The sequence below is a fragment of the Xenopus tropicalis genome, chromosome 9 (assembly GCF_000004195.4).
Source record: "Xenopus tropicalis strain Nigerian chromosome 9, UCB_Xtro_10.0, whole genome shotgun sequence".
In the NCBI taxonomy this organism is placed as follows: domain Eukaryota; kingdom Metazoa; phylum Chordata; class Amphibia; order Anura; family Pipidae; genus Xenopus; species Xenopus tropicalis.
In genome coordinates, this window is record NC_030685.2 from 23,912,664 (window position 1) to 23,969,300 (window position 56,637).

At 39.1% G+C, this 56,637-nt stretch overlaps 2 protein-coding genes and 2 long non-coding RNA genes across 4 annotated transcripts; all 4 read right to left on the reverse strand.

Annotated features, from left to right (window-relative positions):
* Positions 1–7,217: 7,217 nt before the first annotated feature.
* On the reverse strand, positions 7,218–10,103 carry LOC105948517. The gene is made up of 3 exons (XR_004220557.1): positions 9,808–10,103; positions 8,958–8,990; positions 7,218–7,669 (listed from the first exon to the last, which is right to left on the reverse strand). It is a non-coding gene; the product is annotated as an uncharacterized LOC105948517 (long non-coding RNA).
* Positions 10,104–24,923: 14,820 nt separating this feature from the next.
* LOC116407808 (pancreatic secretory granule membrane major glycoprotein GP2-like) lies at positions 24,924–37,191 on the reverse strand. The gene is made up of 16 exons (XM_031893837.1): positions 37,078–37,191; positions 36,705–36,856; positions 34,647–34,892; positions 34,291–34,453; positions 32,622–32,697; positions 30,237–30,269; positions 29,480–29,512; positions 28,724–28,756; positions 28,298–28,330; positions 27,542–27,574; positions 27,109–27,141; positions 26,680–26,712; positions 25,925–25,957; positions 25,495–25,527; positions 25,062–25,094; positions 24,924–24,964 (listed from the first exon to the last, which is right to left on the reverse strand). Exons 1-16 carry the CDS (start codon positions 37,189–37,191, stop codon positions 24,924–24,926), a joined length of 1,122 nt encoding a protein of 373 aa, XP_031749697.1.
* Positions 37,192–38,097: 906 nt separating this feature from the next.
* Positions 38,098–40,174, reverse strand: LOC116407693. The gene is made up of 2 exons (XR_004220503.1): positions 40,073–40,174; positions 38,098–38,309 (listed from the first exon to the last, which is right to left on the reverse strand). It is a non-coding gene; the product is annotated as an uncharacterized LOC116407693 (long non-coding RNA).
* A 388-nt stretch (positions 40,175–40,562) lies between these two features.
* LOC116407809 lies at positions 40,563–53,110 on the reverse strand. Its single transcript, XM_031893838.1, has 8 exons — positions 52,989–53,110; positions 51,204–51,359; positions 48,423–48,661; positions 48,155–48,277; positions 46,907–47,084; positions 45,232–45,369; positions 43,421–43,441; positions 40,563–41,419 (listed from the first exon to the last, which is right to left on the reverse strand). Exons 1-8 carry the CDS (start codon positions 53,071–53,073, stop codon positions 40,563–40,565), a joined length of 1,797 nt encoding a protein of 598 aa, XP_031749698.1. The 5' UTR covers positions 53,074–53,110.
* Positions 53,111–56,637: the final 3,527 nt, after the last annotated feature.

Consider the following 56,637-nt stretch of genomic DNA (forward strand, 5'->3'; position numbering starts at 1 on the left):
AAAGGAATGGCTCTTACATTTTGAAAAGGTAATATGATTATACTTATATTTTATCTTCAGTCTTCTCTGAGATTGTTACTAATGTTCCTAATCTTTAGAATATCCTTTAACACCGAATATCCTCCTATATTATAATTCATTATTCTGTCCTTTTATCTCTCATTTACCCTGTGAGGAATGTTCAATAAATATATTGTATTTGAGAAGAAACCATGTATAAGTAATAGGGGGCAAGAATGAAATGAAACCCACCCTAACAGGCAGCAGGGACATTCGGTCTCTCCTTATGGCCCGCCCTCCTACTGAACTGAATTATGGGATTTGTAGCCCCTGTATGTACCCAACGCCTGTAGTTATTTGGCATAAAAATCTATTTAGCAGGATCTTAGTTTATTGCCAGTTCCTATAATTATTATTTAAAAGAAACACTGCATTCATTGGGGTAGAATCACTGATCTTACACCAGCTCGATTCTGCTTTCCTCATAAGGTTGTCACCTGTCCGGTTTGGACCCAGACGGCACGGTTTACAGAAGAGCTCTCCATGTCAAAACTGCCTGCCTTTTTTTCCAAATTAGGAAAATTAGCCCGACCCCTGTGATGTCACTGTCCCATGACATCATAACCTTGCCCTATGACATCATCTCTCCCCCAACCCAGCTTTCAGGATGGGAAAAGGTGGCAACTATAGTAACTCACTGCCCTGTGGGCTCCCTGCAATCGATTGCCGTGTCATAGCCCTGCCCCTAAAGGTGTGACCTGCCCCGTAATGTCACGCCCCCTCCCACAACGCAATGCCCCACCTCCTTTAATTGCGCAATTAATTTTGCAAGTCCAATGAAGAATATTAAATTATGAAATTAGAATTTTTATTCTTTTTTGTGCAGTTTTTTCCGTTTATGACTTATATTACTTTCCCCCCGTAGACACTGTGGAATGGAAGGGATCACTGAGAATGACTTTGTACTTATAGGCAATTGGCAGAAGCACTTTTAAGCCTAAGGCTGATATCTAGGGGCAGATTTACTAAAACTTTAACTTCTCATTGTTTTCTTTTTAAAAATTCAAATAAACTAATTTCCATTTACTAAAAAGTCTGAACTGAAAAAAATGTGTGGGAAAAAGTTCCAGAAAAGTTGTAAACTTAAGCTCTGCTTTAATTGTCTTATTTATGTAAAAAGAAAAATACTGTTAAAAAATACTTGTTTAAAGGGGTTGTATGATATAGACATTGATATTCTGAGACAATTTGCAATTGCTCTTCATTTTATTTTTTACGTGTTTGTGTTTGTTTAGTATCACAGCTACACAGTTTGGAATTTCAGCAGCTATCTGGTTGCTAGGGTCTTGCTTACTTACAACCATGCAGTGGGTTGAATGGGAGACTGGGATTTGAATGGTACTTTTTACTCATTGGCCCAATTAATTAAACAAATGACTGTTGTCATTTTCCCATGATGGAATGGGAAATAATGATATATAATACCACTAGCTTCAAAACTGTATCTGTGACCCCCAGTTTATTGTGGATTCCCAGATATTCCCAATGTCAATAATGCTTAAATATCCCAGTGTAATTCTCTCTACACACAGCAATAAATATTCTGTGACCGGCACACCCTTTATATATATATTCACATACTTCAACTGGTGATACTGCTAGTATTGAAATGTGGCCACAAGATGTCAGTCCTGTACAGGCCTTATATGTGTTCTATGGCATTGTTATGCCCAGTCCAGGTATGTGCACTGTCTGATTGGCCGAAAGTATTCTGGATAAGAATGTAAGTACTTCGTCAATAAACGACTGCTCTTTATACAAGTAATAACCATGTTTACCAATGCAAGGAGTCTGACTGGTAAAATGGGAGAGCTGGAGGTACTGGCGTTGGAGCGGAAATATGATGTAATTGGTGTTGCTGAAACTTGGTTGAATGAGTCTCATGACTGGGCAGTTAATATTGGGGGGTATACATTGTTTCGGAGGGACAGGGGCAATAGAAAAGGAGGAGGAGTGTGTCTGTTCATTAAGCACGACTTAAAAGCAAATATTAAGGAGGAAGTTATGGGGGGAACAGAGGGAGCTGAATCCTTATGGGTTGAGCTTCTCACAGATAGTAAAGAATCTACCAAACTAATTGTAGGGGTATGCTATAGACCCCCTAATGTAAGCGAAGAGGAGGAGGCCCAGCTCCTGTTGCAAATAGAAAAGGCTGCTAGTTTGGGGCAAGTGATAATAATGGGGGATTTTAATTACCCTGATATTGACTGGGGCAATAGTACTGCCAGGACAGTAAATGGGAACAAGTTTATAAACTTGCTGCACGACAACTTTATGTCACAGGTTGTTGAGGAGCCAACCAGGAACCATGCTATACTAGATCTAGTGATCTCTAATGACCCAGAACGTATAGCAAATGTGCAAGTGGTTGAACACCTGGGTAATATTGACCATAATGTTATTTCATTTGATGTTTGGTGCAGGAAGCAAATTTACATGGGTGCAACAAAGACACTGAATTTTAGGAAGGCAAATTTTAGCTCCTTAAGGGCTGCGCTTCAGGGCATAGATTGGGGCATTATGTTTTCTGATAAAAACACAGAGCAGAAATGGTTGTCATTTAAAATGATATTAAATCATTACTGTTCTCAATTTATTCCATTAATAAGAAAAAGTAGAAGTGTTAAGAATCACCCTATGTGGCTTAACTCTGAGGTAAAGAAGTTAATAGGGAAAAAAAGGAAAGCTTTTAAGAAATATAAGTCAGAGGGGACAGTAGCTGCGTTTAATGAATATAAACACTATAACAAGTGTTGTAAAACAGCAATCCGGAAGGCAAAGATAGAAAATGAGGAGCGCATCGCGACCGAGGCCAAGACTAACCCCAAAAAGTTTTTTAAGTATATTAATAGTAAAAAGATGCAGGTTGAGGGTGTGGCCCCATTGAGTTATAGTAACAATATGGTTACAGCGGATACAGAAAAGGCAGATGTGCTTAACCAGTTCTTTTCTTCTGTGTATACAGTAGAGGAGCCAGTGGGCCAAGTCCCACCCAATAGCTGCACTGTTGCCTCAGCTCCAACTACACAGTGGTTGGCACAGGATATGGTGCTTAAAGGGTTACACACGATAAATGTAAACAAGGCACCGGGGCCAGATGGAATACACCCTCAGGTACTGAGCTAGGGGCAGAATTGCAGTGGCCCTTGTTTCTGATATTCTCAGACTCGCTCTCATCAGGTATGGTACCTAGGGATTGGAAGAAGGCGAATGTCACTCCCATATTTAAAAAGGGAGTAAGATCTCAGCCTGGCAATTATAGGCCTGTAAGTTTGACATCCGTGGTGGGCAAGTTATTTGAAGGCTTGTTAAGGGATCACATTCAAAATTATGTAGTGGAGAATGGCATTATGAGCAGTAATCAGCATGGCTTTATGAAGGACAGGTCATGTCAGACCAATTTAATTGCTTTTTATGATGAGGTAAGTAAGAAGCTGGACAGTGGGGATGCAGTAGATATAATCTATTTGGATTTTGCCAAAGCATTTGATACCGTTCCCCACAAACGACTGCTTTCTAAGCTAAGGTCTATTGGTCTTAGTGAAGTCGTTTGCACATGGATAGAAAACTGGCTACAGGATCGGGTACAGAGGGTGGTTGTTAATGGCACATTCTCTACTTGGAGTAAGGTTCTCAGTGGGGTCCCTCAGGGTTCTGTACTGGGTCCACTTTTGTTTAATTTGTTCATAAATGACTTAGGGGAGGGTATTATGAGTAATGTATCCGTGTTTGCAGATGACACAAAACTCTGCAGACCAGTCAATTCTATCCAGGATGTGACATCCCTGCAGCAGGATCTTGACCAACTGGCAATCTGGGCAGCTAAGTGGCAGATGAGATTTAATGTGGATAAATGTAAGGTCATGCACCTGGGATGTAAAAATATGCAAGCCCCGTATACCCTTAATGGGACTGCACTAGGCAAATCCCTAATGGAGAAGGACCTTGGAGTCCTTGTAGATAATAAACTTGGCTGTAGCAAGCAATGCCAGGCAGCAGCTGCAAGGGCAAACAAGGTTTTGAGCTGTATTAAAAGGGGTATAGATTCACGGGAGGAGGGGGTTATTCTTCCCCTTTACAGAGCGCTGTAAGGCCCCATCTAGAATATGCTGTTCAGTTTTGGTCTCCAGTGCTCAAACGGGACATTATTGAGTTAGAGAGGGTCCAGAGAAGGGCAACTAAGCTGGTAAAGGGTATGGAAAGTCTCAGTTATGAAGAAAGACTGGCCAAGTTGGGTCTGTTTACACTGGAGAAGAGGCGCTTAAGAGGTGACATGATAACTATGTATAAATATATAAAGGGATCATATAATAACCTTTCTAATGTTTTATTTACCAGTAGGTCCTTCCAACGGACACGAGGGCACCCACTCCGTTTAGAAGAAGGGAGGTTCCATTTAAATATTCGGAAAGGATTTTTTACAGTGAGAGCTGTGAAGTTGTGGAATTCCCTCCCCGAATCAGTCGTACTGGCTGATACATTATATAGCTTTAAGAAGGGGCTGGATGGATTCTTAGCAAGTGAGGGAATACACGGTTATGGGTGATAGCTCTTAGTACAAGTTGATCCAGGGACTGGTCCGATTGCCATCTTGGAGTCAGGAAGGAATTTTTTCCCCTCTGAGGCAAATTAGAGAGGTTTCAGATGGGGTTTTTTGCCTTCCTCTGGATCAACTTGTAGTTAGGCAGGTTAGGTATAGGCATTATGGTTGAACTTGATGGACGTATGTCTTTTTTCAACCCAACTTACTATGAAACTATGAAACCACAAGTGTGTTAACCTGATATGATTTCTTGTTTCTGTAGACAGACAGACAGAGTAACAGAGTGTTTTATCGTGTTAGTCATAGAACAAAACCAGAAAATTTAGAGTGACATCTTTTATTGGTTTACCAAGCAGATTCAAGAACGCAAGCTTTTGGGACTACTTAGGTCCCTGCTTCAGGCATGGTATACACAGTAAAAAAAAATATAAATCTGTCAAGTAGAAAATAGACAAACAGATTGGACATTTAGAATTGGGTTCCCATATTATCCACCCCGATATTGCAGTGTACAAGCCGTGCTGCATACAGGAGGGGATGGCAAGGCCCAATATGTGAAAAGGGCACAAAGGCCTGAGCCTAGGGCAGCACAAATTTAGGGGCGGGGGGGAAAAAGGGGTGGCCTTGGGGCTGTCTTGGGGTGGCACATGGAAAGAGCGGTGGCACATGGAGATGTGGTGTCTCGCTAAGAAAGCGCTGTGCTCTGTGCCATATGCCAGATGCATATTATAGGAGGACTAAACACCTCTATTCCAGTTGTAATATTCAGTTGTAATGTAGCTCTGGTAACTGCACTACGACAAATCAATCTTCTCTATGTGTTTACACAATTACACCATTGTCAATGGATAGGAAAATGTGATCACATTATATATTATGGATACTGAAAGATATATACTATTCTTCCCATCCAGTACAGGTATAGGACCCATTATCCAGAATGCTCGGGACCAAGGGTATTCCGAATAAGGGGTCTTTCTGTAATTTGGATCTCCATAAGTCTACTAAAAAATCACTAAAATATTAATTAAACCCAATAGGATTGTTTTGCATCCAATAAGCATAATTTATATCTTAGTTTGGATCAATTACAAGGTACTGTTTTATTACTACAGAGTAAAAGGAAATCAGTTTTAAAATTCTTAATTATTTGATTAAAATGGACTCTATGTGAGACAGGCTTTCCATAATTCGGAGCTTTCTGGATTACGGGTTTCCGGATAAGGGATCCCATAGCTGTACTATTATATTTATTCAGCTTAACTAGGGAACAATCGGAGAGTTGTTTTTACCCAGTAACGTTTCTTATTTAAACTGTAAAGCTCAGTTCCATCAGTAGATAGCAGACAGGAGTATCCAGTTTGGGGAGGTAGCAGGCCCAGAAACCTATATAAGGGGATTGGGAAAGAGTAACAGGGTTGGACTGGGCTGGCGGGGCACTAGGAAAAAACCCAGTGGGCCCCACCGACTCAGACCTGTAAGGAAGCACTGGTGCCCCCTGTTGACCTTCCTCCCCCAATCACAACAAGCTAAGTATGCGGTATGCATGCTCGGGGTGGGTGGTTGAGCCCTGGGGGTGTGGGGAGCCTCTGAGTTGGCAGCTCCTGTGGGCCCTGCACACCCCACTCCAACGCTGAAGAGAAAGACATCTAGTGATGCTTTCTTAGCCCAGACCTTGGAGGGGGAAGCTTTTCTTGGTTTGGGGTAGATCGGGGCAAATGAGATCCTCTAATATCTCACCACAGAGGTGAGGGACAGCTTGGTTAGCTTTTGCTCCAACGAGGAGCTTATGGTGTGAGGTAGCACCCCAGGGGACATTGTGTACCAGATAGGGGTAATAGTGGTTAGCTGTGTTTATGGGAACCTGCAGAATTGCCATAGTGAGAAGATGGAAAAAGTTGTGTGCTTATAGTATTGCTGAAAATAACAAAGGGAGTCACTCAGGCTTCTCTGCCCGGGCATTCCCAAGCCTGGTACTGGCAATATGCTACAATTTTATGTGTGAGGATTTGTCCTAAAAATGAAACTTAATATGTCCTAAAGTGTTAAAGTGTAGATTCGAAATGACTGAGTGCATTTTATTTGTAATTGGAAGCATTTATTTCTTTCATTTCAGTGCTATTTTTATTCACTCAATTTATTATTAATGTAATAATTGTCTTCAATTAAAAATGTTTCTTTAAGAGTCCCCATAATTACATGTATATCCAATAGCTGCCTTGTGCTCGCAACATGAGACATTTAATTGATAAAATCTGTATTCATTCATTACTGATATTTGCTAATTAAAAAAAAATTAAGTTCATTTGTTTGCAGGTTCCAGAAATCCAGTGTAGAAATGTTTCTGGAAAATTCCAGAGATAAATTAAGTAGAAATCTTGCTTCGTTATTATAGGCTGAAGGTTTTTCTGCATAATGCTTGACTTATTACTTCTTACAGTTATATAGTATATAAACATATACTATATATTAAGGAAACGATACCCCCAGAATGAATACTTAATTAACAGCTATTTATAGTTTATTAAGTGGCCTATTAAATCTCACCAAACTGAAATATACTGTATATTATCAGTAAATTTTGCCTTTTTACATCTTTTCACTTGAGCCACCATTTTGTGCTGGGCTGGGTTTAGAGATCACCTGGCAGGAAGTAATGCAGCTCTAACTGCAACAGGAAGTCATGGGGCGGGGGTAAAAGACAGGAATTTGACCATTAATTGGCCAATGACTTAACATTTATGCATGCCACATGAATCATATTATCCCAGGGGGTGGCCCTTAGTACTTAAAATGACAGTATTCTATTTAGGATTAACCAACGACACAGACTGCTAAAAAGGTATATTTCTATAAAAATGGCTTATTTGTATGAAGCAGGATTTTGCATATGAGCCGTTATAGATTTTTAAAGAGACCTACATTATCATTGTTTGATGAAAGCCGAAGATTACTGCAGTGCATTGGTCTTTAGGTTCTTTAAATCCAGTTCAGAAGGTCACGGCTTTCCAAAAAACATGACAACTGATGTGAGCATTAATAGCACAGTCCAGGATGAATGTGTGCCTGGGGGAGAGAAGAGGATTAGAAGAAAGTCATTACTGAAATCCATCTCACTTTAGTGATTGTTAATAATTAAGAATAAAATACCTCCAGAAAAACTCTCATGCAAGAACACGATTGGAGCAGACATTTAAGAAAACAGAAGAACCCCAGTAGAGCAACTACTACTACTACTTCTTTAGAAAGTAGGACGATATCAGGCGGAGCAAAAACAGTGGTCATAATAAATTTAACACTAATTCAAATTACTGTATTAAAATGGATTCATAAGACTAAAAGCACATGGCGTGTTTTCTTCATTGACTTATTTTAGCCAGCGGAGAAGTACTTAATACACCCCCTGACAGCTCCTATTGACAACCTGACACCACTGGTACTCTCAAGAGCTTATCTTTGTACCTCAACTGAATATTTATTATACTGGATCTCAATAAAAAAGCAGATCACAGGGCGGTTTCTCTCCCATTGGTTTCAGTTGGAACTGCCTGACACCACTTATATAGGCGGCTCTTTGAAAACATTCTAACACACATTTAGAAGCCATGAAAAACACCTATGCAAGTGGTGTAAGACAGTTCCTTTTACTGACAGCAGCTTGCGTCAACAGAACTAAAGAACTGACCACAGACATTATTTTGATGATGAGCACAAGGAATGACATCCCAACACCAAATATTAGCTCAGTTGAGTCCTACGCATAATGAAGTATGTGTGCAATTGCATGTGCATACTAGACCTGCATAAGTAAATAATCCCCAGTGACCTGGCCAGTCATAGGGATGACTATTATGCTCATTTCCAGGCCAGGCAAAATGACTATTGTTTCTGAACTAAATTTCCCATCATGTGTTACCTTTTGATAGGAAGGATAATCATCATCAATATGATAAAGATAGCTGGGAGTTATGGTCAAGTACCATTTAGCTGTAGCTGTAACAACACTGCTTTTTATGTGTTTTATGTCCCTTTTAAGGCAATACATTAATAGTTCTATGGATAGGAAACAAATTACTTGAATTGCTTCCCATTTGTCATGACCTCTGGTCCAAGCTCCTGGTGATGGGTTGGCAAAGTTCAAAACTGCGCAACCATGCCTGCCATGTCATCATCAAGAGACCCCCACCACCAAGAACTTTGGTGTCACCACAATGAGGTTCAGACATTTAATATATTAAATGTTTGGTGTCAATGGCCTTTAAACTATGAGTTGCTATGGGTTTAAGAAATGGGAGGTGAATTCATTGCCTACTGTTATCATAAGTTAATTTAAATGAAAAAAGGGATGTTTTACCACAAGCTGCAGATGTAGGTTTAGTATCAGAATCTGAAAAGCAAAAAAGAAAAGCTTATTACATATATTAACCCACAAAATTGGTACATTTTTCTATTTGTGCATATATATCTATACAGGTATGGGACCTGTTATCCAGAATGCTCGGGACCTGGGGTTTTCTGGATAAGGGATCTTTCCGTAATTTGGATCTCCATACCTTAAGTCTGCTAAAAAATAATTTAAATACTTTGCCTCCATTAAGGCATAATTATATCTTAGCTGGGATCAAGTACAATGTACTGTTTTATTATTACAGAGAAAAAGGAAATCATTTTCAAAAATGTGAATTATTTGCTTAAAATGGAGTCTATGAGAGAAGGCCTATTACAGTCTATTACATTTAACAGGCCACAGTACAGAGTAGAACTGTTTAATTGCACCAGTTACAGACACAGCAATGCATGCAAACTTGCCCTTTCCTTATATTATTCTGATAAAAGAAGGAGTTGGCCTAGAGGTTAGGTGAGCAGCCTCTGCTGTAGGATGCTAGAGACCCTAGTTCGGTTGCTTGTGGCAACTCCTTGTGACCCTGGAAAAGTCACTTAAAGGGAATCTATACCCCCCCAAACAATGTAGTACTCTATAAATATATATATATATATTTTTTTTTTTTGTGTAAACCAGCTCCTGGTGTCCCAACATACTTACTGCACCTCTAATGGCAGCCTTGCTTGCTGTAAAGCTTGTCACAGCTTGTCAAACTGTGACAGATATATTACATATGGGGTCAATGCGAGTAAGAACAGAGTGCACTGCCTGATCTTAGCTACAGTAGCTTAAAATATGTTTAAATTAAATAATGTTTTACCAGCCGGTGCAGTTGTAGGATCAGGTGCATCTGAATATAAAAAGCAAAGAAAACAGTCTATTACATTTAACAGGCCACAGCACAGAGTAGAACTGTTTAATTGCAACAGTTACAGACACAGCAATGCATGCAAACTTGCCCTTTCCTAATATTATTAACCTAGAGGTTAGGTGAGCAGCCTTTGCTGTAGGATCTCATGCTAGAGACCCTAGTTCGGTTGCTTGTGACAACTCCTTGTGACCCTGGAAAAGTCACTTAAAGAGAATCTATACCCCCAAACAATGTAGGTATGTAAAACAGTTCATATGTAAAACCATGCTTCATCTAAATCATTACCATAAACCATTTTTATAAAATAATACATTTCTAGTAGTATGTGCCATTGGGTACTCCTAAATAGAAACTTGCCATTTTAAATACTAAGGGCCGCCTCCTGGGATCATACGATTCACAGTGCACACAAATAAAGGGCACATACACGTTAGGCCACATAAGTTAAATAATGGACAATTTCAATCTTTTGCTCCCACACTACTTCCTGTTACAGTTAGAGCTGCATTATTTCCAGTCAGGTGATCTCTGAGGGAGCACCCAGCCCATCACAAAATGGAGGGTCAAGAGGAAAGCAAAGGGGCAATATTTACTGATATATATATATATATATATATATATATATATATATTCCAGTTTCATAAGATTATTTAAAGGAGACATTTTATATAAAGTAATAAATAAATAATAAATAAAATAAATAAATAAAGGGAGTTTTCAAGCAGTTATGGACATATTTGAACCCAAAAAGTATTAAAATAAAAGCACTTCCTTCTATTTTACATCATTTTACATGGTTTAGTGCATTGTAAACATTTATGGTATATATCCCCTTTAATAGGCCACTAAATATGATATAAACTATCTCTTGGTTAAGTCTTTATTCTAGGGGTATAGTTTTCCTTTAATGTCCCAGCATACTTCGTGCCTTGCTTGCTGTAAAGTGCTTTGAGTCCCATGGGGAAAAAAATGGTATATAAATGATTTTATCGTCATTGAGCACAACACAGAATTACACAAGCACTCTGTACTATGCAGCCGCTATTGACCAGGCCGTAAATCCAGAAAAAGCCCTTTTTTAATGCTCATGTGAATTAAGGTACATTATGCTGAATTTTATCTTGTTTACAGCTTTTTGGTTGCAAGAGCAGATATTGTTTTACTTCATTTTATATTTGAAGTTACTAAGGGGCAGAATATAAAGGAAATTGTTCAAGAACCAAAAAAAGAATTTGCACATAATATATATTTTCATACATGGTATGTATAGGGATGCACCGAATCCAGGATTCGTTTCGGTATTCGGGCAGGATTCGGTCCTGGCCGAACCGAGTGCAAATCCTAATTAGCATACGATAATTAGGATTTGACGGGTTAAATGTCACCGCGTGAACACAGAAGTCAACATTTAACCATTCCGTATCCTAATTAGGATTCAGATTTGGTTCGGTATTCAGCCAAATCCCTTACAATGGATTCGGGGGTTCGGCCGAACCCAAAAAAAACTAGGTTCAGTGCATGTATAAATATAGTTTATAGTTTTTTTATACAGTAATACAATTTTTTTATACTTGTGGTTAGAAAGGGGCAGAATTAATGGCAAATAATTTAAAAACCGCAAAAAAAGTGCTTAAACGAAAACCAATAAACTACATCACAAGTTCATTGGTTACACAGTATCTTATTGGCATAGAGAAGTCCACCTTCACTTGGTGTTCCCAGGGGGCTTCAGAAGAAAGTGCCACCCTGAGACATTCAACAGGAGTCCTCAAAAGCTCAATGTAACCACAAGATCAGATTACACAGGTTATCTACCACCCTCAATACTCTTAAACCAGGCAAAATTGTTGTGCTTCATCTGATTAATTAATACATAACCTTCAATTCATATTTAGATAAAATAATACTTTATATATAGACTTAATGAGGATCCTATTTCATTGCTCCATGTCAACCTGTGACATGGATACATTAAAAAAACACACACAACTGTGCACATACAACAGCTCTGAGTTAATCAATTACCATGGTTTATTCCATCAAAGGGTCAATTTCAGAGCATGATTACAGGGGGCAAAATCATATATTTACACAATTTAGGGTGCATCCATTGATATATACATGGGGAAGGTTCAAGCCAATCTGTCTCAGGTGGTCACAATCACTTTATATATACGTGTAGTAGGGATGGGTACTGGTGTTAAACGCAATCAGTGCGGATGTCAAAACACCCACCTGCACCATCGTAAAAGACGCAGTTCCTGCTTAGAATAAGCGTTGCGCACTCCCCTCACACCAACTTCCACCCCAGTATATCCTGCGGCTATCAGGAGCCGCCCAAATTATACGGCATCAATCTACAAAAAGGTGCTCCCCTCACACCAAATTCCACCCCAATATATCCTGCGGCTATCAGGAGCCTCCTAATAAGGTTCCCAATCGGTTGCATAACCACCTCAATCCCTTTGCCAGGTGCGACCCCCAACACTAACTGCAGCTATCAGGAGCCGCCTAATAAGATTCCCAGTCGGTCCTAACCACCTCACTCCTGTTGCCAGGCGCCACTCCCAACACTAACTCCGGCTATCAGGAGCTGCCTAATAAGTTTCCCAGTCGGTTTCGTAACCACCTCACTCCCATTGCAGGTGCTACCCCAAACACTAACTGCAGCTATCAGGAGCCACCTAATAAGGTTCCCAGTCGGTTCCGTAACAACCTCACTCCCGTTGCCGGCGCCACCCCCAACACTTACTGCGGCTATCAGGAGCCGCCTATTAAGGTTCCCAATCGGTCCTAACTACCTCACTCCCGTTGCCAGGCGCCACCCCCAACACTAACTGCGGCTATCAGGAGCCGCCTATTAAGGTTCCAAGTCGGTCCCATAACAACCTCACTCCCGTTGCCAGGCGCCACCCCCAACACTAACTGCGGATATCAGGAGCCGCCTAATAAGGTTCCCAGTCGGTCCCATAACAACCTCACTCCCATTGCCAGACGCCACCCCAACACTAACTGCGGCTATCAGGAGCCGCCTAATACGTTTCCCAGTCGGTTTCATAACCACCTCACTCCCGTTGCCAGGCGCCACCCCCAACACTAACTGCGGATATCAGGAGCCGCCTATTAAGGTTCCAAGTCGGTCCCATAACAACCTCACTCCCAATAACTGCGGCTATCAGGAGCCGCATAATAAGGTTCCCGGTCGGTCCTAACAACCTCACTTCCGTTGCCAGGCGCCACCCCCAACACTAACTGCGGCTATCAGGAGCCGCCTAATAAGGTTCCCAGTCGGTCCCGTAACAACCTCACTCCCGTTGCCAGGTGCCAGCCCCCACAATAACTGCGGCTATCAGGAGCCGCATAATAAGGTTCCCAGTCGGTCCTAACCACCTCACTCCCGTTGCCAGGCGCCACTCCCAACACTAACTGCGGCTATCAGGAGCCGCCTAATAAGGTTCCCAGTTGGTCTCGTAACCACCTCACTCCCATTGGCAGGCGCCACCCCCAACACTAACTGCAGCTATCAGGAGCCGCCTAATAAGGTTCCCAGTCGGTCCCGTAACAACCTAACTCCCGTTGCCAGCCCCCACAATAACTGCGGCTATCAGGAACCGCATAATAAGGTTCCCGGTCGGTCCTAACCACCTCACTCCCGTTGCCAGGCGCCACTCCCAACACTAACTGCGGCTATCAGGAGCCGCCTATTAAGGTTCCCAGTTGGTCTCGTAACCACCTCACTCCCATTGCCAGGCGCCACCCCCAACACTAACTGCGGCTATCAGGAGCCGCCTAAAAAGGTTCCCAGTCAATCCTAACCATCTCACTCCCATTGCCAGACGCCACCCCAACACTAACTGCGGCTATCAGGAGCCGCCTAATACGTTTCCCAGTCGGTTTCATAACCACCTCACTCCCGTTGCCAGGCGCCACCCCCAACACTAACTGCGGCTATCAGGAGCTGCCTAATAAGGTTCCCAGTCGGTCCTAACCACCAGTTTACCTCCCTACCAATGGAAGTATTACCAGGCAACATCATATATTTTCCTACCCTACAGAGTTCCAGATATTGCTTGACATTCACTTCTCCCACCCAGTGTATATACAGTAACCTATTAACCACAACTTGTGACTTCCTGCGGTTGATGTGTGCCCCAGCTCCCCACATCTGCACAGCTCCCCCAGCATCCTCTTGCTCCAGCCCCCCCCCAGCGACTTCTCCCACCTCCCCGCCCCCACAATCGACTTCCTCCAGCCCCCCCACAGCGACATCTCCCAGCTCCCTGCCCCACAATCGACTTCCTCCAGATCCCTCCCCACCAGTGACCCCCCACAATCGACTTCCTCCAGTTCCCTCCCCACCAGTGACTTCCTCCAGCCCCCCCACAATCAACTTCCTCCAGCCACCCCCCCAGTGACTTCCTCCAGCCCCCCCACAGTGACTTCTCCCAGCTCCCTGCCCCACAATCGACTTCCTCCAGATCCCTCCTCACCAGTGACCCCCCACAATCGACTTCCTCCAGCTCCCTCCCCACCAGTGACTTCCTCCAGCCCCCCCACAATCGACTTCCTCCAGCACCCTCCCCACCAGTGACTTCCTCCAGCCCCCCCACAATCAACTTCCTCCAGATCCCTCCCCACCAGTGACTTCCTCCAGCCCCCCCACAGTGACTTCTCCCAGCTCCCCGCCCCCACAATCAACTTCCTCCAGCCACCCCCCCAGTGACTTCTCCCAACTCCCCGCCCCCACAATCGACTTCCTCCAGCCCCCCCACAGCGACTTCTCCCAGCTCCCCGCCCCCACAATCGACTTCCTCCAGCTCTCTCCGCCTCCCCTGTGGCATCTTCCAGCTCCACACCCAGAGCGACGTCCTCCAGCCCGCCCCAGCAACTCCCTTCGCCTCTACAGCGACTTCTTCTGACCGCGACGTCTAGGTCTCTGTCGGCTCCCCGCTACTCTGCCCTTTTTATATGGTTGCGCTCCGTGCGTACGGACGCACGCACGGGGCGCAACCAATCACATTTCCCGCTGGCCGCCAATGACAGGGCCATAGTTCTTTAAAAGGGGGCCCGACCTAAAAAAATAACTCTATCACTGCCGGGCCCCCTTTAAAGTGACGGTATAGTCTGGGCCCCGCACAACAGTCCCCTAATTCCCTCCAAATTTCCATCTGTCTTGGACTGTAAGCTATTGCTGGAAGGGTGTATAAATACCAGCTACATGCAGCGCACATATAAATACTCACAAGGCACACTGTTTATTTCTTTAGGGAAGATGTTGTTGCTATTAAGGAGCATATGAGAATATTTATAACATGATAGGTAGGGTGCATAGTGACAAAAAATTGGTTTAATCCACCATTTCTTGCACTTTACCCCTGCTTTCCACTCTGTATGATTGCTGCAGTTCCAGATTTCACATGGAACTGAATGCCACGTGGAAATGGGTTCCTTCGCTTGCCCCTTTCTTGAGTGTCATTCATGATAATAAAGCATAATAAAGGAATAAGTTCCTGGAGACTCAAAGGAGGACTAAAATGTAACTAAAAAAGTAGGGCAGAAATGCTGCACATTGTGTTTTAGGTTTCTGTACCAGCCCAAGGCAACCACAGCCCTTTAGCAGGGAAGATCTGTGCCTCCAAAGATGCCCCAGTAGCTCCCCATCTTCTTTTCTGCCGATTCACTGCACATGCTCTGTGCTGCTGTCACTTACTGAGCTTAGGGACCCACTCACACTATACTCAGAATTTAATAATGAGCCCTGTAGCATCAGCCTATATTACAGGCCAACATCATTTTTTGCTTGATAATTTGCCACGACCCCTAAGCTTGGCTTCTTAGAGCTGCCCAGAGATGCTGAAACTTGAGGCTGGTGCAGTAAGTACAGTATATAAAATACAACATTTTTAGCCATATTCATTTGTACGGTTTAGTTCTCCTCTAAGGCTTCCCAGTGGTCTGTACTTAATAGGATTCAAATATAGGGCTCCTTTTCAGATGTGAGTGATGCACTCTGTGCCTTGTGCCAGATGCACCATTAAAGGCGGCTGTGGGTAACAGGAAAGGCCTAAAAATGGGAAATAAGCAAGAGCCTGAAGGTGCTGGGATTAGTACATGATTGTGAATGAATGAGATGGGGAATAAATAGGATTTTAAGGGTGAAGGAGCAGCAGAGCAAGCACTAAAATGTGTAGGGAGCAGAAGGGTGGTTGGTGCTGGAATTAGTGTGATTTAAGACTAAAGTGAGATTAAAGTTGGTAGGAGCTGTGCATCATAATGAAGGTGCTGGAGTTCAACTACACCCTCGTCTCCGGTCAGGTCTCTTCCACCTAAGCGAAGGCCCATCCTAAGAAAGGGAGTCGCATGTAACACATGCTCTCCATTACTACTAGCCTGGTTTTAACCACTTCCTAGCCAAACAAGTGTTACATAAACTTGGGTTGTTTTGTGAATACTGTATATCCCTTTTGGTTTTCTAAAATCTCTTCAACAGATGGTTGTACTCACAGGTTCGCAGGTGTAGATACTCTTGATACACGCATAGATGTCACAGTGCATATAGACCCGGTCATAATCACCGACAAATGCAAACACTTCGAAAGAGAATTTTGCTGTGCTATCTACGCCATTTGTCTCTACTTCAACAGTGCCATCATATCTGTTAGGGCATCTGTACAAAAACCAGGAACCAATAATGAGAAATGGCAGTAACTGATATAGAATATGAATTTTAAAGTAAGGTAATTATTTTCATATGGAGATTCAGAGGCAGGATTGAGTGCTGTTCTGGCCATGGGCTTTGCCCCTCCTTGTTACACCCCAGCTTTGTCCTTATGGCCATGAGCACCCACAAATTCTTGTATCCTCATACTATACCTGTTTTGCATGATATAATATTTTATGGGATCATCGGGATCGTTTGATGGAGTGGCATAGCAGTTTTTCAGTACCATGGCATACTGACTTGGATCTGGCCCATTAAGGAACACTCCAATGTAAATCACTGTGTGGGTGTACAGCTCAATTTCTGATCCTTGGTATGGATACAAATAGTCACTGCTGTTATAGACTGCCATATGAGCCTTCAACTCCCCAGTGCCAGAAACATCAATTATTGTAGTGCTACGAATAGCAGGAAAATGGCACATCAGTTATTGCAAATAAATAGTTACAGTCATAAAGAGCAAACTCAAATTCCAAAATGAAAGCAGAATACAAAACCATTGTCCCCATAACAAACTTTTCGATGTCTTTTTTAGGAAAAAATGGGGTTAATAAGTATATAATATATTCTAATCCCCAGCAGAAGCTATACATTTCTGTGTGTGACACTAAGAGCTCATTCATCAACTTTCGAAATTTTGTAAAATGTAAGACTTGCATCTGAAAGCTTGTGAGTTTATGTAGAAGTCAATAGGAGTTGTCCTAGGCAAAATTGTATTGATTTGGGTTTTTTTTTTAACTTCAAAATGTTTAAACCTTTCAAATATTTTGTCCCTAATTTCACTGGAGAGATGGAGCTCAGCAGGCGTAGGTTTAAAAGGAGAAGGAAAGTCATTTTGGCATTTTACTGCCAATAGATTTGCCACATTAGTTCTACCTAGAATGCTATATTTATTCTGCAGTAAGCTTTATCATACATGAGTAAACAGCCTTAGAAGTTTCTCTGTTTGTTTAAGACAACAGCTGCCATTTTGGCTTGGCCTTCATAGCTTCCTGTTTGCAGTCTAGACGTTATAGCTCAGAATACACATTCCTAAGGGTGGGGGGAGTGTGTGAATTCTTATGGGAGGGGGGAGCAGGAGAGGGGAGAGAGCTGGGCAGACTCTGGCTCTGAGAATGAAGGAATTTTCTGAGAGGAAGTCTGATACCCAAGAACATTTTTACAAAAAAAGAGACAAGAAATCCTGTGTTTCTTTTGATAGAGGATTCAGTGCAGCGTTTCTGTGAGTGCTTATGGCTGTATTTACACAGACCTTTCTGATAAAGCTTACTTAGATTTTACCTTCCCTTCTCCTTTAGGTAGAGCATGGCTGGATGTTAAAGGTCATGGTCTGGGCTGAAATGGTATATAGAATAAAATGTCAATGCCAATTTAATGTATTTAAATATAGAGAATGTAGTGTAGACAAAAGATACAGACAAAACATATAGGACTCAACAGGAGTTGGCTAATTGGCCAGAATGATCACTGTGAAAAACATTGTTGTGATTAACAGTACAATATAAAAATTTCAATAAATATAAAAAATGAAAACATATTACAACTTATAAGATTTATATTGATTAGCAATAATTAGTACTATAAAAAAAGTTAATTTTCAAAAAAATTCTGCAAAGTGATACAATACAACACAGGTTCCATCATAAATGCAGTGTATGACTATAGAGCCGTCTGTAGCTTAGTATGTATAAAAAACTGGAAACAATGGCAGTCATAAATAATAAGTTTACCTGATAATGGGCTTCACGGCGGTTTCTAGGCTTAGCCTCATATCAAGTGGGTAAATGCAAGTGGCAGTTGTTATCAGTTTATCTCTAATAATCAGACAGTATACAACGTGAAACTCAAAAGTGATTGTGTAAAAGGCTTGGGTTTTATTTGTCTGAAAAAAAATTCAGAAAAACAAACATTTATCAGTTTGAACGCAATTTAACAGTAATACAACTCTGACAGTCTCATAGGCTGTGGCACACAGGGTGGTTTAATATAACAACAATGGAGAACTGCCGTGGTCAACTTTCAATGGGAGGCACTGTGACCTGGCACTGCCAGTTGAAGATATTGTACATGTGGGCACATTCTAAGATAATTGTGGGTGTGAATTTAATCACTGCACTTCACATTGTTGTCAGTTAGATCTGGCAATTTTCTGCTATGTTCATTACTGCACAATTTAGTAGCTTTATGGATTTTGAGGCCAATATTGTAAATATTAGAGATGCAAGATAAAGTGCTCCCTTCAGCCGCTCGCACCAGGGTAGAAAAGTGCAGCTGGGGAGGGGGATTTCTATGACTATTGATGAAGTAGATCCTGCATTACCGGCTCCCCTATCGCCCATCCCTGCCCCCTACGACCACAGGGTCTGCTTCCTCTATAGTTATACCACTGACCCTGCTGTAAAGGAGATGCAGCAGGAAAGGATTAGTTATGAGAGCAAGGAGGCAAATTTAAGGTATCTGATATACACTGTCCTTCCATAAGGTGTTATATAATATTATACCTTTGTTTGTCCTTTAATGAGGTTTAAGAGACTCTTCCTTTCTTTCCACCTCCTTATATAGGCTATGGGGTTTAGAGCTTCCCAATACTAGAACTTCCTTGCTGGACCCATAAACATTGTCATCCTTAGGGGCTGCTCTTACCCAATGGGCAAAATAAAAATTCCATCCATAGATATACAAAATGTATATTTTTACCTAAGTACATCACTTACAGTCAACTTCATCCCACAGTTTCCTGCTTGCAGACTGGAAAGAACTGAATAGGTGTTGGTAGTAAAATCATCTAGGACAGTGAAGCATTTATTTTTACTTAGAAATCACTTATTTCTAAGTTTTATATTCAGGGCTCTCAGCTCACATTTGCAGAATGTTGTTTTCATGGTTTGCACTCCACACTCTATAGTTGGTAATAAGTCTGAGAAACCTTTAAACAGTTACAATAAAATATAAGTACTTTGGTTTAAAAATTCTATAAAACCCATATGCAGCCACCTAAAACCTGTTTGTCACCATCCTAGTTTCTATGCCTCAGACATGCTACATACTAATTTGTTTGTAACTTTGTGTACAAATAAAAACGTACTCACTTTTAATTGTTTATGATGTGTAGTTTCCAAAAATATAAGGTTTTTTCTGTTTACCTACTGTAAGGTACATTGGGTAGTGCTTGTACTTTGCAATGTTGGGGTCCTGAGTTTGATTCCAGGTCTGGGAGTTTTCTGCAACTAGTTTGTACAGTATGTCCTCCCCATGCCTGTGTGGGCTTCCTTCCACATTACAAAAACATACAAGGAGGATTTTGGCTCCTAATAAAAATTAAGGTGGTCATACACTATAAGATCTGCTTATTTGGCAAGGTCGCCAAACAAAATCTTTCTCCCGATATCTAAGGTGGGCGATATTGGAGTAATCCAATTGTTTGGCCTGACGGGAATAGGAGCAGTCAGAGTGAGGTGGTCCCTGCTGATGTGGTCCCTGCTGATGTGGTCCCTGATCCAACATCAAAATCAAGCCTCCTTGACCAACACTTGGCAAATTTTCAGTCCATCGTGGGTCCCCACAAGTGAATCAGGCTAAAGAACTCAAATCGGCAGCTTAAATCTGCCTGGGTATGGCCACCTTTAGTCCTAGTATGAATGTTAGAGGGACCTTTGATTAGAAACCCCGCTAGGGCGTTGAATGGTAAAATCTCAGTAAAGTGCTGAGAAAGTGTGTTGGCACTGAATAAATAATGTGGTATAATTTTGCTTTGAAGTTCTCAAGCTTTCATATTCTGGTATTTGGTCGTTGTACCCAAGTTCATGTGGCAGATATGGTGTGTAACTATGTAGGAGCAGACTGTCTCATACAGTGGAATTTACAATGTAGCCTTTCAGTCTAAAGTATGCTACGTATGGTATGGTGCTCTGGAAATTCACTTTTGTACTACTTTGGGTTTATGATCTTAACAAGAATTTCCATAAAACTACCCATATTTGGTATTATTTGAATTATGCACTATATTTAGACAGAAAGGGCATAATTGAACTTTGCTTTTTAACGTTTTATCAACAGCATCCGTAAACCCGTTATCCAGAAAGCTCCGAATTATGGAAAGCCTGTCTCCCATAGGCTCCATTTTAATCAGATAATTCAGGTTTTTAAAATTGATTTCCTTTTTCTCTGTAAAAATAAAACAGAACCTTGTATTTGATCCCAACTAAGATCTTTATTGGATGCAAAACAATCCTGTTTGGTTTAATTAATATTTTATTGATTTTTTAGTAGACTTAAGGTAGGAAAATTCAAATTACGGAAAGACCCCTAATCCAGAAAACCCTTGGTCTCGAGCATTCTGGATAATGGGTCCTATACCTGTACTTCGTCAATAAACGAATGCTCTTTACATAAGTAATAACCATAATTGTGTTAACCTTATCTGATTGCTTGTTTCTGTAGACAGCGTAACAGAGTGTTGCATTTTGTTAGCCATAGAACAAAACCAAAAAAATATAGCGTAGGTGACATCTTTTATTGGTTTACCAAGCATATTAAAGAACGCAAGCTTTTGGGACTACTTCGGTCCCTGCTTCAGGCATGGTATAAACAGAAACTACAAAATTATGAAATGTATACACAACAGCATAGAGTAAAAAAAATATAAATCTGACAAGTAGAAAATAGACTAACAGATTGGACATTTAGAATTGGGTTCCCATATTATCCACCCCGATATTGCAGTGTACAAGCCGTGCTGCATACAGGAGGGGGTGGCAAGGCCCAATATGTGGCAAGGGCACAAAGGCCTGAGCCTAGGGCAGCACAAATTTAGGGGCGGGCCGGGAAAAAGGGCGGCCTTGGGGTGCTGTCTTATCAAATCCGGCCCTGGGGGTGGCACATGGAAAGAGCGGTGGCACATGGAGATGTGGTCTTTTCTAAGAAAGCGCTGTGCTCTGCGCCATATGCCAGATGCATATTATAGGAGGACTAAACACCTCTATTCCAGTTGTAATATTCAGTTGTAATGTAGCTCTGGTAACTGCACTACGACAAATCAATGTATCTTCTATATGTGTTTACACAATTACACCATTGTCAATGGATAGCAAAATGTTATTATATTATAGATACTGAAACATATGTACTATTCTTTCCATCCATAACTATTATATTTATTCAGCTTAACTAGGGGACAGTCTGAGAATTGTTCTTACCCTGTAATGTTTCTCTTAACCTGTAAGGTTTCTCTTTTATACTGTAGAGCTCAGTTCCATCAGTAGATAGCATCTAGTTTGGGGAGGTAGCAGGCCCAGAAACCTATATAAGGGTTGGACTGGGCTGGCGGGACACCGGGAAAAAAACAGTGGGCCCCATTGACCCAGACCTGATCCCTGCCAGGAAGCACTGGAGCCCCCTGATGACCCCCCTCATGCCCCAGTCATGGCAAGTATGCGGTAGGCATGCTTGGGGGGGGGGAGCACCAGGGCCTGGGGGTGTGGGGGCCTCTGGTTGGCAGCTCCTGTGGGCCCTGCACACTCCAATCCTGTGCTGAAGAGAAAGACATTTAGTGATAGTTCAGATGTATTTAAAGCAGGTGCTTTCTTAGCCCAGACCTTGGAGGGGGAAGCTTTTCTTGGTTAGGGGTAGATAGGGGCAAGTGAGATCCTATAATATCTTACCACAGAGGTATGGGTTAGCTTTTGCTCCAATGAGGAGCTTATGGTGTGAGGTAGCACCCCAGAGGAGATTCTGTACCAGATAGGGGTAATAGTGGTTAGCTGTAGGTTTATGGCAACCTGCAGAACTGCCATAGTAAGAAGTTGGAAAAAGTTATGTGCTTATAGTATTGCTGAACAAAGGGGATCACTCAGGCTTCTCTGCCCGGGCATTCCCAAGCTTGGTACTGGCAATATGCTACAATGTGTGAGGATTCCTCCTAAAAATGTCCTGAAGTGTTAAAGTGTAGATTTGAAATGACTGAGCTCATTTTATTTGCAATTGGAAGCATTCATTTCATTGCTATTTTTTTTTCACTTTATTTATTTATTATTAATGTAATAATTGTCTTCAATTAAAAAAAAATATGTTTATTTAAGAATTCCCATAATTACATGTATATGCAATAGCTGCCTTGTGCTCGCAACATGAGACATTTAATTGATAAAATCATTCATCACAGATATTTGCTAATTAAAAAATAATTAAGTTCATTTGTTTGCAGGTTCCAGAAATCCAGTGTAGAAATGTTTTTGGAAAATTCCAGAGATAAATTAAGTAGAAATCTTGCTTCGTTTTTTCGCCAAACAGATTACATATTATAGGCTGAAGGTTTTTCTGCATAATGCTTGACTTATTACTTCTTACAATTATATAGTAAATAAACATATACTATATATTAAAAGAAAACGATACCCCCAGAATGAATACTTAATTAACAGATAGTTTATTAAGTGGCCTATTAAATCTCACCAAACTGAAATATACTGTATATTATCAGTAAATTTTGCCTTTTTACATCTTTTCCTTTGAGCCACCATTTTGTGCTGGGCTGGGCTCAGAGATCACCTGACAGGAAGTAACTGCAACAGGAAGTCATGGGGGGGGGTAAAAGACAGGAATTTGTCCATTAATTGGCCAATGACTTAACATTTATGCATGCCACATGAATCATATTATCCCAGGGGGTGGCCCTTAGTACTTAAAATGACAGTATTCTATTTAGGATTAACCAATGGCACTGACTGCTAAAAAGGTATATTTCTATAAAAATGGCTTATTTGTATGAAGCAGGATTTCACATATGAGCTGTTATATATTTTTAAAGAGACCTACATGATCATTGTTTGATGAAAGCCAAAGATTACTGCAGTGCATTGGTCTTTAGGTTCTTTAAATCCAGTTCAGAAGGTCACGGCTTTCCAAAAAACATGACAACTGACGTGAGCATTAATAGCACAGTCCAGGATGAATGTGTGCCTGGGGGAGAGAAGAGGATTAGAAGAAAGGATAAGAAAGTCATTACTGAAATCCATCTCAATTGTCAATAATTATGAAATTAAGATACATACAAGATACGAAAAATCTCTCATGCAAGAACATGATTGGAACATTTAAGAAAACAGAAGAACCCCAGTAGAGCAACTACTACTACATCTGATTTTAGAAAGTAGTAGTTTTCTGTATCAACTTATTTTAGCCAGCGGAGAAGTAATTAATACAACCCCTGACAGCTCCTATTGACAACCTGACACCACTGGTACTCTCAAGAGCTTATCTTTGTACCTCAACTGAATATTACCTCTAAATAGATAAAGTAGGAACCCCAATGCTACATAAAAAGATCTCAATAAAAAAGCAGATCACTTAGGTTCACAGGGCGGTTTCTTTACCATTGGTTTCAGTTGGAACTGCCTGACACCACTTATATAGGCGGTTCTTTGAAAATACTCTAATACGCATTTAGATACTAAGAAAATCACCTATTGACAGCAGCTTGCGTCAGTAGACACTAGTGATGAGCAATGGTATTTTGCCATTGGCAAATCGTTCTGCGAAACTTCCGTGAAAATTTGCGCAAAAATTTGTCATACGTCAAAAAATGTTGTCATGCATCAAACTGGCTGCGGCCATGGAAAATTGGGTGCGGTCACAAATAGATGCCATCGCGTAAAAAAGTACAGGCGACAAAAAAAAAAAAAGATGCAGGTGACCAAAAAAGACACGGGCTACAAAAAAATTGCTCGGCTAATGCATTTCGCAAATTTTTCTCCGAGCTTTCTTGCTGTCTCGTGAATTTTAAGGCGAAACAGGACAGATTCGCTCATCACTAGTAGACACAGCTTCTTTGCGCCTAAAGAACTGGGCCCAGACACCATTTTGATGATGAGCACCAGGAATGACACACTTTTCAACGCAATTACATATTGGGCCTACATAAGTAAATAATCCCCAGTGACCTGGCCAGCCATAGGGATGACTATCATGCTCATTTCCAGGCCAGGCAAAATCATTGCTTACTATTATCATAAGTAGTTTAAACATAATTTAAATGAAAAAAAAAGGGGGTGTTTTACCACAAGCTGCAGACGAAGGTTCAGTAGTAGGAGCTGAAAAGCAAAAGAAAAGCTTATTACTTATATTAACCCACAATATTACATTGCCCTGAGCAACATCACCGATAACGCTTCACTCTACTTTTTACACAGCATGATAAATATACCCCTAAGAATTTCAAATAGTCTTCAGCTACTGCTATAAGCAAATGTTAGAACCAATACTGATACACACCTTAAACCCCATTTAAAAATATATGAACGGAAATCAATTATATCTCAGATAAAATTAATACATTCATTTTATGTAATCAATTGTATATTATATGTTTGGTGTTGATGGTCCTTTGAACTATGGGTTTAAGAAATGGGAGGTGAGTTCATTGCCTATTGTTATCGTAAGTAGATTAGAAAGTTCATTTAAATGGAAAAAAAAAGGGATGTTTTACCTTTTTCTGTAGCTTTAGGTTTAGTAGTAGGAGCTGAAAAGCAAAAGAAAAGCTTATTACATAAATTAACCCACAATATTACATTGCCCTGGGCAACATCACCGATAACGCTTCACTCTACTTTTTACACAGCATGATAAATATACCCTTAAGAATTTCAAATAGTCTTCAGCTACTGCTATAAGCAAATGTTAGAGCCAATACTGATACACACCTTAAACCCCATTTAAAAATATATGAACGGAAATCAATTATATCTCAGATAAAATGAATACATTCATTTTATATAATCAATTGTACTGTATATTATATGTTTGGTGTTGATGGTCCTTTGAACTGTGGGTTTAAGAAATGGGAGGTGAGTTCATTGCCTATTGTTATCGTAAGTAGATTAGAAAGTTCATTTAAATGGGAAAAAAAAGGGATGTTTTACCTTTTTCTGTAGCTTTAGGTTTAGTAGTAGGAGCTGAAAAGCAAAAGAAAAGCTTATTACATATATTAACCCACAATATTACATTGCCCTGGGCAACATCACCGATAACGCTTCACTCTACTTTTTATACAGCATGATAAATATACCCCTAAGAATTTCAAATAGTCTTCTTCAGCTACTGCTATAAGCAAATGTTAGAGCCAATACTGATACACACCTTAAACCCCATTTAAAAATAAATGAACGGAAATCAATTATATCTCAGATAAAATTAATACATTCATTTTATATAATCAATTGTATATTATATGTTTGGTGTTGATGGTCCTTTGAACTATGAGTTTAAGAAATGGGAGGTGAGTTCATTGCCTATTGTTATCGTAAGTAGATTAGAAAGTTCATTTAAATGAAAAAAAAAGGGATGTTTTACCTTTTTCTGTAGCTTTAGGTTTAGTAGTAGGAGCTGAAAAGCAAAAGAAAAGCTTATTACATATATTAACCCACAATATTACATTGCCCTGGGCAACATCACCGATAACGCTTCACTCTACTTTTTACACAGCATGATAAATATACCCCTAAGAATTTCAAATAGTGTTCAGCTACTGCTATAAGCAAATGTTAGAGCCAATACTGATACACACCTTAAACCCCATTTAAAAATATATGAACGGAAATCAATTATATCTCAGATAAAAATTAATATATTAATTTTATATAATCAATTATATATTATGGGGCACATTTACTAATCCACGAACGTCCGAAAGCGTTTTTTCGTAATGATCGGTATTTTTGCGAATTTTTTTTTGTCGCCGTCGCGATTGTTTCGTATTTTGCGTGACTTTTTCGTCGCCGTTACAACTTTATCGTATATTTTCCGCAACTTTTTCGTTGGCGTCGCGAAAAATTTGTATTGGTTTTTCCGGCGTTTACAATAGCTCAATACAAAAAAAATTGCGCAAAATGCGATAAAGTTGTGACGGCGACGAAAAAGTCGCGTAAAATACGAAACAATCGCGACGGCGACGAAAAAAAATCGAAAAATTTCCGTTTCCAATCCAATGTTTGGTGTTGATGGTCCTTTGAACTGTGGGTTTAAGAAATGGGAGGTGAGTTCATTGCCTATTGTTATCGTAAGTAGATTAGAAAGTTCATTTAAATGAAAAAAAAGGGATGTTTTACCTTTTTCTGTAGCTTTAGGTTTAGTAGTAGGAGCTGAAAAGCAAAAGAAAAGCATATTACATATATTAACGCACAATATTACATTTCCCTGGGCAACATCACCGATAACGCTTCACTCTACTTTTTATACAGCATGATAAATATACCCCTAAGAATTTCAAATAGTCTTCTTCAGCTACTGCTATAAGCAAATGTTAGAGCCAATACTGATACACACCTTAAACCCCATTTAAAAATAAATGAACGGAAATCAATTATATCTCAGATAAAATTAATACATTCATTTTATATAATCAATTGTATATTATATGTTTGGTGTTGATGGTCCTTTGAACTATGAGTTTAAGAAATGGGAGGTGAGTTCATTGCCTATTGTTATCGTAAGTAGATTAGAAAGTTCATTTAAATGAAAAAAAAGGGATGTTTTACCTTTTTCTGTAGCTTTAGGTTTAGTAGAAGGAGCTGAAAAGCAAAAGAAAAGCTTATTACATATATTAACCCACAATATTACATTGCCCTGGGCAACATCACCGATAACGCTTCACTCTACTTTTTACACAGCATGATAAATATACCCCTAAGAATTTCAAATAGTCTTCAGCTACTGCTATAAGCAAATGTTAGAGCCAATACTGATACACACCTTAAACCCCATTTAAAAATATATGAACGGAAATCAATTATATCTCAGATAAAATGAATACATTCATTTTATATAATCAATTGTACTGTATATTATATGTTTGGTGTTGATGGTCCTTTGAACTGTGGGTTTAAGAAATGGGAGGTGAGTTCATTGCCTATTGTTATCGTAAGTAGATTAGAAAGTTCATTTAAATGGAAAAAAAAAGGGATGTTTTACCTTTTTCTGTAGCTTTAGGTTTAGTAGTAGGAGCTGAAAAGCAAAAGAAAAGCTTATTACATATATTAACACACAATATTACATTGCCCTGGGCAACATCACCGATAACGCTTCACTCTACTTTTTACACAGCATGATAAATATACCCCTAAGAATTTCAAATAGTCTTCAGCTACTGCTATAAGCAAATGTTAGAGCCAATACTGATACACACCTTAAACCCCATTTAAAAATATATGAACGGAAATCAATTATATCTCAGATAAAATTAATATATTCATTTTATATAATCAATTATATATTATGGGGCACATTTACTAATCCACGAACGTCCGAAAGTGTTTTTTTCGTAATGATCGGTATTTTTGCGATTTTTTTTTTTGTCGCCGTCGCGATTGTTTCGTATTTTGCGTGACTTTTTCGTCGCCGTTACAACTTTATCGTATATTTTCCGCAACTTTTTCGTTGGCGTCGCGAAAAATTTGGATTGGTTTTTCCGGCGTTTACAATAGCTCAATACAAAAAAAATTGCGCAAAATGCGATAAAGTTGTGACGGCGACGAAAAAGTCGCGTAAAATACGAAACAATCGCCACGGCGACGAAAAAAAATCGAAAAATTTCCGTTTCCAATCCAATGTTTGGTGTTGATGGTCCTTTGAACTGTGGGTTTAAGAAATGGGAGGTGAGTTCATTGCCTATTGTTATCGTAAGTAGATTAGAAAGTTCATTTAAATGAAAAAAAAGGGATGTTTTACCTTTTTCTGTAGCTTTAGGTTTAGTAGTAGGAGCTGAAAAGCAAAAGAAAAGCTTATTACATATATTAACCCACAATATTACATTTCCCTGGGCAACATCACCGATAACACTTCACTCTACTTTTTATACAGCATGATAAATATACCCCTAAGAATTTCAAATAGTCTTCAGCTACTGCTATAAGCAAATGTTAGAGCCAATACTGATACACACCTTAAACCCCATTTAAAAATAAATGAACGGAAATCAATTATATCTCAGATAAAATGAATACATTCATTTTATATAATCAATTGTATATTATATGTTTGGTGTTGATGGTCCTTTGAACTATGGGTTTAAGAAATGGGAGGTGAGTTCATTGCCTATTGTTATCGTAAGTAGATTAGAAAGTTCATTTAAATGAAAAATAAGGGATGTTTTACCTTTTTCTGTAGCTTTAGGTTTAGTAGTAGGAGCTGAAAAGCAAAAGAAAAGCTTATTACATATATTAACCCACAATATTACATTGCCCTGGGCAACATCACCGATAACGCTTCACGCTACTTTTTACACAGCATGATAAATATACCCCTAAGAATTTCAAATAGTCTTCAGCTACTGCTATAAGCAAATGTTAGAGCCAATACTGATACACACCTTAAACCCCATTTAAAAATATATGAACGGAAATCAATTATATGTCAGATAAAATTAATATATTAATTTTATATAATCAATTATATATTATGGGGCACATTTACTAATCCACGAACGTCCGAAAGCGTTTTTTCGTAATGATCGGTATTTTTGCGATTTTTTTTTTTTGTCGCCGTCGCGATTGTTTCGTATTTTGCGTGACTTTTTCGTCGCCGTTACAACTTTATCGTATATTTTCCGCAACTTTTTCGTTGGCGTCGCGAAAAATTTGGATTGGTTTTTCCGGCGTTTACAATAGCTCAATACAAAAAAAATTGCGCAAAATGCGATAAAGTTGTGACGGCGACGAAAAAGTCGCGTAAAATACGAAACAATCGCCACGGCGACGAAAAAAAATCGAAAAATTTCCGTTTCCAATCCATTGTTTGGTGTTGATGGTCCTTTGAACTGTGGGTTTAAGAAATGGGAGGTGAGTTCATTGCCTATTGTTATCGTAAGTAGATTAGAAAGTTCATTTAAATGAAAAAAAAGGGATGTTTTACCTTTTTCTGTAGCTTTAGGTTTAGTAGTAGGAGCTGAAAAGCAAAAGAAAAGCTTATTACATATATTAACGCACAATATTACATTGCCCTGGGCAACATCACCGATAACGCTTCACTCTACTTTTTACACAGCATGATAAATATACCCCTAAGAATTTCAAATAGTCTTCAGCTACTGCTATAAGCAAATGTTAGAGCCAATACTGATACACACCTTAAACCCCATTTAAAAATATATGAACGGAAATCAATTATATGTCAGATAAAATTAATATATTAATTTTATATAATCAATTATATATTATGGGGCACATTTACTAATCCACGAACGTCCGAAAGCGTTTTTTCGTAATGATCGGTATTTTTGCGATTTTTTTTTTTTGTCGCCGTCGCGATTGTTTCGTATTTTGCGTGACTTTTTCGTCGCCGTTACAACTTTATCGTATATTTTCCGCAACTTTTTCGTTGGCGTCGCGAAAAATTTGGATTGGTTTTTCCGGCGTTTACAATAGCTCAATACAAAAAAAATTGCGCAAAATGCGATAAAGTTGTGACGGCAACGAAAAAGTCGCGTAAAATACGAAACAATCGCGACGGCGACGAAAAAAAATCGAAAAATTTCCGTTTCCAATCCAATGTTTATTGTTGATGGTCCTTTGAACTGTGGGTTTAAGAAATGGGAGGTGAGTTCATTGCCTATTGTTATCGTAAGTAGATTAGAAAGTTCATTTAAATGAAAAAAAAAGGGATGTTTTACCTTTTTCTGTAGCTTTAGGTTTAGTAGTAGGAGCTGAAAAGCAAAAGAAAAGCTTATTACATATATTAACCCACAATAATGGTTCAATTTTCTATTTGTGCATATAAATCTATATTTAATTGGTGTTAAGGGCTATTAAAGGGTTATTAAATTAGCATCTTGGTTAGATAATAAGGAAAATCCATTAATGTCATATTGAGAGAATACTTAGGGGCCGATTTACAAAAATTGAATTTAGAATTCTCAAATTTTTAAATTCAATCAAATAAAAACTTGAAAACTCTCCAAACTTGAAAGTGCCATTATTTGTCAAAAACCTTAAATCTTGAAAAAAGCAAAAAAAAACGTTTATTACATTTAACAGGCCACAGCACGGAGTAGAAATGTTTAATTGCACCAGTTACAGACAGCAATGCATGCAAACTTGCCCTTTCCTTATATTAATCTGATAAAAGAAGGAGTTGGCCTAGAGGTTAAATGAGCAGCCTCTGCTGTAGGATGCTGGAGACCCTAGTTCGGTTGCTTGTGGCAACTCCTTGCGACCCTGGAAAAGTCATTTAAAGGGAATCTATACCCCCAAACAATATAGGTCTCTATAAAAATATATATATATTGTGTAAAACAGCTCATATGTAAACCCTGCTTCATATAAATAAACCATTTTCATTAAAAAATACTTTTTAAGTAGTATGTGCCATTAGGTAATCCTAAATAGAAACTTGCCATTTTAAATACTAAGGGCCGCCCCCTGGGATCATACGATTCACCGTGCGCACAAATAAAGGGCACACATACACGCTAGGCCACATCAGCCAATTAATGGGCAAAGTTCTGTCTTTTACTCCCACACTACTTCCTGTTACAGTTAAAGCTGCATTATTTCCTGTCAGCTGATCTCTGAGGGAGCACACAGCCCATCACTAAATGGCGGCTCAAGGGAAAAGCTGTAAAAGGGCAATATTTACTGATATATATATTCCAGTTTCATAAGATTATTTAATAGGCCACTAAATATGATATAAACTATCTGTTGGATAAGTCTTTATTCTAGGGGTATAGTTTTCCTTTAATGTCCTGGTGTCCCAGCAGTGCACCTATAGTGGCAGCCTTGCCATGGGAAAAAAATGGTATATAAATGATTTTATCGTCATTGAGCACAACACAGAATTACACGAACACTCTGTACTATGCAGCCGCTATTGACCAGGCCGTAAATCCAGGAAAAGCCCTTTTTTAATGCTCCTGTGAATTAAGGTACATTGGGTTGAATTTTATCTTATTTACAGCTTTTTGGTTGCAAGAGCAGATATTGTTTTACTTCATTTTATATTTCAAGTTAGGAAGGGGCAGAATTTAAAGGAAATAGTTCAAGAACCAAATAAAAATTTGCACATATTGTGTATATATATATATATATATATATACAGTATATATATATTTATTTAGACATGTATGTTTAAAAATATACAGTTCTGTGGGCAGGGGACAAAATGCTATCACATGGCTTGGGCATCAAATGCCCAGATTCACTACCTTTGCTTGTAAGTGGTGAGAAATAGTGATGAGCGCATTTTTTGCGCCAGGTATGGATTTGCAGCGAATTTCACCAGTAGCGAATTGTTTCACGAAACTTCGATAAAAATTTGCAGCAGAAAAATTTGCTGCGCATAAGTCAAATTGGGTGTGACATATCTTCTTGCCGTTTTGTGAGTTTTATGGCGAAACGGGACAGACTAGGGTCTCTAGCATGAGATCCTACAGATTCATCACTAGTGAGAAAAAGGGATCAGTAGTCTCAATATGCACACACTGTATATCCACTTAAATATCCATGGACTGGGTAGCAAGCGCAGAGCATGTCCCATCTGCTCCACCTCATTTCCTTAACTCTTGACCCCAGTAACCAAATATGTTTTTATTCTTGTGGTTAGAAAGGGTCAGAATTAATGGCAAATAATTTAAAAACCACAGATATTGCTTGACATTCACTTCTTCCACCGAGTGTATATACAGTAACCTATTAACCACAAGCAATCCCTCCAAATTTCCATCTGTCTTGGACTGTAAGCTATTGTTGGAAAGGTGTATAAATACCAGCTACATGGAGCGCACATATAAATACTCACAAGGCACACTGTTTATTTCTTTAGGGAAGACGTTGTTGCCATTATGGAGCATATGAGAATATTTATAACATGATAGGTGACAAAAAATTAGTTTAATCCACCATTTCCTGCACTTTACACCCTGCTTTCCACTCTGTATGATTAATGCAATAACAGATTTCACATGGAACTGAATCTGGCTCATTATATTTCATTCACGTTTGCAAATTTTCATTTTGTTGACATCATTTATTACATACAGCCCCATATCCGTACTCACCTTGCCTGACGAATGGTCCTATCGTGATCCTGGCGGTGTCTTCTGTGGTTTCATCCATGGCACGAGTCTTGCATTTCTGCAATACATTAAGATATATATATTGTTACTTAAAGGGGGTGGTTGAGATCCAGTGTAATAATGCATAGAAAGAGGGAATAAAATCTAATAAAAAGGTATACAACAGACATACTGAGCACGCCTTAGTATGGTGCAACATGACACTTCCATTTTTTAACTGGAGCAAATGGTGTCCTTCTGTTGAAATATATAGCACCCATGCACTGTCCACTGACTGTAGGTCTCAGTAAAGTGCAGGTTTAAACAAACCTTAGCTATTCATGTACATGAGACCATATATAAATATATTATAAGGGACACAATTTACACAGGGTTTATTAACCCCATAGTGTCAGTGGGAAGGATATACTGTTTAGCTAGTTGGTAAACCTCTAATTTGTTGTAATGATACTAAAAACAACCTGAAAGTTTTTTTTATCATGTAACCTGCCCCCATGTGAGGTTTTGGAATGCCACATGGAAATGTGTTCCCTCGCTTGCCCTTATCTTGAGTGTCATTCATGATGCATAAAGGAATAAGTTCTTGGGGACTCAAAGGAGGAGTAAAATGTAACTAAAGAAGTAGGGCAGGAATGCTGCACTTGTGTTTTGGGTTTCTGTACCAGCCCAAGGCAACCACAGCCCTTTAGCAGGGAAGATCTGTGCCCCTGAAAATGCCCCAGTTGCTCCCCATCTTCTTTTCTGCTGATTCCCAGCTCATGCTCTGTGCTGCTGTCACTCACTTACTGAGCTTAGGGACCGACTCACAATTTACTCAGAATTTAATAATGAGCCCTGTAGCATCAGCCTATATTACAGGCCAACATCATTTTTTGCTTGGTAATTTGCCACGACCCCTAAGCTTGGCTTCTCAGAGCTGCCCAGAGCCCACTGAGCATGTGCGTGTTGCAGACCCTTTCCAAGATGGAGAGCCCATGTGACAAGTTTGAAGTCCAGGATCATTGCTGCTATTGAGATGCTGAAACTTTAGGCCGGTGCAGTAAGTACAGTATATAAAATACAGTATTTTTAGCCATATTCATTTGTACGGTTTAGTACAAAAGGCTACCCAGTGGTCTTTACTTAATAGGGTAGGATTCAAATATAGGGCTCCTTTTCAGATGTGAGTGATGCACCATTAAAGGCGGCTGTGGGTAACAGGAAAGGCCTAAAAATGGGAAATAAGCAAGAGCCTGAAGGTGCTGGGATTAGTACATGATTGTGAATGAATGAGATGGGGAATTAATAAGATTTTATGGGTGAAGGAGCAGCAGAGCAGGCACAAAAATGTGTAGGGAGCAGAAGGGTGGTTGGTGCTGGCAGGGGACTTTTTATATGGTCACAGAACTCTTTGGTGACTTTGGAAGACTTATAAATTGCAGTAGGGGGTTTGGTACCACTTGGAACCATCTTACTTTGCAGACCAAAAAAAAGTGAAGCTAATGGGCAGGGTTTGGTTGGTTCAGGAAGTAAATTGTCATAACTGCCATTTCCTGGGATAAACACACATAATAAAATGCCCTAATTTTCATTCATAAACTTGGGTTGTTTTGTGAATACTGTATATCCCTTTCGGTTTTCTAAAATCTCTTCAACAGATGGTTGTACTCACAGGTTCGCAGGTGTCGAGACTCTTGATACACGCATAGATGTCACAGTGCATATAGACCCGGTCATAATCACCGACAAATGCAAACACTTCGAAAGAGAATTTTGCTGCAATATCTACGCCATTTGCCTGTACTTCAACAGTGCCATCATATCTGTTAGGGCATCTGTACAAAAACCAGGAGCCAATAATGAGAAATGGCAGTAACTGATATAGAATATGAATATTAAAGTAAGGTAATTATTTTCATATGGAGATTCAGAGGCAGGATTCAGTGCTGTTCTGGCCATAGGCTGTGCCCCTCCTTGTTACACCCCAGCTTTTATGGCCATGAGCACCCACCCATCCTCATACTATACCTGTTTTGGATGATATAATATTTTATGGGATCATTGGGATCGTTTGATGGAGTGGCATAGCAGTCTTTCAGTACCATGGCATACTGACTTGGATCTGGACCTTCAAGGAATACTCCAATGTAAATCACTGTGTGGGTGTACAGCTCAATTTCTGATCCTTGGTATGGATACAAATAGTCACTGCTGTTAAAGACTGCCATATGAGCCTTCAACTCCCCAGTGCCAGAAACATCAATTATTGTAGTGCTACAAATGGCAGGAAAATGGCAAGTCAGTTATTGCAAATAAATAGTTACAGTCATAAAGAGCAAACTCAAATTCCAAAATGAAAGCAGAATACAAAACCATTGTCCCCATAACAAACTTTTTGATACGTCTTTTTTAGGAAAAAATGTGGTTAATAAGTACCGTATATACTCGAGTATAAGCCGATCCAAATATAAGCCGAGGTACCTAATTTTACCTAAGAAAACTGGAAAAACGTATTGCCTCGAGTATAAGCCGAGGGTGGGAAATGCAGCCGCTACTGCTAAGTTTTAATAATCAAAATAAATACCAATAAATTTACATTAATTGAGGCATCAGTGGGGTATATGTTTTTCAATATTTATTTCAAAGAAAAACAGTAAACTAGCTCTGTAAGCGGAGAAGAGGGTCAACAAAAACAATATGAGTACTACCCCACGCTCATTGCACATTGGCAACCTGGCAGCAGACCCGGTCCCAGAGGAGATGTAAAGGAAATAAGTATTGCTAGTGGGAGCCTAGGCCAGGGCACTGGAGGGTCTGGTTGCGGGTGGCCTAATTTGCACACAAAGGAGAGAGGGTGCTAGTCTAGAGGGACCCATGGCACCCGACTCGAGTATAAGCCAAGGGTGACTTTTTCAGCACATTTTGGGTGCTGAAAAACTAGGCTTATACTCGAGTATATACAGTATATAATATATTCTAATCCCCAGCAGAAGCTGTACATTTCTGTGTCTGACACTAAGAGCTCATTCATCAACTTTCAAAATTTTGTAAAATGTAAGACTTGCATCTGAAAGCTTGTGAGTTTATGTAGAAGTCAATAGGAGTTGTCCTAGGCAAAATTGTAGTGATTTGGGGTTTTTTTTTTCACTTCAAAATGTTTAAACTTTTCAAATATTTTGTCCCTAATTTCACTGGAGAGATGGAGCTCAGTAGGCATAGGTTTTAAAGGAGAAGGAAAGTCATTTTGGCATTTTACTGCCAATAGATTTGCCACATTAGTTCTACCTAGAATGCTATATTTATTCTGCAGTAAGCTTTATCATACATGAGTAAACAGCCTTAGAAGTTTCTTGGTTTGTTTAAGACAACAGCTGCCATTTTGGCTTGGTCTTCATAGCTTCCTGTTTGCAGTCTAGACGTTATAGCTCAGAATACACATTCCTAAGGGTGGGGGGAGTGAGTTTTATGAATTCTTATGGGAGGGGGGAGCAGGAGAGGGGAGAGAGCTGGGCAGACTCTGGCTCTGAGAATGAAGGAATTTTCTGAGAGGAAGTCTGATACCCAAGAACATTTTTACTAAAAAGAGACAAGAAATCCTGTGTTTCTTTTGACAGAGGACTCAGTGCAGCATTTCTGTGAGTGCTTATGGCTGTATTTACACAGACCTTTCTGATAAAGCTTACTTAGTTTTTACCTTTCCTTCTCCTTTAGGTAGAGCATGGCTGGATGTTAAAGGTTATGGGCTGGGCTGAAATGGTATATAGAATAAAATGTCCCAATTTAATGTATTTAAATATAGAGAATGTAGTGTAGACAAAAGATACAGACAAAACATATAGGACTCAACAGGAGTTGGCTAATTGGCCAGAATGATCACTGTGAAAAACATATGATTAACAGTACAATATACATATTTAAATTAAAAAAAATGAAAACATATTACTGAATAGCAATAATTAGTACTATAAAAAAAGTGATGCAATACAACACAGGTTCCATCATAAATGCAGTGTATGACTATAGAGCCAACTACAGCTTAGTATGTATAAAACTGGAAACAATGGCAGTCATAAATAATAAGTTTACCTGATAATGGGCTTCACGGCGGTTTCTAGGCTTAGCCTCATATCAAGTGGGTAAATGCAAGTGGCAGTTGTTATCAGTTTATCTCTAATAATCAGACCCAATTCAATGTGAAACTCAAAGCTGATTGTGTAAAAGGCGTGGGTTTTATTTGTCTGAAAAAAATTTCAGAAAAACAAACATTTATCAGTTTTAACAGAATATAACAGTAATACATCTCTGACAGTCTCATAGGCTGTGGCACACAGGGGGGTTTAATATAACAACAATGGAGAATTGCGGTGGTCAACTTTCAATGGGAAGCACTCTGACCTGGCACTGCCAGTTGAAGATATTGTTGAAGATGCAAGATAAAGTGCTCCCTTCACCCGCCTACTGAATCAATTGAGTCCAGCCGCTCACACCAGGGTAGAAAAGTGCAGCTGGGGAGGGGGATTTCTATGACTATCAATAAAGTAGATCCTGTATTACCAGCTCCCCTATCGATCATCCCTGCCCCCTACGACCACAGGGTCTGCTTCCTCTATAGTTACACCACTGACCCTGCTGTAATGGAGATGCAGCAGGAAAGGATTAATCATGAGAGCAAGGAGGCAAATTTAAAGGAAATGTAAAGCCAACATTTTCCTACACTATTTATCAATTGGGCACGTCTCCCCCACCCAAATCGCATCACTTGTACTACATATATCCCCTCCGTTTGCGAGCACCATCACATTTTCCTAAAGCAAATAGCAGCTTTCACCCGGTGGCCATTTTTCCTCTGACGCACATTTGAATCTGCAAACAGCACACACAAAAAAAAAGTTATGCTTTGTTTGAGCACTGTAATGATTAAGCTGAGCTCAGGAGAGGAGATTAGGAGAAAAAAATAGGAGCAGACAGCTAGAGCTGAGTTTCTATAGAACCAGCAATGCCATCTCTTCATTGACTGCTAGAATTGAGGGTGTTTAGTAATCTGAGCTTAGAACAACGGAGCATGCCCAGGAGCCAACAGCCAAAGCAAATTCCTGAGGGAGGGGGCCGAGTGGGTTACAGGAGGAGAAGGAAATCTAACTGATTTAACTTTACTATTAACCTCTGGATAAGAGTGGGAGGTACTGAAAGATTTTAAATAGGTTGTTCACTGATTATTTTTTTGTGTGGAGGGTTTATATGTCCTTTAAGGTATCTGATATACACTGTCCTTCCATATGGAGTTATATAATGTTATACCTTTGTTTGTCCTTTAATGAGGCCACAGAGACTCTTCCTTTCTTTCCACCTCCGTATATGGGCTATGGGGTTTAGAGCTTCCCAATACTAGAACTTCCTTGCTGGACCCCTAAATGGCCAAAATAAAAATTCCATCCATACATATACAAATTGTATATTTTTACCTAAGTACATCACTTACAGTCAAAGTCATCCCACAGGTTCCTGCTTGCAGAGTGGAAAGAACTGAATAGGTGTTGGTAATATAATCATTTAGGACAGTGAAGCATTTATCGTTGATAAGTTTTAGATTCCTGACAACATCAACTTCCAGGGCTCTCAGTTCACATTTGCGGAAAGTTGTTTTCATGCTTTTCACTCCACACTCTACGGTTGGTAATAAGTCTAAGAAACCTTTAAACAGTTACAATAAAATATAAGTAATTTGTTTAAAAAATTCTATAAAACCCATATGCAACCACACAAAACCCGTGTGTGTCACCAGAGAATCCTAGTTTCTATGCCTCAGACATGTTTGTAACTTTGTGTACAAATAAAAACTTACCCATTTTTAATTGTTTATGATGTGTAGTTTCCACAAATATAAGATTTTATCTGTTACCTACTGTTAGGGACTTGGCTAGGGACACATGGGCATATGTCTTCTTTTCAGGGACCAGAGTGTTAGCTATATATATTTGGGAATTCATACAATAAATAATTGGAGCTTATAACTATAGCAGTGTGATGGCTCAGTGTGTAGTGCTTGTACTTTGCAATGTGGTGGTCCTGAGTTTTAAGCCAGGTTTGGAAGTTTTCTGCAAGTAGTTTGTATGTTCTCCCCATGCCTGTGTGGGCTTCCTTTCACAAAAACATACAGGCAGGATTTTGGCTTCTAGTAAAATCTTCCTCCCGATATGTCCATCTAAGAGTGAGGACCACCTCAGTGAGCTGATGTGGTTCCTGATCCAACATCAAAATCAAGCCTCCTTGATCAAAACCTGGCAAATTTTTTGCCCATTGGGGGTCCCCACAAGGGCAGATAAACTGCTGAATCAAACTAAAAGACTCAAATCGGCAGCTTAAATCTGCCTGGGTATGGCCACCTTTAGTCCTAGTATGAATATTAGAGGGACCTTTGATTAGAAACTCCGCTAGGGCATTGAATGATGTATAATCTCAATAAAGTGCAGGAAAAGTGTGTTGGCACTAAATCAATAATGTGGCATAATTTTGCTTTGAAGTTCTCAAGCTTTCATATTCTGGTATTTGGTCGTTGTACCCAAGGTCATGTGGCAGATATGGTGTGTAACTATGTAGGGGCAGAGAGTCTCATACTGTGGAATTTACAATGTAGCCTTGCAGTCTAAAGTATGCTACGTATGGTATGGTGCTCTGGAAATTCACTTTTGTACTACTTTGGGTTTATGATCTTAACAAGAATTTCCATAAAACTACCCATATTTGGTACTGGAGAATGTAAGGAAATTGTGTCTCCGTGCATATGCATACAACAGAAAGTGATTACATTCGTTTTCAAAATAAAATACAGCATTTCATGTTTTGTTTTTATTTTAGCTTAGTTACAGACAAAAGTGAGCAGGATTTCTACCATGTTTGTCCATGTTTCTACTAAGAGGGAATTTATTAAAATTGACCAAAGTCATTTCCATGAATGTCAAAAGATCCGAATTGAAAAAGCATGAACAAAAATAATTGTGGAAAAAAATGCGAAAACTACAACTTGTCTTTTTCATATTGTCGCACAAGTGACAATATCTTCCAGTTGTAAAAGGCACATCTGCCGTTGACTTCTCCATGATCTCTACAGGTTTTAGATGGAGTTTATTTTTGCATAAGGATTTGTCACGGTTTTGTCACATAACAAATTGCCAAAAAATTATGCATTTTTTTCTGTGACAAAATTGTGTTTTGGCATAAAAAAACTTGAACCAAGAAAATTGGGTGTCAGTAAATGTGTTTTCAAATTGTTACCAAGTTGCTTTGTGAAAATGCACAGACTTTACTGGGGAATGGGTTCTATTAAACTGCACCTCTTGTGGGGGAAACATTTTCCCCAAATGGTGCCCTTTAATTTGGATGGACAGTTAATCAAAAACATGTTTTAAACTTTTTTTTTAGTAAGTGTTTTTTGATAATGTATAGATTGTACTTACTATTTATAGTCCGATTGTCCTTGCAGTAGCACCCATGGAACCCAGGCTCGTGTCTGCATACCTCATCATCAGTACACGAGCAGTTACAATTAACTGATCTGGAATCTGATGAGATCAAGAATTACTATTGAATGAAAATATTTACAGTTGTACCTGAAAACCATCTTATAGGCAGCATTAAGAGAGATGGCACAGAGGGCAATTTGTTGCCCAAGGGAAATATGCGCTACCCACGGGAGACATATCACCTGAAGTACCTTCATACAATAAAGATTACTGTGGGTAAAAGACATCAGCTGGGTAATTGCGTGAAGCTACATTGGGAGGAATTATAAATGGCAAATGGCTATGAAAGGACTTCATAAAACACACTGGGGCTTAACTGAACCCATTCAGTTACCAATCCCAACCAATCAGCAGTTAATTTTGATCAGACTGTTATAAGTTAGAAAACTTAAATTGAAATCTGATTGTATACATGTACAATATTTTAGTAAATAAGCCCCAGTGTTATATCTTTTTTAGTAAGTATAGAAAATGTACCTGTGCAATATGCTAAGTCGCAGGCTGGTGTTCTGTTCAGCTTATAGACATAGTATCTACCAGGACAAGCCTTAATCTGTATAGTTGATGACCATTGGCAACAATCTCCAGCCCAATGGGCACAGGCTGTGCGATTGACAATACCATCAGTTGAAGCAGGATGTGGTCCATTTAACCACATAGGTGCACCAGTGCCACAGCTATTCGTTTGAATGCATCTTTCGGGTATGCGTACTCCTCCAGTTCCAATGAAACGATACCATCCCTCTTTGTCATTGTCACACCTGCTGCTCACATATAGGTTTCTGGAAGTGCTTCTCCAGGGTTCATCAAGAACGGTGTGACTGACGCATGGATCAGAGCAAGAGTAGGTGCTGCCATCTGTTGTGCATTCCATTCCATGCCCACACACATCTGTGGCACATGGATCAGGATAAGGGCCACAGTCAAATCCATTACCTGGGACCCCAGGTGGACACTGACATATGTAAGATCCAACAGTATTAATGCAAATGGCTAATGGATGGCATTTATTCAGGTCTGGGCTAGAACACTCATCAATGTCAACACAAGTGTTTCCTGTTCCTTTTGTGTAGCCAGGAGGACACAAGCACTTATAGGAGCCAATAGTATTTACACAATATTCAACAGAAGTACAGTTGTTTAACCAGGGGTATTCACATTCATCAATGTCTTCACATAAGAGTCCGTTTCCAATGAATCCATCCTTACAGGTACACTTGATGACACCAGGAAACGTATCACATATTGCATTAGAGTGACAGTCTTCGCAGGTATCAGGCACTTTAACAGACAAGCAAATGGTGTAATAAATTTGTGTTAACTCAATTATTGTTAATTTTTAATGCCTGCATTCATTTAATAATTTTGTTGATTAGGTAGTGGTGTATACCCAGATGGACAAAAGAGTAGGCTAAATGAATTGTACTATAGGTTAGGATAGCACCATCCCTTCACTTTGGGGTAAACGTAAGCTTAAGCTATCCATTCACAGAGTAAAATATAAACTGCTTAATTGGCCCCTGCATTGGTAGCTTATTGCTCTGTATGATGTTATATTGAGTTATCCATGGGCTAGGCCGCTGCTACTGTTTAAGGGCCCCTTAATTCTTTTTACCCCCAGACTCCCCTGTCTAACCAATGATTTACTGTTCCATTGCTATTTTTCATTTCTGTTTGCCATTCTTGGACCCATGGACTGCGTGGCTGGCCAACCCTCTACATACAGTTTCTCATAAATCTTACGGTGTACGTATTTGTCCATAGTTCCAGCTGGGTAATAGCCCAGACTTGCCTCTGGGGAAAGTAACTCCAGATTCATTAAACATTTTGGTGCTAATACCATTTGGTAAGGAAATGTCCTTTCAAATGTCATATTATTGTGATATTCGCTAAACCAAAGGTAATGTCACATGGGACATTTTGCAAAAAGAGCAAAATCACATCTTATGTGGGCAAGCAAACTCCCAACAATAACTTTGAAATCGCTAAACCGTGGAGTTGTAGTGTGTAATTGCACGAAAACAGGGGTGATTAGGCAATACAGTTATTTGACACTCAATAGTTCAGTAGTCTGAAGGTATTATGGGGCTTTTGGCACACAGAAGGGACAAAACATTCCCATAAATATTACCCTTTAAAGGGTTATAAACCCAATCATAACACTGTCCCACTGTGCCCCCTAGTTTTGCTATAGAAGGTGTTGAAAAATGTAATTATAGATGCAAGAAAATTTACCAATGAGCATTCTACTGACCAAAACCTCATTATAAATGCAAAAAAGTTACCAATGAGAACACTGACTTCCCAGCATCTTGCTGTTATCTTACATATAGAGATAATTATGTCATTTTTCCCTTCATTATATGACACAGGAATCAGACATGGGGATAAAGAACAGACTTGTTCAGTGCTGGGAAACTGTGCTTATTGCTCCCAACTCCAATTGCAGGAACAAAGAACAGGGAGCCTTATTTACACAGATCAGCTGGGATTCTCATTGGGGGATTTTTTTTGCATTTTATGCAGTCCCTGGCTGTGGAGATTTGGGGAAAAGTTTTATTGTGCAATATTGCTTTAAGAATACAACCCTGATGTTGCTGGACTACAGCTCCCAGCATGCCTCAACCTTATTATATGTTACATTATTCTGGGGTTTGTAGTCCAGCAACAGTAGAGTAAAGATTGGTTGAGCAGTGCAGCACAGCAGGGTTTAGTTTCCCTTTAAGAAGGAAGTTCTGCTGTAAATAAATTGTAAGTATTCTATAGATAGACCTATTCTAAGCAACTTTTCCATGGTTCTTTCTCGCCTGGAACTGAGAATGTTATATGGTCATCAGGTGACTGACCCAAGCAACCAAAATACAAATTGACATCAAGGCTTCAGTTTTATTGCTATGCTTATACTTCTATCCAGGCCCACTTTTATTCATCTCTAATTCTTACTTCCAAATTGCTTCTTTCTTGCTGAGGTAATTTATCGCTAGTAACTATATAGAATTTAAAATTATAACCCTAAGAGCTGCAGAACCTAAACCCCCCCCTAAAAAACGAATAAAAACAAACCAAATTAAAAAAATGAAGGCCTATTGCAAATTATTTTGGAATACCAATTTCTCTGTCATACTAAAATCTAATTTTTAGGTGAACTACCCGAGTGGGATATATTTTGATTATAGTGATGCTTTTGCTTAATAAAAACTTTTTTCACACAAAATTAAAATGAATACATGCCTTAAAAACCGCATTGTTTATATATTTAGATATAAATAAAGACCAACTTACCTGGCGTACAATCGTTGGTTGCTGAAAGAGAAAAAATATAATATTTCATAAGTAAATAATTAAAAAAAGTCTTACTTCTATCTTCCTAGCATGTTTCAGACTTCCTACTGTATATTATAAAAATGTCTTATCTGCAATGTGTTCCTAACAATACTAGTTGATCCTTAATACATACAATACAGGTAAGTGATCTATTGTAGAGAAAGCTTAGGACCTGGTGTTTTCTAGGGGTTTATTTTCAATAACTTAATGCAGTGATCCCCAACCAGTGCCTCGGGGGCAACATGTTGCTCACCAACCCCTTGGATGTTGAACTCAGTGCCCCCAAACCAGGTAGTTATTTGTTATTTCATGACTTGTTGGCAAGTATTGGTTGAATAAAAACAAGATTTCCTACCAAATAAAGCCCCCTGTAAGCTGATAGTGTGAATAGAGGCTGCCCAATAGCCAATCTTAGCCCTTATTTGACACCTCCATGAACTTTTATGGTGCTTGTGTTGCTCTCCAAGTCTTTTTACATTTGACTGTGGCTCGCGAAAGGTTGGTTAATGCTTACTCAGGCAGCTCTTCTGCCCAGGGGAATGACTGTACATAATGCCAGATAACAAATGTGGTGCTAGGTGCACAGTACACCGGTGCAGACAGCCCTTCCGTTACCACCCGCCATAGGTGGCATACAGTAAGGACAGGACCCTGTTGCAGCCAGACCCTAGATGTGTGCCCTAGTGATGTGCGGGATAAACCCACTGGACCTGTGGGTTTACCCTTAGATCTGGTGGGTTAGGGTTGAAATTTGGGCAACCATTACGGATTTGGGTTAGGTGCGGGTAAGACTGGGGAAATACACTTTTCTGCACACAGAACTAGTGTACAGAGGGGAAAGATGCAGGTACTGGTTGGATGCGGGTCCTATAATAGCAACATTTTGTGGATTAGGGTCAGGTGTGGGTTAAGTTTATGGGGGTTTAGTTCTTCCCGACCAGCACATCACTACCAGGCCCCTTAAATATATAGTGCTGTTTTTGTTTATCAGTGCTTTGTTCAAGAGGGGCAAGTGGGAGGAGGCATAAGTGTCTCCTCTCCCACCCCCTACCTGTCCCCCAGGTCCAGACTAGGATTGAAAATGGCCCTGCCCCTGGCTAGTGATGGGCAGACTTGCCCCATTTTGCTTTGCATTTTATCTTCCAACAAATGCACTGGAGTCAACTGGGGTATATGTTTTACAAATTTTTCCCAACGCAAAAAAATGTTTTGCTTTTTTTCAGTAATGAAAAATATTTTTCTGCCAACTTCCTCAGCAACTATTTTATCATTGCATTCAGAGAAACCTTTTGGAGTTATAAACAGACAATACCAAGATCAATGGAAATGAATGAATGCCTTGTAAATAGGTTTGTATGTAAAGTTCTTTAAAGTGTTTTTCAGTTGGAAGGGGACATAAACCTTCCCTACTTCACCACGGAAGGCTTCCCAATCTTAATTACAGATATAAGGGAATTTTTGTTGATCTTATGATATTTAGGAACAATGAAGAGTACAAAGAGCAGGAAGGATATCTAATTGAAACAATGAGCCAATGGTCCTGGAAGACATGTAAAAAGTTCAATAATTCAGTGTTGCTTCATGAATCTGCCCTTGTAGTTGCTGGAGAACAACTCCCTTTCATGCTAATATGTTGGAGAATGTTGAAATGCTGTTAGTCCAGCAACATGGATAGAGCAACACTGCTGAAAGTTTGTGTTCCTTTAACAACTATAAATTGTGTTACTTTATTACTACAATACTGTATGCTTATAGGTTTTATTCTGTACCTGTTAATCCCTCCACCTGAAGAGCATGAGGGCTGTTTGAAACTACGCATATGTTCCATGTTCCTTTGGCAGGAATATTAATTTCATACAATGATCCCCAGATTTCAGACACAATTGTTTTTGGCGTTGGGTCTGTAGCTACAATAAGGAAAAAAAAATAATTAGGCAGCACAGTGGTTTGGTTTAGGGACCAAAATATGCTATCTCCAATCAAAATCTATTTGGAGCTGAGAATATTAGGTAATTTAATCAGACACCTCCTCACTATATCTGACCATAGCCATAATGGTCCGTGTGAATAGCTATGATGCTATGCTATGATTGAACCACAGAGAGTTTGTCTGTTTACATGACACAATGCAGACCTTGGCAAAAGGTAGTTTCCACCTGGCCAAAATGATATCTGAATCATCCCAGTTGGATACTGATTTTAGGATCAATCATATTGGTGCTATAACAGGTCAACAGAAACCAAGTCAGCAACCAGTGTTGTCTATTTATGGACACATTAAGGACCACATGATATTTTCATGCCATTTTAACCACTTACTGTGATTGGCATCATCACAATTTAGGGATTGGACCCTTTGATGGCCTCTGGAAGCTGCCTTTGTGATTTATAGAAAGAATAAACCACAATTCTGCATTAGTGACCACCAAGGGGCAATCATTTTGTGGCTTAAATAGGTGACTTGCAAGAATCCCATATTGCTAGTCTTTTCACAGATGGAAGATCCCAGAGACTGCCCAGTTGCAACCACTGCAGTTGAACCCACATGCTCCATTGACTAGCAGTAGCGATAACCAACCCTGGCATTCTCCTCGGGCTAAACCACTAAGCAAAGGTTGGCTACTATAGAATTACTCCTACCCTATGCCCACAACCCAAGGCCTGAGCCAGCACATCCCTGAACAGGATACTTTCCACACCAAGACTGCTATTTGACCCTAGAACAGCGGTTCTCAACCTGTGGGTCGGGACCCCTTTGGGGGTCGAATGATCCTTTCACAGGGGTCGCCTAAGACCATTGGAAAACACATATTTCTGATGGTCTTAGGAATAATTTTATGGTTGGGGGTCACCACAACATGAGGAACTATATTAAAGGGTCACGGCATTAGGAAGGTTGAGAATCGCTGCCCGAGAAAGTCTAGTTCAATAATGATATAGATATTAATCTACAATTTAAGTTTTTTACTAAATTTAAAGCAAGTCTACCTATACAACTACAATCATCCAATAACAAAAGCTAGAGCATTTTTTTGGCCATGCATCTTTTTCACTTTCAAACTGATAAAACCTAAGTATAATATAGTAAATAATGTACCCCTTGTTGTAAAATATAAGTATAATATAAGTCACCCAGGAGTTCAATGATAGCATAAAGACACAAGGTCAAAGGCTGGAACTCCATGGTGAGTTTTAATACCCTTATATTTTACAAAAGTGGATTCATAATTAATGATAATACAGTACAATAATAAGTTTCAGTGAGTCATGTGACAGAAATGACATCACTTAGCCCTGGTCATTACATATGACATCACTAAGAACTATGATACAATTTACAGTATATTCCTAGCTCTTGAATATTAGAATCAAATATTTTATTCATCACCATGTGTACACAGAAATATTCTGAGATATTGGCTAAATTGAATATAATGCACTTACAGCCAGGCCCGGAAATAGTTATTGAAGTAATCTGTCCATCAATGATCACCAGTAAGGTTTTGAAGTCAGCTGTTACCGTAAAGTCATCACAATGAGTTAGGACATTATAGTATTTGTAAAACACCTTTACAACATTGTTAATAGGTATTGATAGAGTGTAATCCAGATAGTTGAAAACCTTGGGGGATAAAAAGGTTAAATTCTGGTTACATTTCTAACAATTATGACAAAGGGCATTTGATCTTGAAAAACAGTCTCTGTTTTACTATGTAAGGTTAAAAGAGACACATAGAATAAATGAAGGAAATACTAATCTTGTAGACAATTATGAATAATATACGGTGCTGGTTTTACTTTGGTCTAAAAATTTTTACTATCTATAAAAATGGCCCCTTTATTGGAGCTCCCTATGGATCCTATCAGGTGTCTGTACCTGTTTCAAATGAGGCGTGGCACAGTAGTCGATGGATAGCCAATCACACTCCCTCAGTCACACTATCCCTATCAGGTCAGCCTAGCTGCTGATTGGTTCCTATTCTACAGTGCAGCATGCTGCCTGAAAGGAGGCAGCAGGAAGTGGAACAGATGGGGGGGCTAGTGGGGTTTTTAGAGAAGTTTAAAAAAAAATCAGCCCAAAACAATACTTTTTAAAGCACATTTATTCTATATTTAGGAGTTCTTTGGTACAATATTGTTTTTCACACAAGATGTCCCCTTTAAGACAATGACAACCTTAGCTCATAGGATCCATACAAATACATGTAATAAACAGAGCCAGTATACTTTATCTTATTCATTTCCTACTTTACTGCTCTGAAGCTGGCTCCACCAAGGAAAGCAGAAAGAGTTATTGTAGTCCCTTAGGTTCTAACTGCCAGCATATAAGCTCTGAGGAGATGACACCTGTCAGTCACTAGTCAGTACTACTGCTAACTGTAAGTAATGCCCTGTCTATGCCCACTGTTATCAGGGAGGTGAATTTATTCATGTATTAAATGCTGTGAAGTTATGTGCTATGTACCATCCTGAAGTGACATCTGTGAGATCTTAGAGCCTGTTGGTAAGAGTCTAAAGGTCCACTTCACATAGTATACCATACACTGGCTGACATGGTGACTGATATCCATGGTACATAATAACTTTGTTTGGGAACATGTATGGCCAGCTTAGTAAGTACTGTGACTATGACCATACTTTGTTAGAGCGGCTTGTTTTTAGATACAGAGCTCCCACAGGGACAGTACTTACCTTGCCCAGATCTGAGATGTCAATTTGAAAGTGATGCCCATAACTCAGAGATGCCATTTCTCTGTAAATGAGGAACGATGGTTCATTTACATCCCAGCAATGCCCTGTTGTCAAAAATAAGACCTGGGGACAAAAACAGTGAACATTAAAACATCACTTGTTTAAAAAAAAAAAAAACTGTCTTTCTATCTCTTCTCTGTTCAGTAGTGATTCATGTCTTTGTAAACACCCAACTAACACAATATAATAACAAAACCTGGTACTGTACCTGTGACTGTTTGGTAGTTATGAGTGAACGTATGCTGTTCAGAAGGGAAATATCATCGTAATCTTTAGCAGATGCATCTGTGAGCACTAGAATGATAGATCTGTCTGGGGAATTCTCTAAAGCCACTTTGAGTCCATTCATTGCAAATTCTGGGCAGTCGCCTCCATCATAGGCATAGAGATTACTAATAAAAGATTTAAACTCATCTATTGACTTTGTCATCTTTACTTGGCCAAATGCTGTAAAAAAAAAAAAAAAGGGTAAAAATAATTTTTTTAGGTAAACATGTCGGAATGGCTTGATTCTAGCAATAGCTTAGAAAGCAAGAAAAATGGTCATTCATGCAGTGAGGTGAAGTTCAGTAGCTCATGGCCCTATCTGGTGTAACTAGTACTAGTTAGGAATTAATTACTCTAGTGCTGGGTATGGCAAAAGAGAGTCAAGCAAGAACAGAGAAAACCTAAAATGTAATATCAGATATCTCAGGTAGAAAGTAAAAAAAACACAGAGCACTGGAACACCTAAAGTACAATGAAAGGTTAATATAAATAAAAGTCAGTCTAAAGGCATTCTTTTTAAGTACTTACTGCATATCTAAATTCCCAGATCCCTGCTTGCTTCTCTGAGATATGGTGCTGGCAGCCTACAGCAGTGTGAAGCCTACAGTGACATCACTGAAATCTCTCTCCCCTTCCTATTGTATGTATGTATGTATGTATGTATGTATAACTTTATTTATAAAGCGATACTTATGTACGCAGTGCTGTACAGTAGAATACATTAATACAAACAGGGGGTTATTAAGATAATAATAGATAAATACACAGTATAACAATAAATACAAATAAATACAAGATACAGTTGCAATAAGATAAGAGTCAAAGACACAAGAGGATGGAGGTCCCTGCCCCGTAGAGCTTACAATCTATATGGGAGGGTAACTAACAGACACAAGTAGGCAAATATAAGTGCTGTAGGTCACAGTGGGTGACACTACAATATAAGTGCTAGTTTCCAGATCAGGTGCTGGGCGAGTGCTCCAAAAGGTAGTCTTTTAGTTTAGTTTTAAAAAGACTGAGGGAGGATTCTCTCCGGAGGAAATCAGGGAGGGAATTCCAAATGTAAGGGGCAGAAAGGCAGAAAGGTTTAAGGCGGGAAACCGCAGTAGTAGTGGGGGGCGCAACCAAACGATTGCTCTGCGAGGAACGAAGGAGTCGGCCAGGAACGTACGGAGACACAAGGGAAGAGATGTAGTGAGGAGCAGAGGAATGGAGGGCTTTGAAGGTTAAGAGAAGGAGTTTGTAAGAAATTCTTTGTTTAATAGGAAGCCACGATAAGGACTTTAGCAGGGGAAGGGCCTGAACTCTTCTGGATGAGAGGAGGAGAATTCTGGCAGCAGTGTTTAATATAGACTGTAGGGGGGAAAGATGGGAGTTAGGGAGGCCGGTTAGTAGCAGGTTACAGTAGTCAAGTCGGGATAGGATGAGAGCATGCATGAGCAGCCTAGCTGTTGCAGTTGAGAGAAATGGACGTATTTTGGCAATATTGCGCAGGAAAAAGTGACAGGTTTTGACAGTGGAGTTAATATGGTCAGAGAAGGAGAGACTGGAGTCAAAGATCACCCCCAAACAATGCGCCGAATCGACCGGGTTGATGAGGGTGCCATCAATAGAAATAGAAAAGGGGGGGGTAGGACCAGGCTTAGGCGGAAAGATCATTAGTTCAGTTTTTGTTTTTGTCATTGGTTCAGTTTGAGGTGGTGTTGGTTCATCCAATTAGAGATAGCCAGGAGGCAGTTAGAGATTTGAGTCTCAGTTTCGACTGTTATCAAGTGTGTAACTTGATCCTGTCTGCTGTTCTGAGCTACACATGCCCACCAGCCAATCAGAAGCTGATCTGGCAGAGGGGGGGGGGGGGGAGGGAATGAAACACATGTGCAGTATGAAGCAAGGAGGGAAAGGAAGGGAGAATACCTTTTTAGAGATGGCTGCCTGTTCTAGAAAATGTGAAGTAAGTGTGACTGAGTAAATATTTGATTAGGTGAGCCAAAAGTGTGGCGTTTTTACTAAACAATAGGAGGACTATTGGGCAGTATGCTTTTTACATTTTGACTTGCGTTCTCCTTTAAGCTTGGAGTTTTGCTGTGAAGTTGTGATGTAATTTTATTGGAAATGAATAAAAGCTGATTTTTTTGCTTTTAATATTTTTCTGGCGTTGCAGTGCTCTGTGTTATTTTTGCTTTTCTACACAAAGCAAAGTCTGCGGGGCAGTGACTACACGTGTAGCATGGATACACACCATAGACCGGTCAGTGCTCCCTACAATTTTGTGTTGGACTGTCTTTAGATATCTCAGGTAGGCTGACCCTGATTGGCTATACTAGGAAGTATTGTGGTGTAGTCAGTAATGGTAAGCACTGAATTAAGCATTTTCTGATCAACTTGTAACTAGAAAATTACAATTATTGTTGAAAAAAATAATATGTGGCTTGCAAAAGTTCTGTATTCATATTATGTACGCTAATAACAATTACTACAATAAACACAACTAAGTAGTTTTAGTACTTTGTATATTGGACTTTCCCCAGACTTCCAAAATCCCTGTTATTCTCCACACAACAAATAATGGAATGTTTATTAAAAAGGCTAAGTAACTCTATGTGCAACAAGCACAGGACTTTCCTTTCTATAAACATTTGCTGAATAACTGCCTGTATAATGATTCTGAAATATTCTCTTTCTTGATAAAGATAAGGGAAAAAATAGAACAAAGAAAACATACATGGGTCATTGAATTCAACCAATGTATACTGTCGATCTCCACATGGAAATTGTGCTATTGTCCGATCCAGAATCCAGCCATTCACTACTTTTAGCTGTTGCATGTCATAGTACATTGACCCTGTAGTGTCCACCACATAGGTCAGGGATGATGTGACTGAAAGACAAAATAAACAAGGCTTATAGCTTAATAGTTCAAGGAAAGACTAACACACAGCTCTACAACAGTGTTTTCATAAGCAGGTTAAAACAGTTCTACAACACTGCAGAAAATGTTGCCAATTTAGAAAGCAGTTAAGGTGATTACGTCTAAGAAAAACTCTTCTCTGCTGTGTATTTGTTTTCTCTTCTCCCTTTGTGAAGATAAAGGGAGTGAGAGAGAAAAATCATGAACAGTAGGTAGTTCATTAGGTAATAAGGAGGTACTGCAGAGTACACAGGAGATTAGGGTCAGTGACTTTAAGGTCATGTGGTCAATGAAAGTCCCTGAGGAGTTCTATGGCAGTGTAAAAACATAGAGCTGATGACCAAGTAACATAGTAACATAGTAAGTTAGGTTGAAAAAAAGACATACATTCATCATGTTCAACCATAATGCCTATATATAACCTGCCTAACTGCTAGTTGATCCAGAGGAAGGCAAAAAACCCCATCTGAAGCCTCTCTAATTTGCCGCAGAGGGGAAAAAAATTCCTTCCTGAATCCAAGATTTCAATCGGACCAGTCCCTGGATCAACTAGTACTAAGAGCTATCTCCCATAACCCTGTATTCCCTCACTTGCTAAGAATCCATCCAGCCCCTTCTTAAAGCTATATAATGTATCAGCCAGCACAACTGATTCGGGGAGGGAATTCCACAACTTCACAGCTCTCACAGTAAAAAATCCTTTCCAAATATTTAAACGGAACCTCCCTTCTTCTAAACGAAGTGGGTGCCCTCGTGTCTGTTGGAAGGCCCTACTGGTAAATAAAGCATTAGAGAGGTTGTTATGATCCCCTTATATATTTATACATAGTTATCATGTCACCTCTTAAGCACCTCTTCTCCAGTGTAAACAGACCCAACTTGGCCAGTCTTTCTTCATAACTGAGACTTTCCAAACACCAGCATAGTTGCCCTTCTCTGGACCCTCTCTAATTCAATCATGTCCCATTTGGTTTTATGCAAGTCAAAGAGGTGGTTACCAATATCCTCATATTTAACAACAGGGGGTACATTATTATAATACAAAAATTTCAGTGCATGTGACTGTTAATTAGAATTTTTCACCATGTATGGACTTGCTGCGAAATTCCTCATTAATAGAATTGTAGAACTATTTAATATTTAGAGATAGCTAGCGTAATTAAACATAATTAAACTAGCTTAAACAGTTTGAACTGATACAGTTGATAAGTAGTGATGAGCGAATCTGTCCCGTTTCGCTTCGCCGAAAAAATCCTGAATTTTTCAAAAGATTTGTGAAAAGGCGGAAAATTCGTGAAACGGCAAAAATGTCACACGTCAAAAAAAATTGTCGCACGGCGAATTTTTCCGAATCCATGCCTGGCGAAACATTTCGCCCATCACTATTGATAAGCTTTAAACACTCTGCTAATCTGTAGGTAGAAAGCAAATGTATACCCATCAAGTGCAACCCAAACCTTTCCACAAGGTAATCCAGAAGAAAATAAAAACAATCTGCCAAAACCCTTGACAAAGATATAGAAGAGTTATAAACCATGTGAGTAGAATAAAGTTTTTAAAAATGAAACAATAGTTATGGTACAATAGCTGTGCACTTACCAATGGGTGGAGATGTCAGGGATGCATGGGATCTCTCTGCAGTCAAGAAACAAATCAGCAATGTTAGAAATACATGTATTGCCATTTTACAAAATAAAAGAAGTGAGTCTGCTGCTTGGCTAGCTGTCCCTTTTATAAGGATTTTTAAAAGAGGGGGACAATTAAAAGAGACGTCATTATGACATCCGTAGCTCATTTTGTTTTTATTGCATTTTTTAATTTAAGATTAACAATAGGCAATAATCCATTTAACAGTCATGTGTCACAGAAGGAAGTGAGTGGGGGAAACTTTTAGAAGCTTTAGCAGAATTAAACTTTACCTTTACTCCCTTTACTTTGTATTCTTTATGCAAAACTTACCCTGTTCTTATACCTTACAGTACAGTACGTTTCTTTCTTTTACAACATATCACAAACCCAAAATCGGAACAGTAATGGCTGTTTGTTCAAAACTTAACCTACATTACATTACATCAGGTCTTTTATCTCATAATTTTTTCTCAGTTCATATAAAATAAAACATAATATTGATTCTGATCAATTAGATCAGTTTCTATAGGGTAGATTCATAGGTGGGCAAAGGAAAAGGTTCATCAAAGAGTGACCATGAATTAAAAAAATAAATCCTATCACAACCCTTTACAAATGTACCTTAGTGCTTCGAGTTTATTTCAAGAACCTTTTTTGAGTTTCTGAAACTCAAATGTAGAAGATTTATGAAGCCCAAAAAACATGAATGCAAAAATTCGGCATCTAAACGCTGACAAATTCATGTAGAAGTCAATGGGAGTTGTCCTACGCAAAGTTGAAGTGAGTTTTCAGAGTTCGTAGGCTCATTACAAATGATGAGTAGAATATTATTTCACTGGGTTACATTTTCCCAAGTTTTTAATTGACCATTTTAAAATGTGGGCTGTGACACTCCACCATATATCCCTCCAACCTTCTGAAAACTTCAGTTTCTGAAAAAATGAAGGGAGCACAGAAGTTTCACTATGCTAGGAACAGTATGGCTTCTGTGTGTAAGTGGCTGCAGGTAAGGCTCCAGTACTTCATACAGGTTATAGATTGCTGCTCTGCTCACTATTTCTTCCTCTGATAATCCCTCTAGAGTTGATCTTTCCCTGAAAACTCGAGGATACATCACTCTAGGACAATCACATACTTGATTCTCTTCTTCACATTCAAGAAAAAAATCCTACATCTTGTCTTAACAAACGCTCACCAATCTCAATGTTGTTTAGTAACGCCCACTCCTAGGAGGTGTTTATATTCAAAATAATTATCACAATATTTCATGCTTTTAAAATACGGGGCCGATTCACTAAGGGTCCTTAAAGGTGTTCTTTAATTAAGTAACGATTCACCAAAGTCATTTCGCATACGTTACTAGTTATATCGCATGCGCAGAAATCTCAATTATCACAAAGTGTTTTGTCCATCGCATTGCGATAATTATCTAATAGAAATAATAGTAACGCATAATTCACAGACATATTTTAAACGTTAAAAGCATGAAATATTGCAATTATTGTGGCATTGGTGAATTGTTTCGCAAAACTTCAGCAAAAATTAGCCACAGAAAAATTTGTTGCACGTCAAAAAAATTAGTAGTTGCGTGAAATTTGGTGCGTTGGCAGCAATTTGGGCCCGGGCGCGTAAAAATGGGCATGGGCACATCAAAATGGGTACAGGTGTGTCAATATGGCCGCAGCCACGTCAAAATTGGCACATTCATGTAAAAATAGGCACGGTCGTGGCAAAATAGGCACCGCCGAAGCAAAAAAAAAGACGCACGTGACAAAAAAAGACGCGGATAACAAAAAAGTTGCACGACAAACGCATTTTGTGCATTTTTCGCCATTTCATGAATTTTTTGGTGAAGCGAAATGGGACAGCTCGCTCATCACTATTTGGCAGGTATGGATTCACAACGAATATCCGCATTTTGCCATTGCCCGATTATTTTGGGAAATGGTTGACAAAATTTGGATGGATTCAACTTCTTTACATTAACCCCAAAATAAATACAAATGGCTTATTGGTTTTTTGACCTCTTTCCCCTCTCTAGAGGCACCAGGCAAGGCTGCCCCTTTTTCCCTTTGGTCTCTGTAAAAGATCTACAACTTCCATCACAGTTTGTGACTTTGTCAGAGGTTACAGGGACTGCCCCCTTTCACTTCTACACAATATATAGAGATATATAATCTAAATTATTTGCAATTGGCATGTCCGTTACATGAATTCTCGTTAAGTTTTTTTTTTCAAAGAGAATTTTCACCCTTTTTACAAATTCACAATGGTTCCAAGGTTGCTGCAGTCACATATATGTATATATATATATATATATATATATATATATATATATATCCTGCCATAAATACCTTTTGACTTAATCATAAAAGCAGTTTTATTAAAATATATATTAGTTATTGTATTAAACTAATTTGGTTTACATAATTTCAATCTACAGAAACTAAAGATAGAATGCCATTCCCTTTTATATAGATTCAAAAATATTATGATTCATACTTTATTATTGCTAGATGTATGTTATCTGAATACCTGGTATCCAAAAAGCTTTAAATCACAGAAAGGCCATCTTTTATATTTACATATACTGTTTCCGTTTTGATTGCAATATCCATAAGTATGGCGAGTTCTTTCCATTTTTACAGATGCCATATTTGGTAGCTAAAGGTTTATAGACACAATATATAATTATGTCTAAATGAAGTAAAGTTGAACCCATCATTTACATGACAATTCTATCATATTCTATGACAGTACATTTGCATTCTTTTTTCTTTATTTTTCTTATCTATATTTCCTGTTGCCTGAAGGTGACTTTCTCTGTGCCATAAAAGGCTAAAAAAAAAGGAATCATTATGTTTTTTTTCAGATGTTGTACCATGAGAATTTTTTGCACTTACTTGTTTATACTTCCTTCTATGTAATTGTCTAAAAGATTTTCCTGTACATAATTTGGTTCAAATAAAATTCTCCTGGTGCGTGACAGTTAATCAAATCTCTTTCCCCGACCTTGCATCCTGTACTGGGATTCCTAAACTCTTATAAAATTATTAAGGTAAAGTATGCTTTGTATACTTCTCAGTGTACTCAGTAAAAAGTAATCTTTCTGAAATTTATATTTATTGAGTTACAGTGTTCTACTTTTCTCTCTAGAGATATTGATAGTAAGCAGTGTAATTATTAGGGTTTACATGTATTGTAAAAACTAATAAAAAGTAAGTTGAAAAAAAAAGTAATCTTTCTCAGATTTTAAGTTTTGTCTGTATTTCTTCTATCTTGCAGTAGCCATGCGAGTATTACAGCTCTTCTTCAGGCTTAAAGATGTTACAATAAATGAAATTCTAATAGAAGACATTTATACACACCAAGACAGAATAGGGCGGGGTTAACAAAAGGGTGCCCATGTGGGAATTAGACAAGAACAAAGTAAAGAGATAATATAAGGGTCCACTAGCTTGGATAACAAGTGGATCCAGATCTTATCCACTTCACATGTCCATATCAAACTGTAATAGATAAACTACAAATGGGAAATGTGACATGTAAAGACAAGATCATATTTTTGCCCAGAAATGGATAAGCCTCCTAGAATGCACAACTTAGGGCAGTGACAGAC

Excerpts from the sequence above, each read along its gene's own strand:
- LOC116407809 (XM_031893838.1), bottom strand. The coding sequence starts at position 53,073 with ATGGCAATACATGTATTTCTAACATTGCTGATTTGTTTCTTGACTGCA. Across the intron at positions 48,278-48,422 it reads TAACTACCAAACAGTCACAG|GTCTTATTTTTGACAACAGG; the intron begins GTACAGTACCAG and ends TTTTGTCCCCAG. Across the intron at positions 45,370-46,906 it reads AACTATTTCCGGGCCTGGCT|CTACAGACCCAACGCCAAAA; the intron begins GTAAGTGCATTA and ends TCCTTATTGTAG.
- LOC116407808 (XM_031893837.1), bottom strand. The coding sequence starts at position 37,191 with ATGATCGATAGGGGAGCTGGTAATACAGGATCTACTTTATTGATAGTC. Across the intron at positions 36,857-37,077 it reads GGCTGGACTCAATTGATTCA|ACAAATAAAACCCACGCCTT; the intron begins GTAGGCGGGTGA and ends AATTTTTTTCAG. Across the intron at positions 34,454-34,646 it reads TATTATATCATCCAAAACAG|ATGCCCTAACAGATATGATG; the intron begins GTATAGTATGAG and ends GTTTTTGTACAG.